This window comes from Anabrus simplex, chromosome 4, assembly GCF_040414725.1.
Source record: "Anabrus simplex isolate iqAnaSimp1 chromosome 4, ASM4041472v1, whole genome shotgun sequence".
Classification (NCBI taxonomy): domain Eukaryota; kingdom Metazoa; phylum Arthropoda; class Insecta; order Orthoptera; family Tettigoniidae; genus Anabrus; species Anabrus simplex.
This window is the reverse complement of record NC_090268.1, coordinates 164991660-165063748: the sequence shown is the minus strand read 5'-3', so window position 1 is coordinate 165063748 and position 72089 is coordinate 164991660. Positions and strand designations below refer to the sequence as shown.

Genomic DNA, 72089 nt, shown 5'->3' with positions numbered 1-72089 from the left:
CCTCGAACAAATTATCTTACAGTCTGCTAGGTTATTAGTATATGCGGATGGGTTTGTTTTATATTTCTTTCAGCATAGTATAGATGCGTGTAAAAACCATTTATGTATTGTCATGAGTAAAGTTTTCACTTGGCTCAACCTACATGAGTAATAATAATAATAACTTAAATGTTTCCACCTTTTCAATACAATATATTCACAAATTTACAAAATTATACGGTACTAGTTTCGACCCATCTAGGGGTCATCATCAGCCGTATTGGAGCAAAGATCATTTGTGGCGAAATCCTAAGACAATATTATTTTTATTATTATTATTACTTATATATTGTTCAATACGGACCAAAAACATGAAATTCATAACCATCAACCTACATGGTTTAAAACTTTCCATTTCGAAAAGTGCGGCGATGCTTTTTACACCAAAATGCTCTTATTACCGCTCCCCTATCACGTTTGACGGACATGAATCCCTTTCACCACCCATCATATCTAACTAGGCATTACCATTGATCATAAACTTAATTGGAAGATCCATATAAATAATTTACGACAAAAAGCTAACGGGTATATCAAAATATTGAAAACAGTCACACGACGTAATTGGGGATCAGATCCTATAACAGTTCTTTCCTTATAGCATAGCGTATCGAAGAGGAAGTGCGACATCTTCAGGAGTTACCGTGGACCGCCGCACAGATGGCACTGCCATCCACAGTGATGACTGAGCACGAGGATAACAGAGGCATTATCGGGACTACTACTTCAAAATTTACTAAGAAACTCAAGCATGCAACTTAAGTTTGAAAATTATTTCATCTGCTGGACACTTTGGAATATTTCCTGGATGATTTCACTCCCTTCGAAGTAATCAGCTCCCTTCTTATCTCCTTCGTGCGGAAGAAGAATCGACATTTCAAGTAGTGAAATACGAGTTTTGGTAGCAAACACAGTATATGATCTTCACAGCACCCCAAATGCGAGGACTTCACTTTAATAACATCTAATTTATCCAAGCACTCGAAGAAAGTATCACCCCATAAACTATCCATACACGATAGTTTTTCCGCAACAACATTTTCCACTCGCAACAATACATTATAAACACTTTCCGACGCATAGCGAGATATGTGGCGCTTTGCACTGGCCGTAATCTGTAAATAGTGTTAGGGAAGCAGGCACATTATCAGTCGGTTTGCCGAAAAGGAAAGGACGACATAAATCACACTGAATCACTTCTGAAATATTCCGCACTATGTATCCGGCTAAATGATAACACTAAATACTCTTTGCTACAATTCCGCCCACATAACTCAGGTAAACTGTTTTCCCAGTCGGGTATTTGAATGTCATTTTCGATGTTCACAATTTTTTCCCTGATTTCATCTACAGCTTGTGTCTTCACTGCAAGCTTTTTACTTCATGTTCTTCCTTTCCATTAAACAAATCTGCTATGGCAGCGGTAGCATGCTCATTTATGCCGTACGAACATTTTAGGCCCTTCATCAAATTTCTCAAGTGGGATTCAGAAGGCAAAGGCAGCGAGTCATGATTTAAACAGCGCCGATAACCCTATGGAGACTTTATTTTTAAAAGAAGTGCACCAAGAAGAAATTCATCAGTATATCTCATTCCCTTTTAGCTTTTAGCTTTTCGCTTGACATTGTATCGACGATAATTTTCTGTTTTTGCTGAGAAAACCGAATTGTTTTGACTAAGTGAAATTTCTCTTTGATTTTATATCAAAAATGTCTCTTTCAAGTAAATTTATCTTAGCTTTAGGGACATTGAGTTGATTCTGCGTTCTAATGAAATTACGTTTCTGATTCTTTAATCTCCTTCTTAATAGCGCAATTGTTTTCCTATCATCTGCGACATTAGAGCTATCTTCAACTGATGAGCATACAGGTTTACTATCACGGATATTTACCATCTGTTTAGAGCTTTAATTAGAGAAATATCTTCGTGTGGATTGCCTATTCGTGAGGGAAATGCTTCTGGTTTTAATTTCCAGCGCTGTCTTGATATCATCTACTCTTTCACCATTCACCGTAAACGAGTCTACTTTTACTAGAAAGTCATCGCAAAAATGAATGTCACACACGAAACAGTTATGAGTTAATTTTCGGTCCTTTCTATGGATAACCTTATCCCATTTCAGTAAAACACCACTTTCTTTAGAAATGCCTACCTGAAGACGATCGGTCATATCAGATCTGCAACCGGGTACAAAACATGAGGGCATGATGTGGTAGTTTCCTTCCGCACTGATATACGTTGCCTTATAGCACAATAGCGACAAAGACCGAGGTATTTAAAACATAACACTTCTCACACCACTCAATTGGGAATACACTAATAATGCAAACTCTCTAAACATCTCTGACAGCGACAATAATGAGCAATAAAAATTACAACTTATCGCGTACTTTCAAGGAGGTATAGCACGATAGTATTTGCACGACCCAGGGCAGAGAGAACAGGGAAGTACCCAATAGAAGGTCGTAGCAACACGTGGAAGATTACTAGGGCCCACCGAGGTCAGGTGGATTACGAACAAACAAATTACAACTAAGTAAAATAAGTTACTACTGACTAAAATAAAACAAACGATTTGAAGGAAATACTGAATTTAATTGGAAAAGAAATGTTTAAGTCTTTCATTAAAATAATACTTCTGAAAAAATTAAGGATAAAATGCGGCGAGATCTCGTTTTTTTAAAAAGATAAAAGGTAAAGAAAAACCCTTAAACAGACCTTGGGATCCCAGAACTACAGGTAGTAAATTACAGTAAATTAATGCAGAAAAGGGTAAAACTTGACTGCAGCACGAGAGGAGAAAACGGTTCCTTATGAAACAATTACTGGTTATAGAAGAGTAAACTCCAAGCAAAATCTCCTCTGAATAAGTTCCATCAAGGCCAAACAGAGAAATTGAATTAATTCAATAAATTAAGAATTAGCAAGAACGAAACGAGAAAGGAAATAAACATTAAACTCTTAACCCGGATCCCGCGGTAGACTCAGCAGTCTTCACGATCCTCCAAAAACAATCAACATCATATCCTTGACAACACCAAAAAAAATCATGACAGACAACGAGAGTCAGCTGTTAGCTCGTAACAGAGAGCTCCCATCACAGTAATGTTTACAAGAGTCGTCATAGGAACCGGGTCACGTGACCTCAGGCAATGGCTGCCCATAAACAATCAAGGAAGTCAAATGAACCGTTTTCTTCTCACTAACTAACCTTTTTCCGGAATGAACTGATAACTTACACAAAAGTCGAAAATAATAAGAGTTAACCCACCCATAATATAATGCTTGATAAATACTATTAGATGCCACAGTCAATGAGTAACATCAGATTCTAGCAGTTACATTTCATTTGAATTTTAAGATGAAAAGTACAACATAACTCGTTTTGAATTGATTAATAGGCGTAAACATAGCCAACATTTTACATTAAAGAAAACCCCAAATAACTTAAGTCATATCGTTAATATGAAGTGATGATTAGTATTATAGCATCATGTCGAAACATATTCAAATGTAAATGCATAGATTATAGAAGGACCATGCACAAAATAATTTTGAAGGTTTCCGCATCGAAGGTCCAATACAGTTCCACTTTCAGTTAACAAACATTTCTTCGGTCTAATCCAGACCCCAGATCAAGATTTAGGGTTATCAGCAATACTTACAGACTCGCCGAACATATAATAAGAAAATAAGGCAAACCCAGACATTTTGGCTCTCGCCGGTTGACGAGGGATTTATCCAGTATCGAACACCACGACTCCTGCTTCTTCTTTCCTAGATTTCAGTATATTTTTCACCAGCAGCGATGAGATCAAATCTTTTTTACGTCAACAAGCTTCAACAACGACTACAATAGTCAAAACAAAACCGGTCGGCGTCATAGATATCCACGGAGGTCGTAGATCACGAGAACAATTTGAGTACGGAGAATGCCGCTAGATGGCAGACCGATGCAGATAGCGGGTCTCACTCCAGGATACGGCTCCCGTGATTCAAGCAGTTCTCAAGAGATAGCAGGCACATGCAAAATCTAAGGTGATGTTCCATTACAATCAACGGGTCATGACGTTGTTGGGAAGTTGATTTTGATAAATGAGTCAATTCCCAGGTACTCAGATACCTTTAAACTCTTCAAATACCGTCAGAGTCTCCCCCGCCAAAAGATTAACACGGGGATGGGCGGAACAGTGGAGTAGAGCAAAGAATCTTCATACTAACTTTTAATAAAATAAAATCCTCATGACTTGACTTGCAGGAAGGGTGAAGGATCAGGTCATAATGGAACCTTAGAGATTTCACCGTAGACAAGTAGTACCAACCGTATACCGGTACTGGTGATTAAATGTACGTCTGGGTCTGGAATCAAAATCTGCAGAACATGAACACACAAATTCGAAAGTCTTCTTCCCATAAAATAACGCCGAATTCCACATTAAATCATTCCTTTCAAAGAAAACTAGGTCGCACATCATTTTAGTTTTTTTAACAGATAAAAGCACACGTTAATTAAATTTTCGGGGTTTCCACTCTAGAGAAAGGCATGATTCTCTTGTAAATTCAAACTGATTTATCTAAACACATTTATTTAAGGATAAAAGGAAACACACAAAAGGATTCACAACACGGAAAAATTAAATCCCCAAACACAGGACCATGAACCAAGTTAAGGAAAATAGAGTATCAGATTCATTTCAAGATAAATTCTAAGCATACCCAAAATCACCCCAGAAAAATAATACATAGACCAAGGACAGGTCTCAAACAAATTCAAATAAATAGAAAACAAGGAAAGTTAAAATATACTTTGAAGACAATAGCACAAGCACTACCAATCAGTGAGTTAAATAGTCAATATTTCAAAATCTTTGTTGTACAACCAACACTACAGAATCAATTGAAAACTTGGAAATACATCTCACGGATTCAAGGCATCACAAACAGGAAGGGAAAGGAGAATAGGATTCAACACTACCCATAGAAGATAAACACAGAAAGCACAGAATACCAATCAATGCCAATTCCATGACTATAAGATAAATCATTTTCAAGTAAGAGTAACTTTGAGCTGATCGGTTGGAGATCTTTTTCGAATCAAGATGGTAGGGCTGCGCATAGTCCGTCGTCGACAACAGATTAGCCAAGAAACACCAAGCAAGAATAGTTTTCAGATCAACAGCAAACACTCGTCAGAGCATAATAAACAACATGGAATTAACAGGACAGAAACGGAGCTAAAAAAAACTCGGGAGGGAATACAATCCGGAATCGAATAACCAACCTATTATATGGCATCACTAAATAATTCATTCCACAATGGCACATCCAATCAAATCAAAAGGCAAAGGTAAGACCTCAGATTAGATAACCAAGAAGGAAGATAAGGAGCGATGTCCTACACAACGTACACTACCGGATGTCCCTTACAGAACCACTGGGGAAAAGAAAACGCCAGAGAGTGGCACATAACATAAATAGAACTATGTAGTTAAACAAAGCAAACACAAAATTACGTCGGATTAGCAGGTAACGCAGAGAAACGTGAGATGAAGCAACCAATGTACACGAAACCAAGAAGAAATAAATAACAAGACAAGTTAATTCACTATGAGTTGCAGATACACCTCTTAATTCCTCCCAAAATCTACTGAGACACATAGGTACAATTAAAGGTAACACACTCCCATACCAAAGTGCCATAGCTACTATATACTTGACACGATACCCATAGGAACAACCACAGATATGACACATGGGTTAACTCATTAGAGTTTAAAAGATAAACATCTTCCACACCATGATCTTCAGCCATAATTCCATCTCAATAAACATTAAATTAGGATTACTCCACCAAAACATCATAAATCAATTCCTTTAGTCATACCGATTAGGTCCAAGAAGATACATGCTTCGGAAAAGATCCCATTAGCAAAACCAAAATAATACTAACAACCAGTAGATAGGTAAATTACATAACACCAGCAGTGATCTGCAACTCAAGAATGAAAACAAACCCTAGATACCACTAAGGTTGAAAGTTAAAGAAATTCAACAACCATACTGAAGTAGTGCACAACCCAATTCCGTTACACCAGAAGTAGATATTAGAATTCCAATATAGTTTCCACCCAAGTAAGCAATGTAAATACATTTACCAGATAAAAAAGATTAGGGAAGGTTTCACGCTTAGAATAAACCCAGAAGTGGTTCACAAGGCTAACCAAGGAGAGAACACAAGGTCATTGAGCTATAGATAAGTACAAGGTATCAGTATGTAGGAAATGAAGCTCGATTAAGACACAGAGTCCATGCACTAGGCAAACGAACCATTAACCACTAACCAACCATACAACATCAAAGCCAATAACCACTCCAAAATAAACAACATAGGACGTCACTCGAATCACTACCAATCCCACACACACACCCTCACAATGAAAAGATGACAGATGGAAATCATTCACGCAGTAAACACACCCGATTCATATCACCACAACTATTCTTCAGGATAGCAATGGTCAAGTTACATCGCGATAAATTAATCTGGGGTTCAAAATTCAATGCGGAAACAACCAGGACATGATTCCTTAGGTTAAATTACCCACTTAGTAGATAGAAACTATCCGAGAAGTACAATCAGCAAGGTAAACACGATAAATTACTAAAATGGTAATTCAGTAGTACACCACACAAGCATCAGTTTTCAAATAAATAATGATGATAATTTGGGAAATAACACAAGAACACTAAAACAGAGAAGATTACCAAACATTCACAAGTTACAAGTTGCCAATCAGAAAATCATCAATAAGTTACCAAATGAACCATCCGAAAATACTTAACACAAGGCAAATAATAAATTCACTCACCAATCAGGAGTATGCAAAACAACTTCAACAGAGGGTGTTAATTCTCCACCCACGTTACACTTAACCAAAGGTTTCAACAAGAAAAATTACCAATTAACCAGGTTTAATTTGAGAAAGGTGAACACGCCTAATACGTTTAGCAACTGGGTCACTGACTAAGACGGATACTGGAGTTAGAAACTGCAACAAGGTACAGGGCCCTTGATACCTGGGGGAAGTTTAGCAGAAAAGTTATGGACAGCCTTGCTGATGGGGTAACACTTTACATAGACCTGATCACCAACTTTCAATTCTGATGACTTTCTCCCTTTATCATACCTATTTTTAACTTTTTCATAGGACACAGCCAAATTTTTCTTCGCCTCATCCCAAATTTCTCGGACATCTTTAGGTTTAGAGAATTCAGGCAACAAATCTTCAATAGACAACAGATTGGACATAGGAGAATATGGAGTATAACAGAACATAAGATCCATAGGTGTCTTTCCGTGAGATTCATGAGTAGCGCAGTTAAAGGCGTGGGCCAGCCAATGCAAACAAGATTCCCATTTGCATTGGTTGTCGTGATGATATGCAATCAGAGCAGATCTTAAGTTTCTATTTAACCTTTCAGCATATGAAGGGTTCGGATAATAGGGGGTGGTAGTAACGTGGGAGATGGACAATTCAAATAGATATTTCCTGAAAGAATTACTAGTGAAGGAACTAGCATTGTCCGAAACCAGAAACTTGGGAGGACCGAAGGATGAGAAGATGGAATTTAGGCAGTTAATAGAAGTACGGGAGTTGGTGGACCGGGTAGGGAATATCCAGCAAAATCTAGAGAAAGCATCAATACATACAAAGATATGGGTGTTTCCTAGGGAAGAGCGGGGAAAAGGTCCTACGTAGTCTATAAACAACCGTTCCATGGGGCGAGAGGCTTGGGACGATGACAGCAATCCAATTCTGTTGTTCAAGTTAGGCTTACTAATGCCGCAAGATTGGCAAGATTTGATCATCGTTCTAATGTCATGATCCATTTTCTTCCAAATGAAAAACTGTCGGATCTTTTGCCTGGTTTTGTAAGTACCTAGATGGCCACCAATGGGCGAAGAGTGATAGTACTTAAAAATGATGGGTACAAGAACCTTTGGGACAACGATTTTTAGGTTACGGTCCTTCCGACCCTTACAACAAAGGACACCTTTAGACAGAGAATAGGGCTTTACTTCCGTACCATCATTAATTGCGTCTATGATCTTCTTCAATTCAGGATCCGACTTCTGATGATCTTCGAACTCATGATACAATAGAGAAAGGTCTGAAAGGATTGCGCCGACGCCAACAGCATTGACTTCAAGTTCTCCCATATTAGGATTCAGTTCAGACTCGTCATTCTCTTCGAACATTCTACTTAAGCAATCTGCAATGACATTCTCAGAACCCCTAATATGACGAACGTTGAACTTGAAAGAAGAAATACGGAGCGCCCACCTGGTTATCCTTCCGGTTCTTTTGGGCCTATTTAGCACCCAAGAAAGAGCCTGATTGTCTGTTTCCAACTCGAAGTTCACATGCTCAATGAATGGTCTGAACTTTTCAAGAGCGAACAAGACGGCAAGACATTCTAGTTCATAGACAGAGTACTTGCTTTCCAAACTATTAAGAGTTCTAGATACATAGGCAATAGGTCTACGCTCACCATCATACTCCTGCAAGAGTACCCCGGCAATAGCCTTATTTGAAGCATCGGTTTGCACAACAAATCGCTTGTTAAAGTCAGGAATTGCCAACACCGGAGCATTGGTCAAGGCAGTTTTCAGAGAATCGAAGGCTACTTGTTGGGCGTTACCCCAGGTGAACTTCACACCTCTGCGTCTAAGACAATTCAAGGGAGCAGCAATTTCTGCAAAATTTGGAATGAATTTCCGAAAAAAATTGACCATACCAATGAAGCGGGCAACACCTTTAACGTCCTTAGGAGGTTTGAAGTCCCTGATACCTTGAGTTCTAGACTGATCTATGGAGACACCATCTGAGGAAACTACGTGCCCCAGGAAGGACATGCTAGGCTTTGCGAAGGCAACCTTAGATAGCTTGACTGTAAGTCCAGCCTTCTTCGGGCGTACCAAAACTTCCCTAATATGTTCTAGATGTTCTTCGAAGGTGTTTGAAAAAATTAAGACATCGTCCAAATAGTTATACACAAACTTGAACTTTATGTCCGACAGAATGGAATTTAGCAGCCTCGACAACACAGCTGCTCCACAGCTCAGACCGAACGGCAGCCTTAGGAACTCTTACAGGTTCCAGTCGGTTATAAAGGCAGTCAGGGGAATGGATCTCTTACAAAGGGGGACCTGGTAGTATACTTGGTTCAAGTCCAGAACGGTGAAAAACTTCGCCCCAGAAAACCATCCGAAACAAGTGTGGAGATCAGGCAAAGGAATCGATTGGAGTACTATCTTACTATTTAGGGCTCGATAGTCTATCACAGCACGGAAACCGCCAGAAGACTTGGGCACTAAGAACACCGGAGAAGCATATGGAGAGGTGGAAGGTCTGATAACACCGTCCTTTTCCATCTGTTCCACAATCTTCTTCAATTCTAGCATACGTGGTGGAGAGAGACGATACGGAGGAGATCTGACCGGTTGATGGTCTAACAACTCAATGTCATATTCTAGGACATCATTCAACCCTAATTTACTTGTTAAGACTTCCGGAAATTCTTTACAGAGGTTTCGCACTTGTTCAGCTTCAATTTCCCCTAGATGTCCCAGATCAAGGCAATTCAGATCACTATCCTCGACAGGAGATGGGTAACCTACACACGAAGAAATGGGTATCTTGAACGGAGCATCAACCAAAGCAAACTTAACGTCTAGAGAAAATTTTAAAAAATTCTTACTCTGTAAGTCTAACACTAGACCTACGCTAGACAGAAAATTCAAACCAAGAATTACGTTACAAGTCAAATTAGGCGTTACTAAACATCTGACCTTCCAGGTAAATCTACCAATCCTCAACTTAACCTTCACTGAACCTAAAATTTTCAAAAACTGAGAGTTAGCAGTGACGCATTTGACATTCGTAGATTCCAGTTCCGGCAATTTACATGGAGATTTCATTTTATAGTACCATGTCGAATTAATTAGGCACACCACACTTCCGGTATCAAGTAAAGCGTTTACCGGTTCATTATTGATTTCTACGGGAGTACAAGTACCTTGGGAGGGAACATGAACAGAAATCTTGTTACATTGATGCGGGCAAATACATTTTTCAGACGTCCAAGAATTTTCAACGCTAGGCCTGTTACATTCTAACTTGTTGTCCTCTAGTCATTGATTATTACTCGGAACTGACAAAGGACAGTTTTTCTTGATATGTTGTTTGGATCCACAGGAATAGCAACCACCAGAATGACGTTTAACAACTGGACAAGTGTTCCTCAGATGACCCCTAGATCCACAGTTAAAACATTTGCGAACATTTCCATCCCTAGCAACTGAAGAGACAGTAGGATTATCAGGTCTAACAGGAGGAGGAAGGTTAACAGGTCTGGTAGAGTCACCATGTTTGACGTCCTCAGCGAATGAGCATGCCTCTTCCAGTTCTCGGAAATTGGTGGGACATCGGGTTAAAGAGAGGTAGGAACGATACGAGGGTGATATGCCTTTTAAAATCCTAGCCACCATCTCACTTTCCTGAACAGAGATCATAAATACTTTGCAGTAAAATCTCAAGTCCAAAACATAAGACAACAAATTTTCATGTAAAAACTGAGTTCTGAAACAGTGTTTGGGAATTAAGCTCTGGAGAGCAAGAGATGGAATGAACTTCCCTAGTACCAGCTCATGGAAAGCATTGATGGATATTTTCCGTGATATAGCTTCCGAAATCTCTCTTTTCAAAATCCCTTCACAGTGAGGGAATAGAGCACGAAAAATACCTAAATCGTCCACAGAATAAACATTAGCTGACTCCGTCAGCTCCATAAGAAATCTTAAAAACCTGATGCTTTCCTCAATAGAGTTAACAGAAAAATTATTTACTCCTTTAAAAATCTCCTTCAAACAATTAGGAGATGACGCAGAATTAACACAAGTTAGCAAGTTTTCCAGAACAGAAGTTGTGATACCACAGTTACATGGGTTATGAGGAGAGGATACAATAGTATCTGGAGTAGGTGCAGATGAAGGCGTAATGGAGTTAACTTTCTCAGAAATTCCCATATTACTAAACTCTTTGTTGATCAACAAAATGTCAAGTTCGGCTGAAATGCCCGAAACAATAGTTATAAACTTGATACATTCTGTCATAATTTCGTCCTCAGGCTTAACAGCAAGAATGTCCTGAATGCGCCCAAGATAGTGATGAGCTCTGGCCTTTAACCTGTTCACTTGAGCTCTCGAAGGAGGTAATTCAGAAAATTCTTCCCTAATGACGTTAATTTCTTGCAACGAGTCACATATCACACTTAAAAATTCCCCACACTTAGTTCGATCAATAACAGACAGGTCAATGGGAACATGAACATTTGCTGTCAGTAAGGCAGCACACTCTCCTATGGTACCAGGTACCTCTAAATTCCGGATCGATAGTTCATATATCAACTCAGCCTTTCGAAGCTGATAGGGAAAAATTACCGTACGAGACATAGTTTTGGGCAAGGAACACCGAAACAAAGATTACACCCAATACACACTCCCTTCACTAAGCTTATTTCCACTAAAGAACAGGTCGATCAACACCCCCAAAGAAAGGTTATGAATGACGCATAAGAGCCTTCAGGCACCGAGAAAACAATAAGAGATCCAGTGACCTTTACTTCCCGGTTAATTTAGGGTATGCCAAACCCATACAATCATCAAACACAAGGCAGAAAGACACAGATGTACGCCAAGACAAATAACAGTGTGAGATGTTTTCACCTTTCTTCATGAAAATAAAATTCTCAGTTACAGGACCGAGAAATTACTAAGAGAAAATCAAATAAAATAACTCACCGGTTGTCAGCCTTATGATTAGATCAAAGCAAATTTCCAGCAGCAAGCTAGCATACCAAGCTCCCAAGCCAAAGAATCAGGAATACATAACCCTCAGATACCTCACACAGCAGCGATGGGCTCCCCCAAGATGACAAAATGCACATGGAACAGAAATATATTTGCATTAATACAAGTCGAATCTTGCCTTCCTCTTTACAACTAAGCACTTTCAAAATGCCTTGTTATTATTTTAGTCAGTATCCAACAATTCTAAAGATAGGTAAAAATGACCTCGAACAGATTACCAAAGGAGAAACAGAATCACTGAGAAAATTAAAATTCAAACAAAACAAAAGAACCACGCTAACTGATACCAAAAACACTATCGCGTACTTTCAAGGAGGTATAGCACGATAGTATTTGCACGACCCAGGGCAGAGAGAACAGGGAAGTACCCAATAGAAGGTCGTAGCAACACGTGGAAGATTACTAGGGCCCACCGAGGTGAGGTGGATTAAGAACAAACAAATTACAACTAAGTAAAATAAGTTACTACTGACTAAAATAAAACAAACGATTTGAAGGAAATACTGAATTTAATTGGAAAAGAAATGTTTAAGTCTTTCATTAAAATAATACTTCTGAAAAAATTAAGGATAAAATGCGGCGAGATCTCGTTTTTTTAAAAAGATAAAAGGTAAAGAAAAACCCTTAAACAGAACTTGGGATCCCAGAACTACAGGTAGTAAATTACAGTAAATTAATGCAGAAAAGGGTAAAACTTGACTGCAGCACGAGAGGAGAAAACGGTTCCTTATGAAACAATTACTGGTTATAGAAGAGTAAACTCCAAGCAAAATCTCCTCTGAATAAGTTCCATCAAGGCCAAACAGAGAAATTGAATTAATTCAATAAATTAAGAATTAGCAAGAACGAAACGAGAAAGGAAATAAACATTAAACTCTTAACCCGGATCCCGCGGTAGACTCAGCAGTCTTCACGATCCTCCAAAAACAATCAACATCATATCCTTGACAACACCAAAAAAAATCACGACAGACAACGAGAGTCAGCTGTTAGCTCGTAACAGAGAGCTCGCATCACAGTAATGTTTACAAGAGTCGTCATAGGAACCGGGTCACGTGACCTCAGACAATGGCTGCCCATAAACAATCAAGGAAGTCAAATGAACCGTTTTCTTCTCACTAACTAACCTTTTTCCGGAATGAACTGATAACTTACATAAAAATCGAAAACAATAAGAGTTAATCCACCCATAATATAATGCTTGATAAATACTATTAGATGCCACAGTCAATGAGTAACATCAGATTCTAGCAGTTACATTTCATTTGAATTTTAAGATGAAAAGTACAACATAACTCGTTTTGAATTGATTAATAGGCGTAAACATAGCCAACATTTTACATTAAAGAAAACCCCAAGTAACTTAAGTCATATCGTTAATATGAAGTGATGATTAGTATTATAGCATCATGTCGAAACATATTCAAATGTAAATGCATAGATTATAGAAGGACCATGCACAAAATAATTTTGAAGGTTTCCGCATCGAAGGTCCAATACAGTTCCACTTTCAGTTAACAAACATTTCTTCGGTCCAATCCAGACCCCAGATCAAGATTTAGGGTTATCAGCAATACTTACAGACTCGCCGAACATATAATAAGAATAAGGCAAACCCAGACATTTTGGCTCTCGCCGGTTGACGAGGGATTTATCCAGTATCAAACACCACGACTCCTGCTTCTTCTTTCCTAGATTTCAGTATATTTTTCACCAGCAGCGATGAGATCAAATCTTTTTTACGTCAACAAGCTTCAACAACGACTACAATAGTCAAAACAAAACCGGTCGGCGTCATAGATATCCACGGAGGTCGTAGATCACGAGAACAAGTTGAGTACGGAGAATGCCGCTAGATGGCAGACCGATGCAGATAGCGGGTCTCACTCCAGGATACGGCTCCCGTGAATCACGCAGTTCTCAAGAGATAGCAGGCACATGCAAAATCTAAGGTGATGTTCCATTACAATCAACGGGTCACGACGTTGTTGGGAAGTTGATTTTGATAAATGAGTCAATTCCCAGGTACTCAGATACCTTTAAACTCTTCAAATACCGTCAGAAACTGAAGGCGAATATAACGTGGGCTAATGGCCAATGGTCTCTGTTGGCATCGCAGTCGCCTGTGCTGCCACCAAGCGGGTGTTCTACCAACCTCTTGAGCTCTCTTACGGGCGAACGGAGAAGATGTCGCACTTCCTCTTCGATACGCTATGCTTATAGCGTGCGACCATAAGGGCATACTTTGATTATGCTGCATCTATAATTGACACTGCACCCATTTCCACTTTACAACACCTTGATACTTTACAATATCAAGCTATTGCTTAGGAGCCCTTCGATCTACACCTACTAATGCATTACTTGTAGAATCGGGTGAACATCCACTTTTTATTCGACGTCAAATGATAGCCAAAAAGTACCTCCCTAAAAAATTCGCCCTTTTGAATTCCCCACTCATTCCTAAACTACAACTTTTGAATGAATATTACAATACAAGACCTCCTAGAAATGCGTGAGCGCCAGCACTATATTTTGCATTCAAAGAATTACATATCTACCGCACTTCCTTATTAAGAACTCCTACTTTGCCTATATATTACGTTGCCTTTGATAGTCTTTGTTATAAACCTTACATTACAATACCCACTGCGGAGAATTTTCCAGGACTTTCTCACTCGTCGCAAAATATTACACCTAGGTATAAAAAACTCAAAGTACCTCTTATGGATTGTGATATTGGCATTTACACTGATGGATCCAAAACTAAACAGGGAGTAGGAGCTGCACTCTTTGTATTCAACACCTTTGTTACTGAGCATTATCACTTACCACAAAATTTCTCCATCTACTCCGCTGAATTATTCGCGATCCGTCAAGCGTTAATTTATATAAAAAACACTCTTTTCCGAAGGCAACCATATATACCGATGCATTAAGCGTGTTACAATCACTATGGTCCTGTAAATCATCACCTGTACAATGTCAAACATATTATTTATCAACTTGAACAATCCTGGAGTTTCCTTAACTTTAGTATGGACCCCTGAACATTCCGGAATCATAGGTTATGAACAAGCGGATTCCGCAGCAAAATACGCAGCCCATATTTAGACAGACCCTTCTTCTTCTTCCGAATTTGGCCAACTGTGGACCGCGTAGAACTTAAGGCTTGTTGGCATTTCTTCTCTTTTCTTCCCAGAGCCTTTTCATTCTTTCGCTTCATATTTTTGTCTCCTCCTCAGAGATTATCCGGTTGGGCTTCTTTTTAGGTGGTTTGTCCTCAAAAAATTTGATTTTGTTGGTTATGTTTCTAAACTCTTTCCTTTTATTGATCACCTCTAGTGTAATTCCAACTTCTTCTGCATCTCTTTTGACCCCTTCTACCCACTTAGTGGTGGCCTTCAATCCTACAATGTACTTAAAGATCTTTTTGGTCAGTCTGCTTTCATCCATTCTTACTAGATGTCCGTAGAAGTTCAACCTTCGCTTCCTCATTGTGTCTGAGATCTTTTCCGTATGTTTATAAAGATCCTTGTTTTTCCTTTTTTTCCAGGTTCCATCAGTAGTTTTCTGGGGTCCCAGAATCTTCCTTAGGATCTTCCTTTCTGTCTTTTCCAGTTCTTGTAGCTCCCCTTTTTTATTCAAAATAAGACACTCTGAGGCATACAATCCTTCTGGTTTGATTACTGAATGCCACGAACCTGCTGCGCAGGCGTAGCAGGGGGAGAGGTGATACTCCCACGTGGCGCGTCCAAGGTGGCGGATAGGGGAGTCCTAACCGGCTTGCCGGCGGACTTGAGGGAAATAAAATACCTCTCGCGGACCAAACACACACCCCCTGTGGGTGGGGGAGGCAGACGATTAATACACCCACGGTATCCCCTGCCTGTCGTGAGAGGCGACTAAAAGGGGCGACCAAGGGATGCTTGGATTAGAACCATGATACTCCTTTTGATTAGTACCATCACGCGTGGAACACAATCGGTCGCTTTTACTTGCGAGTAGTACCACTCTGTTAGGTACTCCATAATTTTGTGATTCGTAGCACTCGAGTGGGGTTCAGTGTGGGTTTCCAGTACCCGTGAGTCGTGCCCGTGTGTGCATCCCCACAGGTCTGGGCGTTGCCTGTGAGTTGTACCCGTGTGAGCGACACCACGCGTCTGGGCGTAGCCTGTGAGTTGTATCACTATATGAGCGACACCGTGGGTCTGCGTTGCCAGTGATTGGTACCCACTATGTGAGGAACACCACGGGACTGCCGGCGCCCGTGCTTAGTACACCTAGATGAGGAACCTCATCGGTTTGCGTTGGCTCTGGGTGGCGCCATTGTGTGAGAAACACCATAGGTCTGCGTTACCTTTACGACATACAATACTTGTGAGTAGTACCTTAATGCTTGGAACACCGTGAGTTTACGCTACCTTTGATTAGTACAGCAGCTCGAGAAATATCATTTTTCTACTGTACTCGCGACTTGTACCATACTAAGGGGCCGTAGACCTGGTTTTTGGACCCCTTTAGACATCAAGCATAATCGATTCAGGACTGTGCTTTATAAGTGGTCCCTTGGTCAGTAATACTATTATTTTCGACCGTTTTTGAGTCGGATCCACTGTTCTATTTTTTGTTTGTTTGTTTGTTTTTGTTATTTTTTGGGTTCATGTGCATCCATTCATTTTTCATGACATTTTTATTTATTTTGGACATTGGATTTTTTGAATTTTTGTTGTCATTTCATTTCGTACCATTAGGGGCCGATGACCTCGATGTTAGGCCCCTTTAAATAACAAGCATCATCATCATTATCATCTGATTACTGAATGATAGTGTCGGATTTTGGCCATGTAGGATATTGCCCGTTTGTTGTACATAATCTGGGTTAGTTTGTAGGCCAATTCTAATTTTCTGATTCTTCCTTTGATAGCCTCTTTGTCTAGCCCATTGGGTTGGATCCATTCTCCCAGGTATCTGAACTTCTCTGCCCTTTTAATCTTCCCATACTTTATCTCCATGTACTTCTCATTTCGGTGCCTATACTCCATATACTCCATCTTTCCGTAAGAAACTGTAAGACCTGCTTTTCCGGCGATTTCGTGCAGTTTCTCTATCATCTGTATATCGTCTTCTCGATTTTTAGGTAAGACGGCGAGGTCATCGGCAAAAGCTAGACATATTTTAATTTCCAGTTTCTGGCCTTCTCTTCCAAGGTGTATTCCTCTTATTCCTTCCTATTTCAGAGCTTCTTCCCAAGTTTTCATTATTTTCTCCAAAACTAGGTTGAAGAGGATCGGGGACAGTCCATCTCCTTGTCTGACCCCTGTCTTGATTTCGAACGGGTCAGATATATCTCCGAGGAACTTGACTTTCGAGATGGTATCCGTCAGGGTTTGTTTAATGAGTTCTCTAGTTTTCTTGTCAATTCCAAACTCCTCTAGGACTTTAAATAAGGTTTGTCTGTCTATTGAGTCATATGCTTTTGTGAAATCGATAAAGATGACTACGGTGTTCTGACTCCTTATTGCTCTTGTTCGCAGTATACTTTTGAGGTTGAAAATTTGTTCTGCGCACGACCTTCCTTTTCGGAAACCAGCTTGGTATTCTCCAATGAGGTGGTCAGTCTGTTCCTGAACTCTGTTTAGTAGAACTTTAGAAAATATCTTATAAGCAATTGACAGTAAAGAGATCCCTCTGTAGTTGTTCGGGTCTGTTCGGTTACCTTTCTTGTGAAGCGGATGTATAAGCGCACATTTCCAGTCTGCAGGGATCTTCCCAGTTTTCCATATATCTTCTATACAGCGATGAATTGCTTCCGCTGTGATTTCTCCTACAATCTTCCACATTTCTGCCACTACGCCATCTTCCCCTGGCGCTTTGTTATCCTTAAGCTCTTTGATTACCTGTTTGATTTCGTCTGGATTTGGAGGTTTAGAATCTGGGTTCTCATGGATTGGTTGCAGGGTCTCTAGTCTGTCCAGAGGTTCTTCACAGTTTAGCAGTTCTTTGAAATAGTCTGCTAGGAGTTGGCAGTTTTCTTTGTTATTGGTAGCAATGCTGCCGTCTGTTCGCTGGAAGCAGAGACTTGGTGGTTGATAACCTTGTAGTTCCTCTTTGAATATTCTGTAAAAATTTCTGGTGTTCTTTCTAAATTCTTCTTCTGCCTTTTCCACCCTATCTCTGTCATATTTTATCTTTTCACCTCGTATGATTTTGGCTGATTCCTTCTTTTGATTCCTGAACTCTTCCCACTTTTCCTCTGTTTTGTTGGAATTCCACCTCTTCCAGGATTTTAATCATTTTTCAAGTGCTTCATCACATTTTTCAGTCCACCACCTGTGCTTACGTTTTCGTGGAGGGTTCCCCAAACCTTCAGATGCTTTGATCAAGGATACTTTCATTTTTTACCCAGTTATTCATGTCCAGGTTTGACAGATTCTTGATGTACTTTTCTTTGTTCTGCTTTAGTATTTCTGTATTGATTCTGGGTTTCTTGTTAGCTTTTGGCTTGATTCTGTTCGGTAGGAATCTTGTTTTGATTTCCGAGAGGTAATGGTCTGAATCAATGTTGGCACTTTTTCTTACTTTTACATTAAGAATTTCTTTTCGATTTCTGGCTGTTATTGCCACATGGTCTATCTGAAATTCCCCCAGCATTGTATTAGGGGAAACCCATGTTTTCTTCTTCTGTGGGAGTGCTTTGAAGTATGTGGACATTAATTTGAGGCTGAATTGTCTACAGAAGGCAATGAGTCTTTCACCATTCCTATTTGTTCGTTTATGTGCCGGGTAGTCTTCTACAATTTTTCTGTACTTTTTTCCCTGTCCACCTGAGCATTGGAGTCACCAAGCAAGATCTTTGTGTGATGTGGAGGGATTTTTGAAGTTGCATCTTCGAGCATTTCCCAGAAATCTTCCACCTTTTCTGGTTTTTTTCTTATTATCTTCATTTATTGGTGCGTGCGCATTGATAATCGTATACACCTTATTTCCCGACTTGAAAGAGAGGAGTGAGATCCTCTCTGATAGTGAAGCGAAATCAATTACGGATTCAATTATGTTCTTTTTGACTACAAAGGCTGTTCCAAGAATCGTTACGTTGTTCTTTATAGCAGGTTTTCCTTTGTAGATTCTGTAACTCAAGCATCCTCGATTTGCTTTGGAAGTGGTCCCTTGGTCAGTAATACTATTAACTATGATAGTTTTTTGAGTCGGATCCACTGATTGTTTTAAATTCATGTTCATTCATTCATTCATTCATTCGTTCATTCATTCTTCATGGCATTTTTTATTTTGGTCAGTGGATAATTTTGAACTTTTACTTTGTCGTTTCATTTCGTACCATTAGGGGCCGATGACCTCGATGTTAGGCCCCTTTAAACAACAAGCACAGCTTCTGTAACTTTCTGAATCCATTGGGTTTTCATCAAGGTATCTGGTTTCTTTTAATGCCATTATGCAAATGTTCCGTTCTTCCATAACTTTGATTAGCTGCTTCAGTTTTCCCGTTTTTAGGAGGGTATTGATATTCAACGTTGCAAGCAGGTGTTTTTGCTTGGGTCGTACCTTCTGTGATGAGGTTCTGGGAAGCTCCGACTCTTCCCCACATGATGTTTCAGGCTCTCCAGAATCCGACGGCCTGATTGCATCGTTCATGGCGATGGGGGATTTCCGTTTCCGGCTGCCCCCTGGAGTAATCTTTACCGAAAGTGTTTCCATCATGCCTTAAGTTGAAATTAATTGAGAGGATGGGTACAGCCCATACCTCAGTGTTAAAACTGAAGTTGTAAGCCCAGAGTTTATTTTAGGCCGCCCCTAACCTGGAGAACAGACGCTGCGTGTGTTTCAAAGATAGTTCTTCCACCTTCTTCGCCGTTGGGAATTATATTCCTCATCCGCCGTTGAAGCTGTTGACCTTCTTCTGGATTTATATTGTACTCGTTTTAATCCCCTGAGTACAGGGTTGCCCCTTCTGCCCTCTCCGCCATACCGAAGTCCACCTTCTCTGCCGCAGACGCCATTGAGGTCTTCACCCATAACCCTGGGTTGGGCCCTCCATATTTATGACCTCTGGAGGGAGGGTTGTTCCAGTATTATCAACCCCCAGGAATTGGGCTGCCTGTTGGTCTGCGGGTTCCTTTCCGTGGTATTTGAACCAGCCCACATTTCTGTGAGCCCCCTATCCGCCACCTGGGGCGCGCCATCTAGGGGTTTCAGGCTCCCCCTTAAGGCCGGTCTCCACTGATTAACCTTTAACAACAACATGTTAAATGTTAAAAGTGTTAAATGTTAACTGGTGACACCATCAGCATGTTAAATGTTAAATGTCAAAAACTGTTTCATTTAACATTGTGTCCACACTTAATAAACATGTTAAACTTGACATTGCTTATACACAGGTAGTTCATCATATCAATTTATGGTAATACATTTAGATGGTGTCTAGTATTTTTAAATAAGGACAATGGACTCAGATGAAGAGGAATTGGCCTTTGTTATTGCCACTGTTGCGTCTTGTTATGATTTAGAAATGCAGTTTTATTAGGCACATTTCCTCCCCTCACTCTGCTCATTGCTTCAAAAGCAAACCACTTTGAAGTATAAACTTCGTCCGCTCCCGACTACCGAATTTTCTGAACTTTCTGCAATTCTCGACTGTACTGGGAGCGGAGGGACGCTAGTTTTTTTTCTTTTCGGTTTACTCGCGGAAACAATTATAAATATTTTTGAGTTCCTGGAAACTGTCGGCTTTCTTCGCTTTATATCTGTATTCCTCTGATGAGACATTCCACAAATAAGGTCTTTCTATTTATATCTTTAATTAAGTCCAGAGTAATCTCCTTGCTTTACTCCATTTCTGACTATACATTTTAGTATAGTGCAGAGAGAACGACACACGTGCGTGTACTTATTTGTAGCTTATAACAAAGAGAAGGAGTGTTGCGGAGTGTTGTAATTATAATCCTACTTCATGAGGAGCACGTCGTTTGCGTCGTTTAGGTTATGTGTTGGCATGGAAACATCATAGAAGTTGTCGAAGTTGTGCCGACATCGCGCGAACAACGAATTGACTTGACATGTTTTCCACTTGGAGCGGAAAACACGCCAACATGTTAAGTGTTAACCCAACATTCTGAGTTAACATGCAAAGTCAATTGGAAGATACAATCACAATATACGTGTCAACTGTAACATGTTAAATTTAACATGTTGGTGTTAAATGTTAAACAGTGGAGACTAGGCCTTTAGACAGACCCTATTAATGTAGGCATTCTCCCCACGGACTATTATAACATTCTCAAGGACTCAGCCAAGCATGCTTGGCATCAGGAATGGTGTAACTCTGTCCGACATAAAGGAAAATTTTATGATGAACTTCAACCTCGCATACCTACCAAGTCTTGGTACACACAAGGTTCATACACTAGACGACACATTACCAACATAATCCGGTTACGCTTCAATCATGCCCTTAGCCCATAATATAAATATCGCTTTCACCTCACCACCCTACCGCACTGCATATGTGGAGATCGAGATGGTGACATTAACCACCTACTTTTCCAATGTCCTGTTTATTCCTCCGCACGGAGATTATTTTTCGAACGGTTAGCACGCATAGACACCCCTTTCCCAACCAGTGTTTCTTGTATATTGCTTGACGCCACCCCTGTAATGATTCAGATAATCAGTCGTTTCCTTGATGACTCCCGTCTAACGTTGTAAGCATTACAATTTCATTTGTATCCTTGTAAGCTAATTGCTCCTGCTTCCACTTGTATTTTGTATATAACATGTATCTCTGGTATGGGATAACGTTATCTGACTCAGTGATGTGGATATGTTACTGCACCCGAAAAGTCTGTGAGTGAATATCGATACTTCAATGTTTTTAGAGCAAGTGTACTGTGTTCAAATACATTAGAGACAATACACGACACTGAGCGAGATATCGAGGGACAACTATTGGAGCACACTCTAGCGGATAGACCTGGACGGTACTGATTCTGTCATAAGAGCACGTGTATTTTTGTGTGAAGTTTTTGGTGTTATTTATGCGTTTTCAGTGAGTTGACATAATTAAATAGTAGCGTGTGTTATTCCTTGATATCTCCTCTCAACATGAGGGGAAAGGTATGTGCTGTGTTTGGCTGCAGTAATTATGAAGTAGAGAAAAATGCGCGGTCGTTCTTCAGGTTCCCTCGTGACAAGAACATGTAAGTAATATTGTGTTTGCATATATATTCTTCCAGTACCAGAGATTTTTATAGTACTTCATAATCTTCTGACCTGCTCGACCCATATTTTAACTGGCATAAAATGTAATACGCATATTTTATTCTATAGTGCAGCAGTTAACCTTCAATACCGATGTGTTGTAGGTGTGATCTGTGGGTTTTGAAATGTCACAGAAGCGATTTGGATAAGGTGTACAAGAAAGAAGGGACGTTACGCTTATATAAGAATTATAAGATCTGTTCTGATCCTTTCCAGGCCAGCAACTTTAGAAATCCTCGACAATACAGCCAAGGGTATGTTACATTTTTGCTCTAATTGTACGTAAATATTCCTTAAAGCATCACTATCGACAACATTTTCATACTTTTCTTTCTTTATTCCTCTTCTCAGTTCGAAAAATGAAGGTATCGGCCAAGGAAAGACAAGGGCTCAAATACGTCAGCCTCGTGTCGGTAGATTTACTGGCACGTGAAAGAACTCCTGCGGGACTGAATTCCGGCACTTCGGCGTCTCCGAAAACCGTAAAAGAGTAGTTAGTGGGACGTAAAACAAAAACATTATTATTATTATTATATTATTATTATTATTATTATTATTATTATTATTATTATTATTATTATTATTATTATTATTATTAAATGTTAATTCATTGCATCATATGTGTAAGGAATATCTTTCTGTTAGTAGGCTTCATGTTAAGAGGAAAACTGTCCAGCTATTAAATGTTAATTCATTGCATCATATATGTAAGGAATGTGCTGATATTTTTATTGACAATTGTCTTAATGTGATGATACAATGATTTTAAATGAGAAAAAAGACAAATCCAACCGTAAGAGTTCAGGCAGGAATGCTAAAACTAAAAAAGTAATGCATAAATGAAAGCAGCCCATTTCATATCTTGTTTATGGGTCTAATTTCAGTCTTTGAATAATAACCTTTTAAATAATTCTTCATTCATTTATACAGAATTGCTTTAGCAACTTCGAAGTTAATATCTCAATACCACTTTCTTTCTAGACGTAATTTATTTATCCATTTCCGTATATACATTTCCATTGATATTTGAATTTAGCGCGATTTGTTGAGGTCAAGTCACTAGGAGCGCCACCGTCGAATTGTCTCCCATTTTAGCAAGGCGAAATCCGTAAGTTTCGTGTATTGTCTCTACTGTATTTGCTGTGTTTTAATGTGTCTATTGTCCGACTCGTTGGCTGAACGGTCAGCGTACTGGCCTTCGGTTCAGAGGGTCCCGGGTTCGATTCCCGGCCGGGTCGGGGATTTTAACCTTAATTGGTTAATTCCTACGGCACGGGGGCTGGGTGTGTGTGTTGTCTTCATCATCATTTCATCCTCATCACGACGCGCAGGTCGCCTACGGGAGTCAAATAGAAAGACCTGCACCTGGCGAGCCGAACCCGTCCTGGGATATCCCGGCACTAAAAGCCATACTACATTTCATTTCAATGTGTCTATTGTTTAAAAATTATGTGTTTGTGACTGGGCGACACGACAAGAGTCCATACATTTCCAGAAGAAGAAGAAGAAAGTGTTGGGAATTCTGGGAATGACGTCATGTCGGCCAGTGGCTGGCTGGCTACATGTTAATGGCGCGTGAAGTCTTTAAAGTGTACCATTTTGGGCGGGCTGGCTGGGTCACCGGCATTGATAATGAACACGTCTCTCTTCTACAAGGACTTTAAGGTATGATTCATGTATATTTCTTCGCGAAGTAGTGTGTTACAAGCTGGAGTGAGTGCACTAGGATTGTACCGTTAGGAGCGTCAAGGAAGCGAGGAAATTATTTACGCAAGTTTTATTGTTGCTACATAGTTCTAATCGTGTCATTCTGATTTCGGTGTCCAAACTCGAGCGATTGCCGGTATTCTATTTGTTGTTTTTTTTCTAATGGTATAAAATGACAGGGTCACGGCCACATGAAAGTTAGTGATTTAAAACTGGTAGGTAATCTTTGTACATAAGAACGGAAACCTACTTACCCCTTGAGTCGTCCAGTTGCAAAACCTGTTATGTGCAGACAAACAAATTTTTCAGGAAGCTCAAAAAACTGTCATTTGTTGTGTAACAAAGATAGGAGTTTGAAATTTTGTAATTAAACTGTAAAAGTTCATCTTCGCCATGCCGCAAAATGTCAACAAAATATAACTTATAAACCCGTGTTATTTGCGAAAAATGTTTGGACATAACGAGTTTTGCAGCAGTTTTATGGAGATAAAGGTTTATGCAGCAGTATTTGAAATAGTGTGCAGATTCATGGTGAACATGTTTTATTAGCTACGTTTGAAAGTATTACACTATGAAAATAGCATGAATGGAAATAATTTTAACGTTAGGATATAATCTGTTTTGATATCTAATCCCCGCTCTTTGATTTTATGATTACATCAAGAAATCATCATTCATTCCAAACGTTTTATAAGTTCTTTAACATTTCGTACATTTATATTAACAATCTGTTATTGTCCTCAACAAAATCTCCCACATCAGTGTCATACTCTGGCATTTCACTGTTTAAAGTTTGCTGCTGGTCAGACAGTGTCTTAAAGAACGCGAGGTCATCGTTCGTTATCCACTCTTTCCCGTAATGCTTGGTCAGTAATGTGTTCAGGTCGTTGAGCTTTTCTTTCTTAAGAGGAAACCCCTTCCTCCACTGGTACTGGCACAGTAGTAGAGAAGGGTTTCCCACGCTTCAGTGTGCTTTTCACTTCACCACAATCACTGTTATAGTTTACTTCGGTTACATCGCGCATTCCTATCTACGAAATGTCAATGTAAATTTTGTCACAAATGGAACATAATTGCTTTTAATTAAATAAAGTGAAAAATCTGCGGTAAATTAAGAAATACCGTCGTTATTAGAGAAATACATAAGGCTTGTTGACAGGACTCCTTTATGTCGATTCCGCTGCTGGTGCCGCCTTTTGTTAATTTGTTGAGGTCTAGGGCTAGCACCGAGGAATGGGAGCGCTATGTCTCTGGATTCTCATTATCTTTGTCCATATGACTAGAGTGGCCAGTTCAAACAGCAAAATGGGGGTCAACAGCATTCACAATGTTATTTCGTTCTTCAATGAGGCAAATGACCATGTTATAGTGATGTGGCTGGAACTCTACGGAAAAACAACTAAGGACGCATTCAACAACTTGGTGCTGCACATTACAGAGAAATATCTTATGTACCACAAAAAAGTATTATTGTTGAAAGAAAAATAGCATGATCCCTGGACCAATAAATATTTTTCATTTTTGTTCGAACCAAAATAGCATGATCCCTGGACCAATAAATCACCGCCACGAACCTGGGAGAGGGGAGTCAGGGGGAGAGGTGACACTCCCACGTGGCGCGTCCCAGGTGGCGGATAGGGGTTCCTAACCGGCTTGCCGGCGGACTTGAGGGAAATAAAATACCTCTTGCGGACCAAACACACACACCCTGTGGGTGGGGGAGGCTGACGAATAATACACCCACTGGTATCCCCTGCCTGTCGTGAGAGGCGACTAAAAGGGGCGACCAAGGGATGCTTGGATTAGAACCATGAAACTACTTTTGATTAGTACCATCACGCGCGGAACACCATCGGTCGCTTTTACTTCCGATTAGTCCCACTCTGTTAGGTACTCCATATTTTTGTGATTCGTAGCACTCGAGGGGGGTTCAGTGTGGGTTTCCAGTACCCGTGAGTCGTGCCCGTGTGTGCAGCACCACAGGTCTGGGCGTTGCCTGTGAGTTGTACCCGTGTGAGCGACGCCACGCGTCTGGGCGTAGCCTGTGAGTTGTACCACTATATGAGCGACGCCACGCGTCTGGGCGTAGCCTGTGAGTTGTACCACTATATGAGCGACACCTGAAACGCCTGAAAAGCCATACATCTAATTTTTGATCTGATTTTTGATATGCTCTATTGGTTGAAAAATATCTAATTCCCTCCATGGGAATTTAGAATTACCACCGTGGGTCTGCGTTGCCAGTGATTAGTACCCACTATGTGAGGAACACCACGGGAATGCCGGCGCCCGTGCTTAGTACACCTAGGTGAGGAACCTCATCGGTTTGCGTTGGCTATGAGTGGCGCCATTGTGTGAGAAACACCATAGGTCTGTGTTACCTTTACGATGTTCAATACTTGTGAGTAGTACCTTAATGCTTGGAACACCGTGAGTTTACGCTACCTTTGATTAGTACCGCAGCTTGAGAAATATCATGGTTCTACTTCTCGCGACTTGTACCATACTGAGGGGCCGTAGACCTGGTTTTTGTACCCCTTCAGACATCAAGCATAATCGATTCAGGACTATGCTTTATAAGTGGTCCCTTGGTCAGTAATACTATTATTTATGACCGCTTTTGAGTCGGATCCACGGTTTTTTTGTTTTGTTTCTTGTTTTATTTTTTGTTATTTTTTGGGTTCATGTCCATCCATTCATTTTTCATGACATTTTTATTTCTTTTGGTCAGTGGATTTTTTGAACTTTTTGTTATTTCATTTCGTACCATTAGGGGCCGATGCCCTCGATGTTAGGCCCCTTAAAACGACAAGCATCATCATCATCAATAAATCACCAGTCCACAGAATTCTTCTTATGTACATTGGCCATAGCTTTTTGTCGCCTATTAAATCTTGCATATCGCGATACACTTCAGGAAATTATGCCATTGACAACTGAAGCAATGAAACTAAAGCAAAGAACTTCAGTGAACACAGACATCACATACGAAATTGTTGAAAGTGTTGGACAAACAAAAGACATACGTGTGTTACTGGGAGTGTAGCACCAAAGGTATTTGTCCACTGTTTTTTGTTTTGTTTCTTGTTTGTTTTTGGTTATTTTTTGGGTTCATGTCCATCCATTCATTTTTCATGACATTTTTATTTCTTTTGGTCAGTGGATTTTTTGAACTTTTTGTTATTTCATTTCGTACCATTAGGGGCCGATGCCCTCGATGTTAGGCCCCTTAAAACAACAAGCATCATCATCAATAAATCACCAGTCCACAGAATTCTTCTTATGTACATTGGCCATAGCTTTTTGTCGCCTATTAAATCTTGCATATCGCGATACACTTCAGGAAATTATGCCATTGACAACTGAAGCAATGAAACTAAAGCAAAGAACTTCAGTGAACACAGACATCACATACGAAATTGTTGAAAGTGTAAGACAAACAAAAGACATACTTGTGTTACTGTGAGCGTAGCACCAAAGGTATTTGTAAAGTACTAAAGTAGGTGTTTTTACTCATCACTCGGTGGAATATTTTCCTCCCGGTGCCATCTGTTGCAAAAATTGACTTTGTGCTTTCATGATTGGATTTGAAAGCTGCAGAGTAAAATAACAAACCTATGAAAGCTTTCAGCTCCATCATATCTACATTTCTCAAGTCTGTCTGTGATTTGCACTTGCTTCTCTCTCTGGGTCAATCCACGTGACTCACGTTACATTTGGAGAGCTTATACTCTAAATTAAATTCACATAGTACACAAACAAGTAACTGTGTAACTTTGATTCTGTGGTTATTAAGTACCCTATAGGTTGCTTACTTGTTTTCAAGCACTTTAAGAAAAATATATATTTTTTAAAATTTTCTATGATTTTTTAAAGTTGTGTGACTCATGTTACATGGAAATGACACACCATCAAGCAGTATTTCTGATTTTCGCTAAACTCTGCTCTGTTAATGATTTCATGATGATCATTTCTGAACATAGTGTACTATAGACATTAGTATACAATGTCATATAAAGAAAAAACATATATTTTGAGAACAACTATATTATTGTTCGATTAGTAATCGTGACTCATGTTACTAATGAGCGTGACTCACGTTACACCACTGCTATACCTATTCAGCCTTCCAGTGTCCTCTGGTATTTACAATTGTAGGTGCATTTAACTTTTTGGTTAACTGTGTATTAGTGCATTCTTAAAGTATATATATATATATATATATATATATACTTTAACATTTTCTGCATCTTTTTGAAATTTCCTGATACATTTTTTGTGGAGATGACACATCAAATAGTATTTCTGCTTTTTGCTAAACTCTGGTCTGTTAATGATTTCAAGATCATTTGTGGACATAGTGTACTACAAGTAATATAAAATATCATATAAAGGAAAACACTACAGTGTAAGAACAGCTATGTAATGGATTGATTACAATTTTGGCACATACATTATTCAACAGAATAACTCATGTTACATCACTTTCCTACTCAAATTTCCAGTGTCCACTGGCATTTACAACTGTAGGAGCATTTAACTTTTTGATTAATTGTGTGGAAGTGTAGTAGATTTCATCTGGACTAGACGGCCACTTCCAGTAACTTCCAGCCTGCTCCATTGTACTGATAAGGTACTCATTGTTTATTACTTCACGTACCTCACCAGGGTAACACTTCCCATCATACTGTACCATGTACCAGTCACCAGGATTCACTTCACAGCCAATTTCATTAAACCCTTTTTCAGTTATGAATGCTGTTAAAAGTGATGATTCATTTGCTGCAAAGCAATGTAGTTTTGAAATGCCAGCAACTGGTTTTACATTTGTTACAATATCCTTGAAATGCAGAGCTGTATTCCTTTCCAGGATGTCCGTGGATGATACTGGTAACACTTTCACATGCCCATCCACATATGCCTTTGCAAATTCAGAAGCGCATGTAACAGTACATTTACGCTGGCGAACGGAGTTCCATACCTTCACATCAAAGAAAAGTACAATAAGTTCCACCTTTTCAATACATTATATTATGTGACAGTTTTACGTTACAGTTAAACCTTCACATTTTTATACACTCGGGACTGGTTTCGACAGTGTCCCTGTCATCATCAGCCAAGAACAATTAATCGAGGACATTAAACCTTACAATATTTCAGGTATGATATAACAGTAAATATAAAATTATACATTATCTATCTACAAAAAGGTGTGAACATGTCCAGGTAAAAAATCATGATTAAGAAAAATCATGTCCTGTAGGGTGTGCATTTATAAAAAATTTTTCTAATTAAAATAACGTGTTAAAAATCTGCTATTATATTATAGCTATAGCAGAATATGTTTATAGGTGTAAATCTATGAAATTTTGGCACTCAAGACATATAGCTATGTTTGACAAGTTAAAGGTGTTCAAACATTTAGTTATTGTACTTTTCTTTGATGTGAATTCTGCTTCAATACGGAACCCAAATATGAAGTTCTTAAGTTCCATACCTTCCTCTTGACAGCACCACCAATTCCGTCAACCGGGCCCTTCCCATGCGACGTTGCAAAGAAATTCCACTGCAGGTTGATTCCGTGCTTCTTGCACAGTTCAGGAAGAAATGCTGCAATGTATTTGTTTTTAAATTGCGAAGCGGGACCATCTGACCAGATAAACACTTGTTTTGTTTCCTTGGGTAAAGTTCCGAGTAAAATGTCTACGTATGCTAGAATGGTGTCCTTTGAGTGAGTTAGATTATCACTGCATAATACAATGGGCTGCATTTTCCCAGAGTACCACACTGCAGCAGTAAATAGACTGACTTGTGCTTGCTGCCAGTGGGCACTCTGAATTTCATCTTGCGAGACACAGGTGTAGTTCTCTGCGAAGTCCACCTGAATTAATGCCTTGGACTCGAAGGTTTCTGTCTCAGCTTCTGCCCTCATCTGCCGATAGCTTTCAGCTTGTTTCATCTTAACGTAGCTGTGTTCAAGGAACTGAGGTACTATACTACAGATATGCTCAACAAGTTCAGTTGTGCTTCCTTCTTCCACAACTTTCTGGATGCGATCTTCACCATTATTTTTCCATACACACCATGTTGCCTCTCTTTCTTCTCTATCTCCAATGAATTTTAAAAATCCTTTTCCTTCAGAGCATACAGAGCATTTGTTGAGCCAACAATTCTCAGTGCTATTTTCACAGATAATACTATCTAAGAGATTGTTTTTAAACAACGGGACATTTTTGTCAGCATTATGAAGACCTTCCCATGCAAGATTAAAGTTCTCGTGGTACTTGCACAGACATACATTATGTGGCAGTTTGTTACTGAGAAGGACATACGGTGGCCGAAGCTTTGCGAACTTGCTACGACCAACTAATACATGGGGATACTGTTCTTGAAACATCTGGAAAGCTTCAGAAATGGTAAACATCAGATGTCGCACTTGCATTTTTGACTTTGAACCATCACTGTCAACTACTTCGATAGCATCCTTACGTCCAGTAGCCATTCTACTTATATCATCCTGACAATAAAAGTTTTTAATCATGAGGATCACTTCCTGATCAAGAGAATTGCCATGCCTGACTTCTTGATTTAGGAGTCTACGATTCAAAATTTTCTCTTCACAGTTGTCACCAAAAAGTTTCCTGACAACGGTACAGCGGCGGCGAGGTGATGATGGAAGTGCTTTCGTTGCTCTGATACTGCTTTACCTAAGGCTTGGGCACTTCGATATGCAGGCTGTTCAGTTTCAGCACTCTGAACCTTTTCTAAAGATTTTTTCTTTAGTGATCTGTGTTTTGCCACTCTCCGTCGTACCTCTTCCCTCTTTCTTTTCTGTACGTTGTCCCTTGTTACTCTTGGCAGCTTCTTCAAATTTTCACGCATCTTCATTCTGTGTTTCTTTGCTTCCTCTTGATGTTTTAATCTGTATTCATCGTATTTCCCTTCCTTTTTTAACTTTTCTCTTCTTCTCCTTTGGCGTTCTGCTGCTGTCATAGGCATCCTTAAATCGTCTTGTAAACCTAAAAAGTGAGGTTAAGGAAAAATAAGGTAGCAAGTTATATAAAATACTTGTTAATATCTACAATTTACTTTAAATACGAAGTTGTTTCGTTAGCCATGAGTTAGATTTTGTCAATCATAACCTGAAAGTTGTCTAAAGCGAGTGCAGGGAATGTGACAGATTTAAACTAAACTCATGAATTGCTGTGTACTACTGTGCAGTTAGCCTGAAGTATAATACATTTTGTTTGTTAAGAAAGGGTATTGCTAGCAGTTTTGTAAATATGCAATGTGAACATCAGTTTGAAGTGTCATTCATTTGCCGCGGAATATTTCGCGACGCCGCCGTGTCGTAGGCCAAAATTCGTCTCACGTTACACGTTTATTTTTCGTATTTTAATGCATTAGAGGCAAAAAATGAATATTGTTTTATTATAAGTGTTGCCAGATAGTGCCATGGGAAGAAGAAAAACGAGTTTAAACGAAACAACATCGTTGCATCTAGCTACAGGAAAACTTTTCCATGTTTTCGTGACTCACGTTACAATCAGTTTCATTATATAGAGATTATCATTTTCAGCGATTATACAAAAAGCAAACAAGAATATTACTGTCGCAAACTGCTTACCAGAATACGCTTTTCTAATCTGATATGGTTTCTCAACATGCGATTCCTTGTTTCAGTATAAAAAGTGGCATAAGATCACAGCACTATTTAGCCATCTCAGATCTCATAAACATGCGACAATTTTTGGCGCAAATATAACAAAAACATACGCGATGTATCGAATTCTGATACTTTCCCATTGTATTTTGAAGTTTCGCCAACCTAATTTCACCCAGTATCTACCAGAAAATATTAAAAAAGTATTCTGTATCTATGTCCCTGTTTTCATGGAATGACCCCTCTGCTGAGTTTTACATTTGTCCATCGAAGAATGATACAGAGAATATCATCCGTTATAAGATTCCATACAGATACGGGGTCAGCTTCATTACCAATTTGAGCTGCACGTCGTAAAGCTGGGAGTCTCAAAATATTGTGTTTCAGTGCCTGAGAATTTATATAGATTCTTGCCGTAATAATAACGAGGTTGAACTGCGTCACTATTACTTTCGTCGGAAGATTCACTCTCACTATTTTCTTCTATCTCATCATTCACTGCACTACCACTTCCTCGTGATTTTCACTAGTTTCAGAGTCCGAACTATGATCACTGTGAATTGCGATATTGTCTTCACAGCTGTCTCCATCACTACAGTCCTCTTCAAGCCACTCCTGCACAACTTTAGTAAAGCTTGCACTTGTAACACATGTCCTGGAAGTATCCATAGCAGTATTATTTGTGACACTAGTTCCTGCAGGACTGCTCTTACCACAAACCTCCTTCATGAAGTGTTATCACTGAGACTCTTCACTTCATACTCACTGAGAAATAAAACAGCAAGATCCGGTTTCACGGGCCGCTTGCATGCAATGGATGATGACTGATCGCTGATACAGTTCACATCCACTGATAACGTAAATAGCGAGGTCCGGTCTCACAGGCCGCTTCCTGAACATCAATCATGACTGCGTCTAACCTTGGACTTGTTACTGTCATACTACAGGGGTGAAGTTATTCTCAGAACCCGATAATAAGTTAGCTAGCAGCACAAGTAATTGCAACAGCAGAGTTTCCAGATATTTAAAGTCAACCATGCCGTAGCGGTCTCGGTGACCGGTCCTCGGTACTTGAGGGTTAACATTGGCCTCGATTCATCCAAAAACCCTATCAGGAGGGATAAATGAATGCCCTACCACAGGAAACAGCAGTGTTACTGTATCTTTTTTTATTGAAGGAGGAGCATCTACAGCCAAGAACTTGCCAAGCATTCCAATAATGATTTTATTTTTGTTCTGTCCTCTGCAACCGTTGGCGACCAGCTTGATGGAATGGTAATTTGCCAGGTTGGTAGTTGTTCATCTGTGGTAAACCGAGCTCGATAGATGCAGTCACTTAAGTGCGGCCAGTATCCAGTAATCGGGAGATAGTTGGTTCAATCCCCACTGTCGACAGCCCCGAAGTTGGTTTTCCGTGGTTTCCCATTTTCACACCACAGACATTCAGTAGTAACGGGTGTAGCACCCGGATGCATAAAATGTTTAAATAAAACAAAATAAATTTAGTCAAAACCTCAGATGTGGAATGATGGGTAGAACTAATATATGTAAACATCACACATATTTTTATTATTATTTATCTATTTTAATTCTTAATACAAATTTAAATTACAGTGGTAATGGGTGTTACTTAAATTGGACATGGTTCCTGAGGTTTACATGGTTTAACTTAAAACTTAAATTATAATAGTTCAAAATTATGAAAGAAATATAAGAGAGAGATTTATTAAAGAAATAAATCGTCCGTCCTCCAATGAGGGTGACCATTTGATCCGGAATACAGTTTCAATTTCAATGGAGTTTAAAAATATCAAGAAATGATGATTTAATCGTTGAAGCTGTTATCTTCTTTTTTCCCGGGGTTAGTGGGGGAGAAATGTCAATCACGTTCTCAGGTACAGATGGAAGTGAATGATTTGCAGAGAGTCCCTCAGTATCTGTATTACTATTTTTTCTAACTCGCAGAATGGAACTTTCAAGTTTTGTAGGAAGTTCGATGTTTGACTAGGGAGGGCACCTCTTGCTCCGAATAGCAGGCCTCTGACAATCCACCGATCGATAGGTATTTTATACTTTAGATGAAAGGTAAGGCAACCATGGAATATAAATAGCTTGCTTTTCTAAGTCCACATCCCGAGCCGGATCCAGGTCCCTTTCAAAGCGAATGGTGGGATCTAAGACTATCGCTTTCATGTCCTCTCTGTTGATGGCTACGATGTCCGCCCCCGATTAGAGTCATCGGTAGAGACGCAGTGAACCTCCTCGTGCACCTCCCATCCATGCTGTCTCAAGTCTTGAGCAATCGACGATCTTACACGGTGGTTGCGCATTAGTTCAGTGCTCCGGCAGAATCCCAGCACATGTCCAGCCAAAATGGCTGCAACGGGTTGTGTTGAATGACCTACCGGGAACCGACCTGACTGCAGTGAGGTTGCATGTCATCTTCACTGCATTCATGTATTCAGAGGAGGACGGAGGTGATTTATGAGTCATCCAGGAGTTTGCTTTCGGGCAGTCTGAATATAACACTACTCCTTTTCCTTTATGTGGTAGTTGACACCACGACTGAAAGGATCGATTTCTCATAATTTTGCGTAGTTTCCTTCCTATTTAGATGTTGATTCGCATAGGGAATCTGAAATATTTGTCCTGAATGAGTAAATTTATAATACCAATGTAAATGGTCCGTTATTGGACATTATAAATTTTCCAGCTAACTCATTCCTGGTTGCCAGCGTTTCGCTAGGGTGGGCTCATCAGTTGGTACCTAGCACACCTACCAATACGCTGGCTAGTGCATACCGTGGAGGCCACTGCATAGGCTAACTGGAGCCACCGGCTGTGTCAATGCACTAAGAGACTTTGTCTCATCACCAAAAATTGATGCCTGCTTGGCCATCAGATTATATAGATGATTCCCATAGGGAATCTGAAATATTTGTCCTGAATGAGTAAATTTATAATAGCAATGTAAATGGTTCGTTATTGGACATTATAAATTTTCCAGCTAACTCATTCCTGGTTCCCAGCATTTCGCCCTCGTGTGCTAGGGCTCCAGTTAGCCTACGCAGTGGCCTCCACGGTATGCACTAGCCAGCGTATTGGTAGGTGTGCTAGGTACCAACTGATGAGCCCATCCTAGCACACGAGGGCGAAACGCTGGCATCCAGGAATGAGTTAGGTGGAAAATTTATAATGTCCAATAACGGACCATTTACATTGGTATTAGTTTTCTTCCGTCAATCTTTGGGGGGAGACTTTCTTTTTTTATGTCAAGTCTGTGGAGTGCCATATCTTGTTCTTCAGGTAACTTCCTTACGTGTGGTAGGTGAACGTCCTGAACATGGAGTAAGCGATTACAAATATTGTAATGCTGTATATTTGCTTCCCATTCTGCGCAAATTATTCCCATCCCTCTGACCTTTCTGGCACTATAGAGCATCGAATTTGGAGTATCATCAGGCAGCATCATTATTTCTTTTACAGAACTTCTTATAATTTTGTCCAGATCTTTAAGAAAAGTGTTTGATAGTTGTGTCAACATAGTATAAATATTTTGTTCATTAAAAACTTATTGCATGACTTTAGCTATAAATAAAAAGTAACGGGATGGGTAACGGGTGTTATATAGTTTTTTTAAAAATCAGAATAAAATACATGAGTATAAAATACTAATACCAAGCATGTTTATATGTTACAGTACATTGTACAGCAAACAAATAAACAACTTAAACATTTTTAAATGCTTACATGAATTTAAAAAAATGTTAGCGTCTTAGATACCTTAGATTAATGAAAAAACCAAATTAAAAATATTGCCAATACTTAACTAATGACAAAAACAACTAATGATTGTTTATTAAACATATGACTTGAGTGTCAAGTATGTTTGTTATATTTGTATCCTGTGTCTCAAAACTTTGAGAAATAACTCTTGATGTTATTTCTCAAATACATCAATTTTTCCACTGAACTCGTATAGGATTGTGAAGAGGCCCTTTGGCTTGACTGAAGGGTTGGGGAGTTTGCCCAAAATATTATTAAAAGTTACAAGTTTGATATCTTTATCATTAGCTATAAAAACACTATTGGAACTATGTGATTTTAAGAACATTACAGACACATAGTCCTCATCGTCGACACTTCCTTGGCATATGGCCGCATAACATACATTTTTCCTTGCTGTAACTTCTGACCCTTGACTTGCTCACAAGGCATTTCAACAAGTATATACATTCCAGCGTGAACATCTACTGGATTTTTAAAAACACTCCCGGCTAGTTTCTTCTCCGACTGAAGGATTTCTTCCTCACTTGAACACTCTTAATCTGAATAGACATCTTCATACCGAAGTCTGGTTGTAGAAGTTGAGGGTTGAGAATATATGATGTCCTCAACATCTTGGAAAGCTGCTACCTTGGTCATTGAAGAAGTTGAAGTTCTCTCTACCAAAATATGGTTATTATCGTACACTCTAAAATGGTGGTTTGACTGAATATTGGGGATCGGGATAAACTTTTCCCAGTAGTTTTGGAGAACTGACTCATTCTGTGAAAGCTCACTTTTATCGACGTAAAAGCTTTCAATGTCAGTGACTTTATTCTCAACATATTCGTGGAAATCTTTTGCCGATTCTGTATGAATTTGTCTGTTTTCTTTCACCACTGTCCGTACATGTCGCTTTACTGTTCCGCCAATGCCGTCGACAGCACCTTTTCCATGGCTTGATGCGAAAAACTTCCATTCGATGACCAGTTCAAAATCGTCAGCTGGAGCCATTCCAGCTGATGAGTCCAAATGGCACGTCTGGACGAAACTCTGCAAAATGCACACGGCCTAACCACCCAAAAGCTGGTTCTATTCCCGTGATTATAAGATCTGCGGCCGTGAAAGCCGATAATTCAAAATCAGTTTCCAATTAATACAGAGCTGACATTGTGTAGTTGCTTTTAAACTGGCAAGCACAATTATCGCTAAAAATTATTAGTTTGTCAAGAAAGGAAAATTCTTTTTAATATCACTAACAACTTTACCAATTAAAGTCCATACACAGAACTTGCTGTGTGACTTGTCATTGCTTATCACAACATATGACTTTGTTTTATTATTTGACAACCAAGCACAACATTTAAATATACCTACTTGGTGGTGACTCCAGTGGGCTGACTGAATCTCATCCTGAAAGGTAATTGAATAGTTTTCAGCGAAGTCGATTTGTACAGCTGCATAAGATTCTGTATTTTTCTCTTTATTCAGGTTTTTCATGGATTCTTCAAAATAATCCTCCTGTATTTTTTTCAGCGACACTTGAAATGTGACATTTTGCTTTCTAGCTCCTTAACAGCTTCTCTTACATTCCCAGCGACAGCAATCAAATGGATTCCTCCTTCAACAGTCCATTTCTTCCAGATCTCCTGTTCTTCATGAAAATCAATTACAAGGTCACTCACTTCTTTTTTAAAACATTTTGAGCACTTCTCAAATATACAACTCTCGTTTAGTACATCGCAACATGTATATTCTAGAAGTTCTTCATGATTTTTGGAAAATTTGCATTTATTCCAATAAAAAAAATTACATTGGCGTGGTATTTGCAGACACACACATTGTGCGGCTTTTGAGAAACCGGTAATACATGTTTGGAACGTAGAGAGAGAAAAAGTGATTTCTTTACTTTAACTTCAGGATATTTAAGTTTAAACTCCTCAGAGGCCTCTCTTCCTGTCATTATCAAATGCCTTACTTGCATATGTACCCGCTTGCCAGTTTTTGGAAATTTTACTGATTTTACATAATTTTTCCCGGGTGCCTGCCTGCTGATCTTATCACTAGTATAAAAATCAGTTATACACTTCTTGTGGTCTTCAGATAGGGACCGATGTGGTAAATGTACAATGTTGTTATGGCTCTTTTAATTTCAATCCAATATCTAGTGCTAGTTTTTTTTACCACAGCACATTTTTTGCTAGGGCTTTCAGACTTGTTGTTTAATCTATTTACTGCTTTCCCAAAAGACTATCGGCATTTGTAACTGCCAATCAGAGATATTTCTTTGGTGGAATCAGCAGTGTTAATTTTAAGTTTATTACGGTGGTTTCTAACTCTCTAGAACCTTTCTACATTTTTCTTTTAATAATTGTTCATTTTCTTCTTTTATTTTATTTAATTCTCTTTTCTGCTTGTCACGATGTCTCTCGTTTAGAAGATGTGCCTCGTATTGATTTTTGTTGGTCTTCAGTCGTTCACGATAAGCTCCCATCAAAACCTTATCAATAGGTGCCATTTTCAAAAAAAAAAAAAAAAAAAATAAATATATATATATATATATATATATACACACAGTGTCAGAGGTATAATGTTAATAAGATGAGAAGTATGAGGAAACAAAAACTAGGCCAAAATGAAACAATCCTACCCTTAAGAGAATAAGCAATCAGTCGATTTAAGTAACCTAAAGTACATAACATCCAAAATAAAAACAAGTTGTAAATTTACTGCAAATAAACCTCTGATCTAGCTCCACAAGGTTTTCCAGTAAGTACACAGCCCATTTTTCAGTGGAACAGCATCTTAAAATTACCTGATCACTGTTTAGTATTTGCATAGTGAGTAGATGGAAGAAGTATGATCACTCCCCTAGTTCATCGGTTCCTCTGCTAGGCCGCTGTCTGAGCAGTATTTGAGCTTTAGCTTACAAGTCAGCATACGAATAAAAGACAATTATTGCACGCAAAATATTATGCTTTTGCTTACCATTCCACAAGTCAGTTGTCAGATAGTTTAGATAGCTTGCGGGTAGACTTTGTGGTCTTAGAAGATTTCAGTTCCTTTCTCACCTGTCTTGTTAAAAAATGAAATAGACATTTAATATAATGTAACACAAGTTTAGGGATAATGTCCGCAACATGGTCATTGCAGCATCCTAATTCTTTCGAGTTAATAGTGATACTGTGCAAACTGTCCACCACGAACCTGCTACGCAGGCGTAGCAGGGGGAGAGGTGATACTCCCACGTGGCGCGTCCCAGGTGGCGGATAGGGGGGTCCTAACCGGCTTGCCGGCGGACTTGAGGGAAATTAAATACCTCTCGCGGACCAAACACACACCCCCTGTGGGTGGGGGAGGCTGACGAATAATACACCCACGGTATCCCCTGCCTGTCGTGAGAGGTGACTAAAAGGGGTGACCAAGGGATGAATGAATTAGAACCATGAAACTACTCTTGATTTGTACCACCATGCGGGGAACACCATGGGTTGCATGTACTTGCGAGTAGTATCACTAACATGGTACGAAATATGTTTGTGATTCGTTGCAGTAAAAAGCCTGGCCGGGTGGATTCTAGTACCCGTGCGTTGTACCCATGCGGGCAACACCGCAGGTCTGGGCGTAGCCTGTGAGTTGTACCACTATATGAGCGACGCCGTGGGTCTGCGTTACATGTGATTAGTACTCACTATGTGCGAAACACCATGGGGCCCTTGGGATCGGCACCCGTGACTAGCACCCTAAGTGAGGAAACTCATCGGTTTGCATTGGCTGTGGGTGACGCCATTGTGTGAGAAACACCATAGGTCTGCGTTACCTGTACGAAGTACAATACTTGTGAGTAGTACCATCTTTTGTGGAACACCGTGAGTCTTCGCTACTTCTGATTAATACATGACACATACCATGGTTCTATTTTACTCGCGACATGTACCATTCTGTGGGGCCTTAGACGTGGATTTTGCACCCCCTTTAGACACCAAGCATCATTGTGCTTTATAAGTGGTTCCTTGGTCGGTAATAATGTTATTTTCGTTCTCTATTGAATCCGATCCACTGGTTTTTGTTTTTGTTTGTTTTTGTGTTTTGTTGGGTTCCTGTCCATCCATTCATTCTTCATGACATTTTTTATTTTTATTTTGGTCAATGGATGCCTTTATAATATTTGTTGTTTCATTTCGTACCATTAGGGGCCCATGACCTTCGATGTTAGGCCCCTTAAAACAACAAGCATCATCATCATCATCATCAAACTGTCCAAACACTCGTAAAATGTATCGCCCCATAGACTATGTTCACAGGAGAGTTTTTGTGCCACTAAATTTTCAACTTGTACGAACACATTATAAACTGCTCTTGAAGGATGGTTGAGGAAAGTGCTGTCAGTGCTGTATTTATTGCTATAGTCCCTAATAAATGTGAGGGCTGCGGCAAGTATTACTTCTGTAGGCTTTCCGGAAGCAGGCTGACACATTTATGACATTTTGTCACCTTGGATATATTGCATACTATATATCCTCCTAGATAAATCAAACACTCCTTTGCAAGACTGCGGCTATCACTGTTAATTATACCTAAATTGTTCTCCCAGTCCGGCAAGAGGTCATCTACGTTCTCAGTGAAGTCTAGCGCTTGTCTTATTTTTTGTGCATTTTCTACTACAGCCTTATTTGTCTCTTCTGTCTTCTTAGCCAGTGTTCTCATTTCATTGAGGAATGGTGTCAATGTCAGTTATCGGGCTCACAATTACTACCAGATGACAGGGCAAGTTTGGTTCGGATTTAAATAGACTGCAACATGTGTAAATTAAGAAAATCTATTGTTGAATGGTGGTCGACACAACTTAATAAGCGTAGTATACCAAAGTGCCGTTCTAGTGGATCTTGATTAAATTTGGCTGTGAGCACATATAGGAATCCATTATTCCATCAATACTCGGACACCTGTACGATGCTCTCGATTGTTACTCTTAGGCATTCAAGATTTCTTTCTGAAGCAAAAGTATTATTCTTCCCACTGAGGTTATCTCTCCATTTTATTGAATCTTTATAAAGAACCCCTGCTGGTGTAGACGTTTTTAATACATCTGTTAGGATGGTTAATTCCCTTGTGAACGTTTGTCGGTTCGCTGTCTTCAAATCCCTCAGAGTTTATCTGTCTAAAGAACTTAAAGCCATTTGCAACAGAATTACTAAATACCTGAAAAGCAAGTCTCACGTTCATGCGCTGAAATGAAGTGAGGTCTACATGTGCAGGCGTTAGCTTGTGGCAAACTTTCAAACCTGCAAATTTATGGCAGTTATCCATTTCAAAAACTTGTTTGATAGAATTTAAAGTCCACAACTTCCTTATTGTAATAGACTTGCCTTTTGTCGTTAAAATTATTTCTGATGCACTTATATGTACAGCATCTGAAAAGGCCCAAAGTCCCCTACTAGAATGAAAGGATTAGAAATAGAGCACACGACCTTCCCTCCTTTCTATTTATTCCTAAACATTTCCACACCGTTTTATTAGACTGACTTCCATCTGAGATAAAACCTATACTTCTGGCGCCAATTTGCTCCAGTTGTAAGACCCTTGATTAAAATTCGTGACAAAATATCACCTGGTGTGGAATTTCAGCTTGCATACACAGCAACCGGTTGAACCCAATTATGCCAAAGGGGCACAAACATGAACACTAATGCATGATTTGAGAGTTTATTTTTTCCGTGTTCTTGGGTGTGTTCTCCTAAATTTACGAATCCGTCAACTTTTAATGAGTTGGTGTTAAACTGAACCTCTTCTCTCAGTTTTACTGCGTCATATATGAGAAATCCCGTGCGATTGTTTTCACTCTTCTCATCGCAGAAATAGTTCTCAATAGCACTAACGGCATGGGTGTTCACCCCGTAAGGGCACTTAAGACCTTTAACTAATTTGGTAACGGGTGTTACCGAATAACAGTAAGAGCAAAAACAGCCATTGAAACAAATAATGATTAATTACCTTGAATGATGTTGCAGCAAAGTATTCTTCAATCTCAATCACTCAATCAGATATCACACATCTCAAGTCACCTGCTAATAAATAAATCAGTGTTGCCAACTTGGTTACCAATATTACCATATGAGCACAAAGATGGTCAGTGTTTTGAAAAGTAGTGAAAACAAAGGAAAAAATTTGAAAAATCTGAATATTAGATAGGTTTTTCAAATGTTTATACTTTTTACTAACATGAGACATGACATATATTACTAAATAGCGTGGCTGAGTGGCTCAGACGGTTAAGGCTGGCCTTCAAACCCCAACTTGGCAGGTTCGATCCTGGCTCAGTCCGGTGGTATTTGAAGGGGCTCAAATATGACAGCCTCGTGTCGGTAGATTTACTGGCACGTAAAAGAACTCCTGCGGGACTAAATTCCGGCACCTCGGCGTCTCCGAAGACCGTAAAAGTAGTTAGTGGGACGTAAAGCAAATAACATTATTATTATAGGCCTATTACTAAATAAAAATTACTTTTTCACACTTAGGCTCACTTTAATCTGGAATGCCTCACCAGGCAAATGCTGGGGCTGTACCGTAATTGAGGCCACGGCCGCTTCCTTCCCATTCCTAGGCCTTTCCTATCCTATCGTCGCCGTAGGACCTTTTTTTTTTTTTTTTTTTTTTTTTTTACAATAACAAAGTTTTATTATGATCCACCTATTCAATACATTATCAACAGATTTCAATACGGATTAAAACATTAGATTAGTCACGTGCAGCCATAAGACCTGCCCGTGTCGGTGCGACGTAAAGCAAATAGCAAAAAAACATCTGTGGTAAAGTGCAGATGCAATTTCGTTTGAACCCTTCCTGTATAAAATTCTGAAGCCATTCATAAGCAAACGTTTTGTTTCTCCCCTGAGGATCTTTAGAACTCCCCTCACAAATAGTGAAGTTGTAAAACTACAGCTGGCATAAAAAGTATGCTGCCTGGTCAGGAATTTTGGGGATTGGATGATTCTTTTGACAATTGAAGGAGAAAGTCATTTCTCCAAGTTTCTGCCACACATGCTCGTAGAATGCTTCTGTTTTCCTCTGAACATTTAGATCGGTATTTAGGTTTTACTTCAAATTCGCATTAGTACAAGATTTGATGCGTTCTGAAAGGGAGAGGCATGTCAAACAGCAATTGGTGGCAGGCAGCCCAAAATCAGTGTTCTAGTCATTATTAAAAATGTTACCAAAATAATCGTACTTTACATGTAAACTTTCACTGTGTGACTCTTGATACTGTAGGTTTAATACTTAACTCACTGCGAAGATACTGTAGAGTTATGTTCTTGCTGCGGCAGTAGTGTACTTCAAGTATCTGGATAGATTCTGTAGATTTCTTTTCAGCTTGCTTTCTCTCAGAATATTCATCAAATTTGCGGTCACCTCCACGTCCAACAGTTACTTCATCTGTCTCAAAGTACCTTTTACATAATCCTTGAATTCTGTCTCGCGATATACATAAAGTTTTAATGAATGCTTGCACACTTGTACATTTTCTACACTGCCTTCTTTCAGGATATGCAGAAAATATTTCGCCGTTACTTTCTTCCACCGATAATCGCCATTCTTAAACCTGGATCTATTATATTTGGGAGTTGAAACTGTGATATGACGCCTGATGAAATTCTGCTGAGGTTCCCTGTTTGGATTACTAGAATTTCTGGTGCATGCGTCTTATATCTTGCATGCTGACTGGTACTTGATTGCACTGAAAAGTCTCTGCAGCTTTGTGTTGACATGAAAGTAGTTTAGGGAATGAAGGTGCAGAATATCTGCAATAAAATAAAATAAATTTAGATTGAGGTGGGATCAATCAATCACCACTGATCTGTATTTAGGGCAGTTGCCCAGGTGGGAGATTCTCTATCTCTTGTTTTCCTAGCCTTTTCTTAAATGACTGCAAAGACATTGGAAATTTATTGAACATCTCCCTTGGTAAGCTATTCCAATCCATAACTCCCCTTCCTTGCTTGCATGAGCATGCTGAATATCTATCAGTTTGTTTAAAAGAGCCTATAAATCATTGTTTCAGATACTGAGAACACTCGAAAGTGTTCTGATACACTGTTTCTTTGGCTGTAGGTGACCTAACCTAAAAAGCAAGAATGTATAAAGTAATGTTACCTCCTTCGCTTTGCTACATTCCTTCTCCATTTATCTTTGTTTCCCCTTTTCTTCCTGCCCTTCCCAGGGGCTGTTGGTTGCACTTGAAGTGGATTCATTCAGGCAAAAGCACAGAAAACTTGTGTCTGATAACTCACTAAATTTACACTGTAAACAAGGACTACGTGGTAAATCTTCCGTGCAGACAGGTTAAGCAACAGAAAAACTTCAGTATCTCATCAAGCTTCAAAGAGTTTGCATAAAAGTCTTAAACAGAACAATTTAAAACAAAATCCTTTCGAAAGTGGGACAGACTTTTGCAGCAGTCTTTCTCTGATCTATGCATTTTATGATGGGACATAACTAGTTTCGCAAATCTTTCGTGGTCTGGGGCATAACAAGCTTTGGTGCAGAACACGCAGGACATAACGACTTCTGCAGCCATTCCAGTTTTTTGTCACCTTTAAACGTATAGATTAAATGGACTTTGCTCACGTATTACATTACTGGATTGTGTATTTTGATGAGCTGCATACTATGGCGGTCATAGCTCATTTTGGGAAAAGAATGGAGATAACGGGTTTTGCAACTGGACGACTCGCTTGTTCTACTGCTTTCCTGTCACCCTTGTGTGGTAGATTTTACTTGCGCGTAGTACCACTATGTTGGGTAACAAACAGTTTTGTGATTAGTAGCAAACAAGAGCGCGACGGTTTTCACAGTACTTGTGATTAGTAGTACTATATGAGCGACACCATGGGATGAGTGGTTCTGGCTTTCCTATGATTAGTACCCATTATATGAGGAATATCACGTTATAGTAAGAGTCCTTGTGGTTAGTACCCTTATGTGATGAACACCGCAGGTTTGCGTTGCATGTAAATGGCACCGCAGTGTGCGAAACAGCGTAGTTCTGTAATGCATGTGCGAATTTCGTTACCTATGAGTAGTACCATAATGTGTGGAATTCCGCGAGTCTACGCTACTCTTGATTAGTACCGCGAGGATGGTTGCCCAGTTGTACTTCCTCTTTAAACAATAATCACCACCAGTACCATGATTAGTACCGCAACATGACAAATACCATGGTTCTACTTTCCTAATGATAACTACCATTGTGAGGGGCCGCTTACTTGGATTTTGGACCCCTTTTGACTACAAGTATCATCGCTTCAGTATTGTGCTATAGAAGCAGTCCCTTGGTCGGTAATACTGTTGTTCTACGCCAGCTTCCGTGCATGTGAGTAGGCACTGTGGGTCGGTTCCACTGATCGTTTTAAATTCATATCCATCCATTCATTGTTTGTCCTCACGTTTTGAATTGTGGTCAGTGGATGTTTTTGGACTTTTAATTTGTCATTTCATTCCGTCTCATTTCGTACCATTAGGGGCCGATGACCTAGATGTTAGGCCCCTTTAACCCTCGGGACGTCGCACGAGCCAGTGTAACGTCAGTCGTCGCGCACGGTGGAAAAGACCGCACAAGATTCCATATCGTTTTTGTATTTCAATTGCTATTTATTTTTGTTATGTTGCTGTATTTTATTTTACTCTCTATTTTCATCATTATTTACATTTAAATAGTGCTTTAAAATAATAGAATAACTAACGTTAGGTTCTACGTAACACACTTCAAAAAACATTGAAATGGGAAGAACATACTGTAGATTCACCGAATTCACAAAATTAAAATTGTAAAAAAAGTATAGTACAATGTACGAGTAATTTACAACTATCATTAAAAATATGTACAAAGCAAAGTTACAGCCATATAAATAAGGTATACAGTCCAGTGGTAAGAGCAGATAGAAACGTAACAGTAATTCGAGATTTACTGTTCACTGAAGTCAACTTACTTATCATTCTTCATTATATTCGTGAGCTGACACTGTCCTTAGATAATAAAACTGTCATCTTCATTTTCTTCATCTGCTGTCCCCATAATGCAGGCTTGACAGATGAAGCCAGTGTGCTCCTGGCATATGTACAGAGAGCAGGTAGCACATGAAGTCTTCGTCTTTCAGTTCCTTGTTCTGTCACAGTAGGCACATCTCCCAAGGTTTTGATTATTCCTCTCAGGCCTTTCTTCTTCTCTTCCTGTCCCAAGAATATCTCGTAGTCTCATCTTAATTCGTTGGGGAATATTTTCAAGAGAGCAGCGATACTGCAAGTAATCATGGCATAGCTCAGTTTCTAGTGTCTTCAAAAATGAACGACGGTTCATGTCAACTTTGTTTTGTAGTATTATGAAACTGTTGATGCCACCTACGTTGAGGAGAGTGTAAAACAATGTCTCAGTCCATCGTTTGCTCGTTCGTGACACTTTCAGTTTATCAACGACATCCACTCCCCCTTTGGTTAGGTTATAAAAGGTCAGTATTTCAGGTTTCTCTGCCTCACCCGATTCCTCATCAATGTCCTTGCGCATAGTTGATAACAACACTACGTGATTTTTCTTGAGATTATACGACGACAACGTGGACACATTTCCAAAGCCAAACATGCTGCTCCCTTCCGGTCTGGTTTTTGTTTGAACCAGGTTCCAACCAGAGCAAGTCTGTAGTTGGCCAGAAGACTCTGAGCTAATGGCACTGACGTATACCAATTGTCCGTGGTTAAATTACAGCCAGTGCCAGAAATCGGCTGTACTAGTCTCTCCACTACATCTTTACCACTGTTGCTCACTTAGTAGGGCCCATCAGGTTGTTTACCTGTATATACCTCCATATTGTACGTATAGAAGGTCTTCGCATCTGCAAATGCAAATATTTTAAAACCACATTTCGCCGGCTTATTTCCTATATACTGATGAAAAAAGCATCTGCCACGGAAGGCGTCAAAGCGTTTCGTCTATTGTGACGTATTCGCTTAAAGAGTAATACAATTGCAACTTTCGAATTCCTCCCACACCTCCCAAAAAGCTGTGAATTTGTCAGATTTCTGACGATCTGCCCTGCTTGTGAAATCGTCAAACCGCAAAGCAGTCAATAAAAATTGAAACCTTCTGAGACTCATAGTTGTGCGAAAAAGCTTGATACCTGGACCATCTCGAGCTCATAAATCTTTTAGATTTGTACGGGAAGACTTCTGTAATCCTGCCAGGTAGAGCAATCCTATTACAGCCTTCACCTCTGCACGATTTGTGTCTGGGACATCCCGAGGCCTTTGATAATTTTCTCGTCTCATTCCAATCCATAGATTTGTGTAAATATTTTGTCTGGGACATCATCAGGGAAGAATAACTGCCATGATTCAATGGGAGATGTTTCATTACAAGCTAAATTTAACGGGCCAGGCAAGTGCGATACTATGTCTTCTGGCTCGTCCCTTAGACCTAGTACAGTGAATGTCCCACTTAGTTATCTTGTCCTTTCCATTGTATTGAGGTATTGCTCTGTTTTCTGGTAGAACCCTGTTCTCTGCTATATCCATATCTTCATCTTCAGTATCTGCAGAATCTTCGGTATCCGTGTAGTGATCACTTTCTTCAAGACAATCGTCAGTGTCGTAGTCTTCTTCTAAAATATTACACTCCTTTTCTGTATCATTCACATCGTCATCAAAAAGCCTCTTCCTTGCACTAACTTGTGGTTTTCATAATGTTTAATTAAGTTTCTCTTCCTTTTCCACACTATCAATCAGTTTGTTTATCCTATCAACTTCCTCGGAATCCATTTTCACTCACAACGCAAGTAAACAGTCAAACAATTCGTGTATACTAATAGTTGCGCGTCCAGTGTTAGAACCAAATTCAACAAACAGCAGTCGTCGCATGCGGTTGAAAGCACCGCTCACGTAAACATCCACAGCGACAATAGAATAGCAACTAGGGAGCGCTACTTGGCTTTAAACAATAGAGGAAGGTTGCGGGTAGATATGGTGTAGGGAGAAATCTGTCCTGCAACAATCGTAGACAGAGTAACAAAGGAAGAATGCGTGCGGTCGAAAAGACCGTGGCGTGACGTCCTGAGGGTTAAACAACCAGCATCATCATCATCAATATCCTTGATTTTTATAGTACCCAAATTGGGCCACATGAAATGAGTCATCAACTATGATCACGAATCACACTTAACCTTCATCGGCTAACGCAAATTTTTTAACACTTCAGCTATCGTTGAGGCCGTTAGCCGCACTTGCATCTTAATTGTCAGTGCTATTGTTTAACTTAAATGCATAATAGACAGCAGTTTTCTTAAATCAGTATTAATAAGTATGGTAGGCCTATTAAGTAATAAACTTTATTGTTTTTCAGAATGATTTCTCCATTACAACATATTTTAGAAGCTTAAACATTATCAAAATTCTTATTGTTCTAAGACATCAATTTTCATTTGGTTTTAGTTCACGTCAATAAGCTGTCTTTTCTTTGTATGCACAATATCAGTATGTTAATCATATACATATAATAAAGGCGAAAAGGAATCGTGAACATTCAAAATGTCTTTTAGTCAAAATGTACATGTTCGAACAAAACAAATATACCTCACATATTACAAACAACCGAAACAAAACTTTTCTTTTCAGTCACACACTTGAGGAGGATAGCCACCTGCAGAATCCCAAGGAATGCAATACTATTCTTCAGAAGATGCTCAGCAAGTGGTTAGCTACAGAAGTAGTAGTTGCTGGTCAAGTTTCTAAAATTATTCATCGGTCACAAAGTCATCCTCATTTTCAGGACTTTCATAACAATTATAACAGAACAATTTATCATGTGCTTGGCAAACATTCTTTTGGCATGTGTTGCAGGAGAGCCGTGTTCGGTGATTCTTATGTGTCCCACAAATATAGCAAATTCCTGGTCGTATCGGCGTTTCTCTTGTAGAGCAGCTTTCTTCTTTGTAGTCCTTCAAAAACAGAGCTAACTCTTTAGGAAGCCTGGGTATTAGTTTGGCCCGATCTTGAAGGTTTTGTTGCATAAGTTCAAGGGCCAACTGGTGGAGGTACTCTCTTTTCAATGATTTGCCCGTAGGATTGTTCATCTGGAAAATACGCATTGAGTTTATTCCAGCTAGATCTAGAATGCGGAAGAAGTAATTCATTGTCCATCTGAGAGTTTTCCTTGATGTAGTAATACGTGAACACATCAAGTCAACTGTGTCTACGCCACCTTTTGTGGCATTGTAATCCATGATGTGTACAGGTTTACCGGTTTCTTCGTCTATATCATTGCGGTCGTGCATAGTGGAGAGTAAAATTACGACTTTCTTCTTTCGGGTGGCAAAGGAAATCGCAGATTTATCCTCCTGACACCCAAACAAGTGACTCCCTGGTAGAAGATTCTTTTTTTCAGTCACAAACTCGGGGGGGATAACTGCCTTATCCTTACGCAGAGTCCCGAGGAATGTAATGCCATTCTTCAGAAGATACTCAGCAAGTGGATAGCTACTGAAATAGTTGTCGGTAGTTAGGTTTCTATTACTCCATGAACCTGCTATGCTGGCGTAGGAGGGGGAGAGGTGATACTCCCACGTGGCGCGTCCCAGGTGGCGGATAGGGGGGTCCTAACCGACTTGCCGGCGGACTTGAGGGAAATAAAATACCTCTCGCGGACCAAACACACACCCCCTGTGGGTGGGGGAGGCTGAAGAATAATACACCCACGGTATTCCCTGCCTGTCGTGAGAGGCGACTAAAAGGGGCAACCAAGGGTTGATTGTATTAGAACCATGAAACTACTTGTGATTCGTACCACCACGTGGAGAACACCAAGGGTTGCTTTTACTTGTGCGTAGTACCACTATATTGTGTACGAAATTGGTTTGTGATAAGTAGCACACAGGAGCACCGTGCGGTCGGCTTTTGCAGTACCTGTGATTAGTACCACCATATGAGCAGGACCATGGTTCTGCCTTGCCTATGATTAGTACCCAAAATATGAGGAACACCACGGGATAGGGAGAGGTCCTTGCGGTTAGTACTCTTATGTGATGAACACCATAGGTTTGCGTTGCCTGTAAATGGCGCCGCAAAGTGAGAAAAACATAGGTCTGTATTCTATGTCGGATTTCATAAGCTCTGAGTAGTACAATAGTGTGTGGAATACCGCAAGTCTCTGCTACTTTTGATTAGTACCGCAACAGAAGAAATACCATGGTTCTACTTTGCTAGCGATCAGTACCGTTATGAGGGGCCGATAACTTCGATTTAGGACGCCCTATTGACTGCACGGATAATAGATTGTGTTATGCTATAGCAGTAGTCCCTTGGTCAGTAATACTATTTTGTCACGTCAGTTTATGTGAATGTGAGACCTTGTGGGTCGCATCCACTGATTGTTTTAATTTCATGTCCATCCATTCATTCTTCGTTCTCACGCTTTCGAATTCTGGTCAGTGGAGAATTTTAGACTTTTAATATGTCGCTCCATTTCGTCTCATTTCGTACCATTAGGGGCCGATGACCTAGATGTTAGGCCCCTTTAAACAACCATCATCATCATCGTTTCTATTACTGCGTTCTATTGGAGCACATAATCTTCTGACAATATCAAAAGGTTTGTTGGATGCTTCGAAGGGACCAGGTTTATGTTTCCCACAGTACAGTTCCAGATTGTATGTATAAAATGTTTGGGAGTCACAGAGGGCATAAATCTTTAGGCCGTACTTAGCTGGTTTCTTAGCCATATATTGAATAAACCCACATCGTCCTTGAAATGCGTCGAGCATCTCATCGATGGTTACAAATTCCCTGATGTTGTACGCTTGTTGGCTATTGGCTATGAATTTAATTTGTAGATCTCTCACTGGAGCCAACTTGTCAGTTTTCTTCCTCTGTTCCCTAGTTGTTATGTCATCAAACCTAATCCACCTCAGGAGACATTTGAACCGCTCTTTGCTGAAATTCGCATGCGAAATTGTCAATCCAGTACCGTTTGTCGCAAAATTATGTGAAAAATCAGCACGATTTCCCCTTTTCACACCGATGACAGCCATAATTTCTGCGTTCGTCTTGTTGACTTGAATCTGCTCTCTCGAACTTTATCGTCTGCTTCATTTCTTTCGTTCTGATGTTTCTTGGTTGCAATACAAATGTTGGTGAATCTAACTATATCAGAAATTATGTCGGGACTTATAATTTTCAGGAAACACTCGAGTGGTCTTTGGCATTGTCTAGCTTGTGCCCTAGGCCCAGGAATAACCTTCACAATGTTCTTTGACTTCACCTTTGTCTGCGACCACAATATTTTACTTGACCAAAGAGTCTCTCCATCTTTTCCAATGTAGAACTGCATTTCCTCTTCGTCATCCACTTCCATTGCGAAGTCACCATTATCCATATCAGTCTCTGAGTCAGAATTGATTATTATCGAGAATTCGTTGAGGTTCAAAGTCAGGATCTTCGTCGTCATCCAAATCGCACTCTTGTTCTTCTCCAACAGCCTCTTCAGCTTCTAGTTCCCTTAGTATTCTTTGGATGTCCTCTGGAGTGCTATATCTGGCCCTAGAAACAAGAAACCAAAATTACGCTCTGCAGAAGCATTGGTTCTATTATTCGGTAAAGATATATATTATTTCAGGGCGATATAGTAATATACTATTATTTGGTAGAGTAATAGGCCTAACTAGTGCAAAGGTCACCGTCAGAAAGTTCAGACTTCCAACGAAAATTTATCATTCACCTAAGTAATGACGCGTATATTTTATATTATGTCACAAGTTTTACAATATGTACTTATTTATATTAGACATCAATAATTTTACAGTTAATGTCGTTGAAAACACCTATTTACAAAGCAATCCACAAAACAAAATAACAACAACATACACTTACATTGTGACTAAAAGCTGAGACACACTGGCTAATGTGCGGCAGACAGCCGCCGATCTGACACCTATGAACTTAGAAGTCACACTGGGCACCCGCTTGTCGCGGAGACTTCTGGAAACCGTGCCGCCTAACGGGGAAGGGTGTAACTTACGAATACTGGCTCCTCCCATTAAACTGTGATACGCCGAGACGGAACGGCGAGTCGGTTTCCAATTTTGCGGCCAACAGCCGCATACGTTAGCTGATGAAGGTTAATACCTTGTCTTCGTTCTTACGAGTTTGGAATGTTGTAATATGAGTGGCAGTCTTTAGGAATTATACTTTTGAGTTTCTGAAGATGATCCCAAGTTGTATTCTTGATCTTTAAGGGCTCTTGGTAAAGTTTTGGAAGCTCTTGTTCACTTACAGGTCTAGGTCTCCAGGGCATCTCCACTAAATCATCCTCAAAATCCAAATTGTAGAAAATAACTCCTGTTGGATCGTATTTAATAAATCTTAAGATCTGTAACAATTGGGTCATAAGCTTTTTGTCCGGGACGAATGGAGTCAAACCCACGAATCTTTCACGGCATAATCGGTGAGGAATGAGTAGTCGGGGTAAACTGCATTGTATAGTTGGAGTTTTCCTCGTGCTTCTTTGGACACTGATGCATGCTGGCTAGGAAGTGTGATTTCATAGTTCTTTAACTTACATTCAATTGCACTATGGACTGAGTCACATTCTATTTAGGTGTGACCCTTTTTTAGGAATCTGTGGAAAATTGCAACCCCAGTTTTCTTGGCTAGGTTTAACAAAGCATTAGACATCACAATGCTCCGATTTTGGTAGGTGCATCCGTCAGAATTCAAGCTGATAGGAACTCGTGACTTTTCCAGCTGCTTGCTTATTGTATTGAGTATGCAAGAGGCAAGCCACCAGCTCAGCTTGACTTTTATCGAACCAATAGCATGTTAGGTACATCATGGATTCCTAAGCTATATACAGTAAAGTTATGTAATGCAAGCTTTGTTTTGTAATATAATGCACTAGCCCTCAGAAATGGAGCTACCTTTACTGCCTGAAGGTCCACGGTGAATACTGCAGACGCTCCGGCTTCTGCATCTTTTTTGTCCCATCATAGCAATGTTTTAAATAATGATACTCCTTTATATTGCCAGCTCTGTAGCCTATACATAGGTCACATTCATCATTTCTTGGCGTGAACGATCCTGTGCTCAAGTCAGAGAGAATGGTATCGAAGGTAGCCTATACTTACTGACAGTCTCATTATTTGTTCCTTTGCAACTCTCTTTGTTTAGTTCTTACAGATGACTTACTGACTGAATTACAGGCTCCTGATATACTTTTGTTGACTTCCACCTGCAGTAGTGAGACTGTAATTTGGGTGATTTTTCCATAAATTCTTGTACTCAACTCTTCTTGCTACGATTGCCTAACAGATGGTTTTTCTCAGCACGAGGAATGGTTCCACTCTCCGAAGCTTGACATTTCCATACTATAGTAATTTCCACGTAAGGAAATACCCCAGAAAGTAAATATCGCCACCCGATGCTCTTCTTTTCTCTTTTTTGTAATGGCTGATCACTGCTGCCAACCTGCCTGGTTACATATTAAAATCACCAGACATAACCATAACAAACTAACCTCAATGTAGGAAACACCGATAATCAATGTTTCCCTACCCTAGTAAATGATAAAAGATAAGATCAAATAAATCAAGATAATTATGAATATCTCGTCGATTTCCACGCTCAATGAGGAATTAAGGAAATAAACACACTTTCTCACTCAAATTATCCGTCTTTATTTTGATATACACTAGGCGTACTATAACCATATTCTTGACAAGAGGGGCGTGTTAAACGATGCAATTTATTTAATAAGTCTTTGCAGTGTGATTTTAGAAAGTTCCAGACATCCAATGACTTCCCTTTCTTTTGCGCGAACATAAGTTCTACTGCCAAAATTTCGTCCCGCAAGAGTTATTTCGTGTACCGGTAGATCTAGACATGAGACTGACGTACTTGAGCACTTTAATCATTTCACGCAAACAATGTTAATAAATGCATTATCCGAACATGCCACAATTCTACTTACTTGGTATTAGCCAAATAGATTTACAGTCCCACAGAAAAAGAAAATATGCTTTAAATATTCTCGCAAATGTATCACTAGTGACTTTAACGGCGATGCGGTGGCAACACGCAATTCATGCTAGAACAGTGATTGAACGTTGCCAACGTGCCAGATTAACGGTTAATGTAAGACGTCGTATCGGCAAGCAGGGTCCCTAAACTGTATGGTTACCAACACTGAAAAAGACCTGCAAAATACCCAACAGCAAGAAAAGTAACTATAAATCGATACCTTAATATTACAGGGGAGAAAGGGTAAGGTTGCACCCTTAGGGTACGTCCTTACACGGAGAGGACTATACTTCAGGTAACAGGTACCTAGAACGCTCATTAATTCCGAATCTATTTAAAAACTTTTTTTTTTTTTTTTTTTTTGCAAACTTGTGTCTTCTCGTGGTTGATGCAAATGTAATAGACCAACGTACCACTGGGTCTTGATTCCCCTGCACATGGTCGTTTTCTGGAGATGAAATCCATGAGCACAGGAACGCACAGTTTACGCTGATCCCAAGACATGGTCTCCCAAAATTCCTTAAATATCTCTTTTCTTTCCTCTTTTTAAATTTTCTTTCCTCTTTTTTAATGTTGCACTCCCTTAATTTGAATTTTTCACACATTTGAAGTGCAAGTAGGTCCCTACTTTCTTAGTTTCTCTTGACATCTTGTATGACTTTCCTTTTTGTCCATCTGTAACGTAAGTATGGTTTGCCTTCCATTCTTAGTTTATGTTTATGTTGTTTCCATGCATCTTTCATACTTTTCTCCTTCCCTTTTCTTGATTCACTTAAATTCCCAAAGAATTCTTCATCTTGATCACAAATTTCTTCATCTTCTGGTGTACTGAATAGCTCAGCCAATGTTTCAGAGGTGTACAGTAATCAGATTCATTTTCTTTGGATTCTTTGTTGCCAATAGAAAGGATAGGTGGACCTAAAAAGGAAAATAATGTACCTCTACAAAATTTTGAAGTAATATTTGAAGTTATAACATGCAATTAGATGATCCTGTACTGAAAATTAGTGCAACGCAACGTGCATACTTTCATTGGCTGTCGAGATGCTTGAAGACCTAGGTGAAGATTTCTCATTTGGCTGGAATTTTGGAGGGCCATTCTCATAGCTTCAGTCGCCAATAACTACCAAAATAAGAAATAAAGCAAAATGTAAGGAAATGAGAACATTTTATGGCGTACGAACTTAATTTAAAGTCTTAACGTTGATCAAATGATTTGGAATTTGCATCTATAGCTTCAGGGGTAAATAACTGCACAGTAGTGGGATCTGGAATGTTAATAAATATATTTAGTCTTCGTTATAACACAAAGCGATTAATTTATGCAACGAACAGACCTACTAATAAATTAAATGTTTCAAAACTACATTATCTATTATTTAACGTGCCAAAAACAAAACTTTATTTTGTATTTGCAGACATGCTCGCAGAAACGGTCTAACCCTCACTTTGCTTGAAAGGAGAAAATTTAAGTTTTGCAAACGGAACAAAAAGAAATATACTGCAGTAATTTTACCTGGTGTATTGCACATCAAATTAAAGTATACATTCAGGAAAATCTTTTCATAGCAATTTTAAATTGTTTTATTGCAGACTAGCGATGTAGTAGCTAAATGAACTTGAGGGAAGTTGTATACTCAATGTACATGTGTTAGTTTTGTAACATACCTACCTGACTTTGTGGTAAATGGAAGGGAAATACAAATAATTCTGGCAATAAATTATATAATATAGATAAGGAAAGTGTTGTTACAAACAAATAATACATAATATATCAACAAATGCAATAATGAGGTTGGCCTACAGGTACTTAATCCTGTACCTTAACCTAATCATAATCAGGAATATCAAACAGTGGATCGTCTTCTTCTTGGACGGGACTACATGCATTGGAAGCAAGATTTCTGTAGTATGCATGATACAGAGGGGGTATGTAATCCAACAAGTCTAAAATATCCTTGATTTTGGCTGGAAGTACAGCTCGGCAAATTCACTCTGTGTCCTCCATGTTTGTTGTTTACAAGCAGTAGCCAGGGTCACCAACATTGATACAGTGAACATTCTGGATTATGTACATATTCATATATAATCAGGGACATTGTATTCTCAGTAATGATTTTTTTAATGATAAGTTACATTAAAATTCTTATGTAATGTTCATAATGTTAGCCGCTCTCGGCAAATTCGTTGTTTCAATCATTGGTTCACCACCACTCTACACCACAATGTTAGTGCTAAGCCTGCAATGTTGCATACACTTATTTAATTTCTGCTCTATAAGGGGTTAGCCCATTTTTGCATTCTGACAAAGGCCCTCAGGTTAAACACTCAAATTTTCACCTACTGTATTCCTCTAAATGATCCCTCCTGATATTAGCTAATGTAGGAATAGTTACTATTCATGTTGCTGAATAGATAGCAGCACCTAACTCACTTTTTTTAATTTTGAGGGTTAGACCGTTTTTGCGAGCATGTCTTCATTTCTTTTGGGAATTGAAGCATTTGCAAATGATAATGAAAGTTGTGCTATTATTTCATGTGCCGGGAACGTTTTATCATCACCAGAGTTCTCAAATAGTATTTCCTCGTCACCGAAACACGTCTCATGACTGAGAGCAGAAAATATATTTTCCTCCTTTCCTTCTGAAGCCATGTATTTCAGTGGCTTTAATTCTGAATTTTCTGGATAATAACTACCACAATTATTTTAACAAAAGTATTATTACAGTGGAACCTCGATTCTCCGTTTTTGGAGGGACCCCGGAAAACAAACGTGGAAATAGTGGAAAATCCGGGAATGAATGAACCATCAACAATTTGGCTAAACATCACAAAAATGAAATGTTTAAAGTGTTTCATGTACTTCATGTACTTGTAATTTAGAATTAAGCTTAAGTTAGGTTCTATAAATGAATTTTAGGCCTAAGTACCTGGATTGTATTAAACAACCATTTTACTCTCAAACATGCCCAATTTGGACACTTAGACATAAAGCTTCCCCATGGCTTCTCCATTTAGAAAGGCATATTAACTATTATTTGACATATGTAAAGGTATCAATGTACAGCTGATGATGACTGTTTATGGTCGAAACCGGTTCTGTAAGTTCATTCTTACAATAATAAAATTGTATTGATAAGGTGGAACCTTTTCTTGTCTATACATAAGTAATAATTTCATGTGGCTATTTCTAGCCGGGTGCAGCCCTTGTAAGGCAGACCCTCCGATGAGGGTGGACGGCACCTGCCATGTGTAGGTAACTGTGTGTTATTGTGGTGGAGGATAGTGTTTTTTTTTTTTGCTAGTTGTTTTACGTCGCACCAACACAGACAGGTCCTACAGCAACGATGGGACAGGAAAGGCCTGGGAATTGGAAGGAAGTGGCCGAGGCCTTAATTAAGATACAGCCCCAGCATCTGCCTGGTGTGAAAATGGGAAACCACAGAAAACCATCTTCAGGGCTGCCGACAGTGGGGTTCAAACCCACTATCTCCCGGATGCGACCTCACAGTTGCGCGCTCCTAACCGCATGGCCAAGTCGCCTGGTGGAGGATAGTGTTATGTGTGGTGTGTGAGTTGCAGGGATGTTGGGGACAGCACAAACCCCATCCCCGAGCCACTGGAATTAACCAATGAAGGTTAAAATCCCCAACCTGGCCAGGACCCTCTGAACCGAAGGCCAGTACGCTGACCATTCAGCTAATGAGTCGGACTATGTTATAGATGAAAAACAATAAAAACATAATAAAAACGAAGGAAAGAATGATTCAATCACTGGTCCAAATGAAACAAAATTACATTAACATTTAAAATATTAAATAAAAAATTATATCTAGAAGGAAAAACTATTGTTAGTAAGCACCAAAATGTACACTAGACATTAACATAAGACTTTAACACATCCTGATTTAAAGAGACTTCCCTACATTTCTTATTCTATTATATTAAGGTAAGAACAGGAAATGTACCAACTAAAGAATGTGTATTCAAGATGATATTAAGACTGAATGCTGTTAACTTCCAACATATTTAATTTGTAAATACCTTCAAATTTTTATACTATTTTCATGGTGTGGGCTCCATTAGCCGAGTCAGCCTATCACTAAATCCAGCCCTGAAGATAATATTTTCCCTTCCTGATATACATTTCTTAACCAGTGAATTTTATGTTGAAGTGCACTCCTGTTCATATCTGAAGTAAATTGACTCTTGTACGCAACAGAAATAAAAATCATATATATGAGGAAACAGCTTGAATAGTTTGTTACATAAGTAAACTATCAATACAGAAATGAAACTAGTAAATCAAGAAACAAATTTCAAACAAACAGAATAAAACCATATCCAATCCAATACGATTCATCAGTATTCAACGCAGGACAGTACGGCAAATCCGACGACTTGACCCAATGTAAAGCAAGACAACACAATGTGTGGCATTAACAAAATCAGACTGTTAGTGCATCCTCCTTAGTATACCCTCCACAAAAGTCATCGTTGCCTCCAGACTCGTCGGTATTAACATTTGTAATTTAAATTGGTGTAGATAGAGCATTCATGCAGTGTGTTGTAGCCTGCTCCAAAGTCTGTGAACAATAGCTTTTTAATGTCTTCTTATAGTGATCAAATAAGAATTAAATAAAGACTTTTCCACCTGATCAATACTTTTATTATTTAACCTTAGGCTAAATTATGTCATTAAAAACTGCAGTACATGTTTCATTAGCTTGGCAATCATCATCAGCTGCTTATCTTATAGCTTAGGCGAAAGAACATAAAAACATTTGATAATTAAAATTTTTTGCTAAAGAACACTTAATGGTGAGGGAGGGGGATGTTAAAATTAGATATACAAATTTAAAAAAAGTGGATAGTATGTAATTCTTATAGTGAGTCAGTGACAACTTTAAAGACCCTATTCTTAAACAGTCTGCTAATAATTTGTAAAATAAAATAAAATAATTGTTTCCTGACTGAATTTCTTTTCTTTTTCTTTTTTCAGGTGGTGATGGTGTGTCGCTAGAGTTCCCATCAGTAGTGAGGTGTTCCTTCTTGATCATCCTTGATATGAACCATGCAACAAACATTGTGAAGAGAGGTGTTCCTTAATTATGAGACTGAAGTACTTTGTGCTGTAGTCATGTGAATAACTGGTGTCATTGCCGCAGTCAGTGTCAGTCCATTTCCCGAGAAATCAGGCCTTGATACTGCATGAATTTACTGGCATTTGAGAGGTTTAAATGTGAGAACTCCATGTCAGAACAAGCAGAGTGTAATTGCAAGGACAACTGTGGTGTGGTGTTTCTGTGTCTGGTTGCCATGAAGGGAGGCTGTAGTTACACACTTGGTCTCATATTGGTGATGACAAGACTAGTGATGTAATTTGCTTGATGGGAGCGAGTGGTCTGTTTTAAGCATTTCTAATTTCAAGTCAGGTTATTCAGGTTGCTAGTTGCCTTTTGACATTTTATTTCCTGTTTTGGTTTGAGAATTATACATGTATTTTTCCATTTCCTTTATGTGTTATTTTTTATTTCCCTTCCTCCTCTTTATAGAGATGTAATCCATTGATAATAATTATCAGGTGGAGAATGTGAGAGAATATTTATGCTATATTCAAAATAAATATTTCAGAAATGTTACATTGTCTTATGTCATCAACCCAGAGGTTGGGTGGATATTCAGATAGCACTGCTGAAGACTGTGTGGTTGTATGAAAAAAAAAAAAAATTGATGATAATGCCAAAAAGAGGCATACCGGGAAAATGAAGTAGTTTGTTATTGCTTTCCTCGCAGGGCTGGAAGTGGTATTGAAGCATGACTGACCCTGTTAGTAACACCTTTGTTACCATCTGGACGCACTAGTCATGCTCCAAACATCACTACTCAACACCACCCATATCTAAGCAGTTCCATAGTGTCACAAGGGTTTTGCTCTGGCCTGTGCTGAGAGAGACATTATCTGTATGCCTAGACTAGTAACGGCTTTTTGCAAAACTGAGAAAACAGCCTGCAGGTCTGTTAAAATAAACTGAAGTCGCCAAGGATGTTTTCTCATGAACAGGTGTCCGACTTTTAGTTGTATATAGGGTAGAGGGGTGTACAAGTGAACACATCAGAAATCTTATTTTTGTGCAATTTAATGATTGGATTTCAATATTTGAGTGCCACTTTATGACCAGGACTATGAGCTATCTCATCCTGATGCAATCATACTGGTTTCATTCTTCTGGCATAACACATGTGAACTATTTCAGAGTAAGGAACTGATACATACAACTAATTGAAGCCATATAGTGTTATCAGGGACCAGTGATGTTTCTGTTATGCCCCTTAAAAATGTTCTCCAAACAGGTATGGAACAAAATTTGAAAAGTGATACTCTTAATTCTTCATCAAGGAGAAAAGCCTTCAGGAGACATTTAACTACCTTTTAGTTCAAAACTAGATACATATGCAAAGTACAATTACAGTAATTCTGTTAAAAATGAAAAATATCTGGCAGCCCTATTCATTGTTGACCTCGGGTACGTTTTGCTTATTTTGAAACTGTTCAAAGCAACCGTTCTATTGTGCTAGTTATCACAGCATGCACACAATATTTTGGGTAAACCTTTCTTATATGGATATAAAAGCTGTGCATAAGATCTTCTAGAGCTTTTGGGCTTGTTTTCACCTTATTTTCTTGACATGGCACAAGCCCAAAAGCCTATACAATATGTCAGTAAGTGTGGGCCGCGAAAGCATTAATGGCAACATCTTCTATAGCTATTTGTAGGCTCATTACTGGACCTTCCAAGACACACACCTTAACTGTAACTCCTCGAAAACATTCTAGATAGGTCTGCTCCCAACATTACACCACAATCTTGAGTGACGCTACAGGTGTCAAAATTATTAGTCTCAACAGTAAATTTTCTAATATTTCCATTGTTCCATTACCTATTACTTGTCTCACCATAAGTCTTGTTGTGCTGCAGTGGAGCACTTTTACATGTTAGTTGTTGTCTGTTTAAAGTAAATTTTAGAACACGAGTTACATTTACTTTGTATTACATCAGTGACGATATAATAGTCAGTGGACCCCTCTACCGATATTAAATTCCAGTGTTTAAGATTTTAATTTCTCTTCTGAGCGTGATTTTGTAAAATGGAATTGTATGAAGTGGTTCTGTGATATTTTGGTCTAGTTGAGTGCTGGTATAATTTGTTGTGCTTGTACTATTTACTATCCAAACTCTTGGAAACTGATTTTGTAGAATTAGCAACAGACCAAACAAATATTTAATCTCAATGTAATATTTTTTAAAATGAGGAATATTACAGTATTTCACAAAGTTTAGTCAGTAGGATGAATATTTGACTGAAACATAGGGAGTACCATGGAACAAATTAGAGACAATTGAGGTGAAGAACAAGAATTGAGGCAATTTAATTTGTCTCTTCTCCTTTGAGTCTAATAATTTTATTATCTCTGTGATTATTAAATTGATTTTTCTGAAAGTTAATTCTTTTTCACTTTTTACATAATGCAACTTAATAACTCAAACTGCTCGGTCTACAGATCTGAAACTCTATGCGGTTGCTGAAAAATGTATGAGCAAATGGCTCGAACAAAAGATCACTGTTCATAAAATTGTTCAGTTTCAATTATCACTATAGATTGAATTTATAGCTTGTTTTACACCATTATTATTAGCATTATTATTATTATTATTATTATTATTATTATTATTATTATTATTAGCTTTTGGTACATTATTACATGGAATCACATTTTCTTCATGTGGTATATTTTGAAACATAGCTCCAAGCGCAGCGCAACACCGCACTGCTCACGCTTGTAGTGTGTGGCCTTACAAGAAGTTCCCCGCTTGATTTCTTACTTACGTGCTGCAAACGTTGCATATCCTAGCAGCATACTTCTTAGTTAAAGAAGGAATGTGTTGTATGAAATATTGTTCTGTTTGCCTTCCTACAGGTCCAGTTCATGTGACTGTGTTAGCAACATCATCTTAAACAAGCTATCCTGCAAGCTGGGTGATGAAATCTGTGATAGGTACTGTATCTTCTGTCTGCGCACTGAATTGGATAGCCAGAATGCGTTGGACCTAGCAAGAAGCATGTATCATACTACGGGGAACCCATAACAAGGACTGGCGAGAAAGTACTCAAAGCACTATTTTAAACTACAACATGCATAAGTCTGGAGTTGATTTGAGTGATCATCATCATCAGAACCAGTTTTAACACAAATCTGTGAAATGGTGCAGGAAATTGTACTGATTTGTAAACACTCAGCATTTTGTTACACGCTGCTTACAGTATTTTTTAAGTACATACCTTCAGATATAGTAGCATTTAATTCCTCATCTTCCAAAACATCCACATAATCTATATTAGGTAATTCTCGATATCATGCCGTGATCAGGTTTCTATTTCCACTCACGTGTGCGCGGTGATGTGCGATAACACTGTCATGTGAAATATGTCAAATGGTGTGTCATCTCCTGCTCAGTGTTTTATGGGTTGGTTGTGAGTGTGCTGAATATTACATCTTTGCTTTTCCTATACTTCTGTCTGTAATTTACAGTTAATCTGATTAATAGCTTTAATTTCACGTACCTTCTCCCGTCAGTTGGATTTCTTCAGTCAAACATTCCTTTCTTGTTCGACCAGGTTTGAGATCTTCATAAGTAGTCTTCCATTGTTCTCACAATGTTTCTCACTACCCTTTACGTTTCGAAGAAATCTCGCCTGATAGTCTGAGTAATTTCAGATGTCTTTGTTGGTCTTGATTGTCTCATCTTGTAGAGAAGTGTATCTACTTTCTTGACAGTGTCAGCACATGTCATCAGTTCCTTGAGCTTCATCTTTTGTGGCAACAGGTGAGACAGATCCAATTGCAGTACCTTGATGTATCTTAACGGAAAGTAAGTGATTGTCCGATATTTTGTTCACCGGGATGAAATCAGTTTTTCTCGCGATGCTATCCTCATTATCAGCTGGTAATTTCCAAATATGTAGTCATCGAAATGTTAACGTAAATCATGCACAATATTTGTTGCTACGAATATTGATCTCTCTCACATAACTGTTTCAGATGTTCACTACAGTCTCAGCATATCTCTAATGATTAACCCATTAAGGACCAAGCACTGAAAAAACAAAAGTTTTTGGAATATTATTCTATATTTCTTTCAAATTACATCAGAAACACCAGTAAATGTGAGAACAAAATGTATTTACAATTAGTTTAGGTTCAGCATAATGTTGCGTTTATGCTACTTTGGGTCTAGTAGGCATCTTCATTTAGCGAGAGTGAAATTGTTGGAAGCAGTTTGAATGAAGATGAACATTGCATTTTTGACACTTGTAAATTGTTGTGCTCTTGCTCAGTCAGCATCTTGTTCTAGCTTTGTTTTCCCCTTGGATTATGAACTGACCTATTTGATCACAATGCATTTCTGTGGGTAAAGTTGCCTTTGACGGTCGTCCATAATTAGAATTCTCTCTCCCTTCTATGTCAGTTTCTTTGTTGCCTTCCCCGTCATCACCACATACTTCATGTTTAGTGCCATCACCTTCAGATTTCATCAGGGCCAGGACTATATTATGATCTAAATTGCAGCTGAGAGATTTTTTTGTCTTTTACTAGTCTATGTATTTTCCAAGAATTGACGATGACACTGTCAACCAAATTTATATACAGAGGCCACAACCACTTTTTACCCCTAAATCTAATCTTGTAATTGGCAATGCCATTGTCGTGCAGATCAACTCCACTGATGTGTATATTATACTCAGAATTAAATTTAGGCTGTGGTACAGAGACACTTTTCTTTCCTACTGTACCTTTTAGCAGTTGCTAGTGGTTGTACAGTACCATTGTTGGTTGCCACTGTCACAGTTGCATTGTCATTCCACCAGACCATCAAAACTTCGGCTTCATCTTCGAAAGCAAAATTGAATGAGCCCCGGGTTTTTTTCTTGAGAGCTGAGTAGGGTTCTAAAGGACACTTACCATTATTGTTTTCACGAATGGTACCGGTTGCAAAAAAACCTTGAAGTTTCAACGTGCGGAACAATTTGTATGATGAAAAGAAATTGTCAAAGAAAATGCGGTGATGAGGTGGATTATTTATAACTGACAGCAAGTCTAAAACCACTCTTTCCCCCAGAAAAACATCAGAGATTTCACAGTCTAGTTTTCCCCCACTATAAGGCATAAACTGATATAGATATCCATCTGAACTGCACAAACACCATAGCTTGAAGCCAAAACGTACAGGTTTTCCTTTGATAAACATCTTGCGAGAATGTCTTCCAAAATACGGCACCATTTCCTTGTCGATGGAGAGGTTATGTGAAATAATTCCGAATTGAAGGTTCTTCTTGTTAATTACATCGAAAAGAGGCCTCAGTTATGAAAATTTGTCATTCTGATCCAGTAGACTGTTATCTGACAAATGCAGGTTTTGTTTGATTGTCATAAACTTGTTACGGCTCATGCATTTTCTAACAATTGTTAGTCCTTTGTCTTCGTCCTTCGACTAGTACAACTTCATAGCCGGCAATGTGTGATATCCAGAAAGGATCATTCCCATACATCACTTTAGACTTACAGTGCTTAGCTGGAAGGAATGGCGGTTATTATCGTGAGCATATTTGTTTGTATAATCAACAATCATTTGCAGAACTTGCGAATAGAAGTACAGTGAAAATACTTCGTAAGGTGACTTGCCACCTACATTGAATTTCATTTCCTCAATTTTAGCAGATTCTTCTGAGATTGAAGAAGTGTAGACAGGAGCAACTTTTTCCAGTTTGGGAGCTGCTCCTTTCCTTCTGCTGGCTTTTTAGGTTTCTTTACAGCTGACCCTCCAGGTTCATAATCTGGTTCTTGTTCAGTACTTATACGTATTTCAAAGGTACCAGGCACGTCACGTACTTGTTTCTCTTCCACAAGGAGGTCTTCGTCTGTCTTCTTCGTCCGTTACTTCATCGACGTTAGGTGGAATATAGACAGCGTCATTGTTATCTGCATTCACCAAGTCATCATCTTCTAAGATAGCTACGAGTTCTGCCACAGTTTGTGTTTTCTGGTAGATGTGAGACATCTGAAAACTAACAAATCCTATTATAAATATGAAAGATGTTATACGTAATTCCACAGCAAACAAAAAGTATGTCCTATTTATCAAATAATTCATTTTACAATACAGTGTGGTATAGGTACCTTTCTTGCGATATTGTTTCTTTATCAGCACACAATTACAGTTTCATGCTTCCTCGCTGCACTACAAACACACACTAAAACAATGAAAGAAAGAACAGAGGTTGCAAGTACAGTCAAGTGAGCAGTCTATGAATCAAGACTACATCCTGGCTAATCCCAAAGTTGCATAAACACAACATTATTGTAAATTAAAGAAAAAAGGCTTCACGCGATATATTCATTACGTGAAAAAGAGCTATTGTCTTTCAAGTATGTCTATGAAATTTGAATATATAAGGACAGACACAAATATCTATTCTATTTCTGAAAAAAAATCTCAAAACTCAACCTGATTACATGTGATTTTTTTAATTTTTAAAAATTCAGAAAAAATGTCATATATTTAGTGTGGACAGCTGGATCAACGATATTTCTAGGATGTCCTTTCAATATATCAATGCTTAAAATTAAAATTCACTGAAACCTTAAGTTGGGGCAAAGACAAAAATAAAATGTTGTGTTAAGGCAACATTGGGCGTTAATGGGTTCATCTATGTTAAAATCATAGTTAATTTTTATGGAGCGATTGTTGACCTGGTTAGAAGTTTTTCCCAAATCTCTATAAAAATACTCGGAATCTGAACCACTTGCTGCTGTAAGTGCATATACCTGTATCAAAATGAAATTTATACCACTGCTTCAATTTCTAAACCCCCAGTCTGTCAGTAAATGGTACAAAATCATTACATTCAGCAATTCTGTAAAATGTTCCATCTTGTGTGAACTCAATCAACCTCTAGTCTGGCCAGGATAAATCCTGCTACGGGATGAGTAGACCGTACCGCCAGCGACTCAACGCCGAGTGTTGGGCGGCGGAAAATAACCCAACTCCCTGGGAGAGTGAGTAACTCTTCCAGGAGGGATAGTGGATCCCCAGTGGAGGAAATGCCACTGAAATCCATACAGCGAGAAGGTAAACGAAGCAAAGATGAGATCATCAGTTACTGTTACCATATTAATACTGATTGGATTACAAAAATTAGTGTATTTATGAAAAGTAAACTGGTGGCATATAGGGTCCTTCCGAGATCAAATGGAAAATAGAGCAAGAAATGGATGAGTGTAAAGGATCGAAGGTATGAGAGAAGAAATGAGATACGCAATGTACAACTCTCCTTATTTGTGCTGAACAGAAAAATGTGCGCTGAAGTTCAAAATGCAGAAAATGAACTAGATGGAGTAAAATGGAAATATTATGTACTAAATTAAGTGAAGCCGTGTACTGGAGGATGAGCTGTTAGGTGTTTTCAGTGAACTAATAAAACTACCTATACTGATATTTCATTCCAGTTGCATCTGTCCATCGAGTTAAGCAGCAAAATGACCCCACTCATTTATGTTCTTTCACACTCACCACTTTTCTCCGAAAGGAAGATGCCAATCAGTATGTAGAACAGATTGGGGTGAGGTGTGCTTAATGAAGCGTGCTATCAGGCGGCATGTCTGTTTTCAGCGTACGATCCATTTTACTATGGGAGAAAACGTTTTATATCATCAGCTCTAATTGTTTGCGGTTTTGTCACATGGCCAGCGGGATACTCGCGCAGGAGTGAGAAGAGCAGCTAAGACCATGCCCTGAACGGCTTTACTTCCAAGTTGATAATTTGCAAATCATTGACCGTCTGACTTGTTCCCAACACTTTACCAGAACAACAGAAGTTGATACAATGACGTTCGGCACACAGCCGCCATGAAATTTACTTCCACAATTTTTAATGCATTTTGAAATCGTGCACGAGGAATGGTACCACGCACCTCAGGCCTAAAAGTTATTCAGGAGCAAAGTTGCATTGTAATGGAATTTTTAGTTTATAAAAGACCAGGAAACTTAAAGAAAGTATATTTCTTTTTTTCTGACTATCAGGTGGTTTTTAACACACTTTATGCTTCCGCCTCTACAATGTGTGTTACAATTTAAAAAAAATTAGAACTGTAAGCATTCTGTGTGCTTTTTCGATTCATGTACAGCCAACAGCATGATGTAAAAAGATCAGTTGTTGAAAATATGCTATCACAAATTATTATGTTTGCAGCAAAATTGTCAGTCGGTTACCAAACACTTCATAAAAACCTTAAGTCGCAAATCACGTCTCTCACATAATAACTGGATGCTTCCTATCCTCTCACCCAGATGTGGAATGCCTTGAACCAGTTTGTCTTTCATGAAACAGGAACACTGCAGGTTGAACACCGAACAAACGTGAACACTTCTTTTGTTCTCTGGACATATTCTCCGGCATGTGGAGAGCTTGGATTTTCTGGCTAGAGCAAGAGGAAGTGGCTCAAACTTTTGTTTGAGGACCACTGGCTTATCTTAATCACTGCCATCTGAGAGTTCTTGATCTACGTTTGAGACAGGACTAGGAGATTTTCTCCGATTCTCACTGTAAAATGAAAGTGCCTAGTCGAGAATTTGTTTCCTTCTCAAGCCACTGTTGGAGTGACGAGCTTCCGTTCTGTACTGCAGCCATGAAGCAGAAAGGCAAATGTCCAAAAATGGAGTATTGTTCTTGTTCAAGGAATTTGTTGTGGAACGCAGAGGTGAAAGAAGGTGCCGGGGTGAATGGGTCTAACTACAGCTTCAAGAAGTAAATTTAAAACGTAAACAGAAAGTTATATTTTTGAAAAATAACAAGTTAACAAATTCTCACAATTCTCTAACAATGACATTTCAGGTACAAAATAGAACTTTGGAAACAAGATTTAGAAAACCCAAGATTTCAGAACTTAAACATCCTTGGGCTTCAAGCCCCTAGTTTTACAATGTTTGAGCTTCCAGCTCAAATTTACAAACGAGCACAAATTTATTCAAAGGGCAGAAATCCCTAATTCGTGGAGCACTTGCTCCAGCAATTACAATATCAGGACTCCCAGAGGCACTATACACTTGAAAAAGAGCTAAAGTGCTCTCAGTGTTCCAAGCCTACTCAAGGCAACATAACATGAAAACACCATCATCACTGGCCTTACAAGGCACATATTTACAATTAAAATTTTTATTACACCGAGTTATCTAGTACCCAACCTACAGGGCGTTAGTGAAAAAGAACAGGTTAAATAAATGGCCCGAGTACAACAGGAATGGAGTCAAAGATTGAGCTCCAAGAAATTTTAAGACCTATAGGGCACTTGGCCGACGAAACAGGGGCTAATCCCAAACGACTGAGGTAGCGCGGATGGAGACAACTTCAATACATTGCAGAAACAAATGTTGCACCTCAAACAACGATGAAGGGGAGCTCGAGAGGGTATATCACTCTCTATCCCCGATTTGCAGTTAAAGATTTTATGAAGTTTTTACATTAGCCGGCAGAAAGTTACATTTTTAGAAAAGTAATTTACATAGTTATTGAGTCGGACCATTCCCTCTGGTTAAACTGCGGAGCTAGTAAGATGTTATGTGGCCATTACCTTGCTGATGCACTGCTGCCTGATGAGAGGCGCCTCCTGTTTGACACACACACTAGGTTAGATGATCAATTGGCCAAGAGACGTGAAAATCCGCAGTTTATAAACACTCGGGGAAAGTTCGAGACCTTTCACGAATAAATCAGCCACACCCTCTCAATTTATTGGTGGATTTAAAAGTTACACACAAAATCGAAGAAGGCAGTGATAGGTTGAAAATTAATTACAGAAATTTGGGATTGGCTAGATTCAAAACTGCCGGAAAGAAAAGATCAATATTGCCAACCCAAAAATAAATGAACATCATTTAGTAAAAATAAAAAACTTATGAATACAAAACTTCTTTAAATCAAAAGTTCTTTCACTTCGCACCAGGGTGCATGATCATAGTTTTTAGCAGTGACATCTGTTGAAGAAAGTCCAAACTTCTTGATGAATGGCAAACAAAACCAGTAGAAATTCACACAGTACAGGAAACTTCACAATAAAAAATTATACCAGATTTTAGTGGTGACAACTTGAGAGTAAAGTTCTAAGTTGGTGTATTATTGGTTTCACCTTTGGTAGATAGAGGAGTTGTTTTAGACGCTCATTTTGAACGCGCGGCGTAGAGGTGTACCTCCCGGTACAGTTCTTATTGTGCAGTTCGGAGGTCTGATCCGCATGACATAGTTCTGTATTATTCTATCGAGCATGTCAACGCCACCTATATGACCTATGACGATTGTACGTCCAGAGAGCATCTGGCCTTATAAAGCAATACGCTCCTGTACTGGAGCTTTAAAGTCCACGCCTACCAATGCACTTTTAGTCGAATCCTGCGAATCTCCCTTACAAGTACGTAGAAAAATACCTGCTACGAAATATTTACTTAAAAAGTTTTCTTTAACAAGTCATCCTTTAATTCCGAAGTTACAGTTACTCTCGGAGTATTATTCCTTACGGGGTCAGGGCTTACGAAGATTGCCAGTACTGTTTCATGCTTTTACTACATTGAAGTCGACACAGTGTTAACTTAATACCCTATACCTTACCCTATCAGGTTTCTTATTATAAGCCTTAAATAATATGGCCTATACGTAATGGCTCTACTAACGTTACTTGTCTGCAGGGGACCGAGATTTGTCCTGTTAAAAGAGTGAAATTTTCTAATATTCCACGAAGCATAAACATTTTTACAGATGGGGCAAAGAACATTAATGGAATTGGTTCCGCTTATTATATACCTTCTCTAAATGTTAAAGAACAATATGGTTTGCCTAGTGATTGTTCGATTTTTAAGGCGGAGTTATTTGCTATACAGCAAGCTTTACTTTTTGTTCAGCGACAGGGATATACGCGAGTTACAATCTATACGGATTCGCTGAGTGCATTACAATCTTTGGTTTCGTATGAGTTATCCTATAATTGGTATGTATACAATGTCAAGAGTCTCCTTTATATGCTTGACAACGTCGGTATTTACATAACTTTACTATGGGTACCAGGTCATGTGGGATCGAAGGCAATGAAAAAGTAGATTGTCTTGCAAAACAAGCTTCTCGTCTTCCTGTTCCGAATACTAACAATATTGTTCTTGCTTCTGATTATGTAGTTGTTATCCGACAGGATGGACGTCAAGAATGGCAGAATTACTGGAGACAGACTGCACAAGTCAAAGGTAACTTCTATTATCATTTACAACCAACACTTTTGGTTAAACCTTGGTTTATACGAGGATCATATTCTAGACGCCATATTATTAACATCATTCGGTTACGGTTTAATCATGCCCTTACACCACAATATAGATCACGTTTCCATTTAACGCAGGATACAAACTGTTTGTGTGGTACAAATATTAGTAATGGCGACTCCAACCACATTTTATTTGAATGTTCTTCATATGCTAACCCCCGTAAAAAAAGTTTTGACTAATCTCAAGCGACATAAGCAGGTTTTTCCAACCAGTGTTTCTTGTTTGCTCTGTAATCCTACAGTCGAGATTATTAGAGTGCTAAATTTGTTTCTAGATGAAGCCAATATCGTGTTATAATTCTGTCTGTAATATAGGGTGAGATTTGCTCATGCTTTTGAAGGTTCCATTTGAGTGATTCCTCATATCATTAGTGTATTACTTGAGGGTGCTATTTTTGGATTATTCGTGTGTGTGAAGCTTTAGAAGAAGTGTGATTGCAAGATTGGAAGTTTCCCGTATGAGAACAGTCTGCTCTAGCAAACTAGGGTTATTATGTGATATAGTGAAGATCAGTGTTTTGTGTTTTCTACTTGCAAGCTCAAGCATCAATTATTGAACTGAAGTTTTTCATTTATACTAGTGTTTTTACATGAGTAAGCGAGTATTGACTGGGTGAAATGTCGTAGACACAGCCCATAAGCATCGGCAAGCAAGCATCTGGCCTTCTTGTCGTTATGTGCAATTTTTTTTAACCACCTCCTGCACTCATCTTGAACAGCATATTTTGTTGACACGAGATATTTTCCTCTGTTCTCATACCTTTTTCAAACTTCACAATCTGATCATCAGATCCACGTTCACATTATCATCAAGAAATGATTCATTCTGAAGGATACGGCTGGTCCTAACATAAGCTGCTATATCTCTGCATTCCTTATTAACCCTGGAACTGCTGCAGGTTTACATGTCAAGTGCTGCAGTAAATTCCCATAAAGCACACACTAAAGGAATTCGGTATCTGTAAGCGGACTGTAATCATAAAATATAACTTATCATACATCAATAGAAAGATGAAAGACTGTTCTATATTATTTTGATAGAGGTGAATCATTCAGAGTCATCAGTTTGAAATAACGATAAAAATGTTTTATGAAAAAATTATAAAAAATACTTTTTTGCTCTAGAAAACCATACTGCCAAGTTAAATGTGTGTCAGAGACATAAAAAGTTCAGCTTTTTGTTGTTATTTCAAGAACCAGTTTTAAATTATTCGTGTTATTTACTAAAATAGAAAATTATTTTTAAAATGTGACATTTCTCGATTTTGCACATAAATGAGAAATGCACCTTGTGCCTTTTGCTTATGTCAGTTTCGTTCTGCCTGTATTATGATCAAAGTCTTAGTAACACTCTACATAAATACCAACATTACAACTCAAACATCCATAATTAGATTATTTTTTACTTTTTTGCTATCCATTATTGCACAACGTACACTTTCGCTGACGTTTATTTCCTAACGTTTCGATTGTATGGGAATTCGCAAATGCGTATAGTTGTATATCATCCTCTTCATTTTCAGCCCTACACAGTTTTTCTATTAGGTGCACCATAAAATTATACCTTGGCATAAGAACATTGTCATCGGTGTTTTTACTGTACAAAACATATGAATTCAACACTGCCATGTCTTTCAAGTGAAAAAAAGTTTGTACCAGTTCCTATGACTAGACCGCGCTGAAGACACATGATCAGTCTTCTGATAAGATACAACTCCCGTCATTCCTGTTGTGAATTCGCTGACCACTGCTGGCATAGAAATTTCAGTCCCTTTGGGTGTGTTACGGGGTTACCCGTGGACCAGCAGAGGTGAAAGGTGCCGGGGTGAATGGGTCTAACTGCTATGTCAAGAAAGAATTTTAACTGAAATAGAAGGTTATATTTTTAAAAAGCAACAAGTTAACAAATTCTCACTTAGTAAGGTAACAATGACAGCAATTTAAAAGCAAGACTTAGTAAGGTCCAAGATTTCAGAATTTTCACGTTCTTGGGCTACAAGCCCCTCTTTTTACAATTTTTGAGTTCCCGGCTCAAAATTACAAAAGAGTACACATTTATATCAGGGCAGAAATCCCTCAATACATGGAGCGCTGGCTCCCAACTCAATATCAAGCCTTCAAAGGGCATTCAGCAATCTTACTTTGAAAAAGAGCTACCAGGCTCTCAGTTTTCACGCCTGTTCAAGGCAACACCAAAAATATCTTACACCCTTTGGCCTTCCGTGGCCCAGCTT

The 72089-nt window shown here is 39.0% G+C and overlaps 1 long non-coding RNA gene across 1 annotated transcript; it reads left to right on the top strand.

Annotated features, from left to right (window-relative positions):
* Positions 1 to 23776: 23776 nt before the first annotated feature.
* On the top strand, positions 23777 to 58946 carry LOC136872536 (uncharacterized). The gene is made up of 2 exons (XR_010859942.2): positions 23777 to 23911; positions 58435 to 58946. It is a non-coding gene; the product is annotated as an uncharacterized lncRNA (long non-coding RNA).
* Positions 58947 to 72089: the final 13143 nt, after the last annotated feature.